Consider the following 72,089-nt stretch of genomic DNA (forward strand, 5'->3'; position numbering starts at 1 on the left):
GGGTGGTCTAGTGCGCCCTTTTGCTCATGTCCCTACCAAGTGCTCGTTTCGAAAACATGGATCTGCTCTCTTTCTTCTCGAGATGTATCCTTTGTGTGTTAATGAAGTTGTTCACTCGTCGCTCAGTCACCGCTCTTGCCCTTTTCGTCGTCCTCTTGAAATATTGAGTTTTCCTCATACTTCACTCTATAGTTACAGGTGATAGGAACTTGTGAAATTGCCTGGAAGTCTACGTATTCGCAGGAAGATGCGTCACAGGTGATCACTAGACGCACACAATATGCTCGATCCATATTCGACCCTATTTCTTCTCCTATTCACTTCATTAGGATATACTGATGCTGACGGTGAGTCTATTTCAATTTCAATCTTTTCTCTTCTCTTTTTACATATGGTAATCATCTGTTCATTCTTCTTATTTCAAACCTTCTTGATGCTTCCTTAGCAATTCCTTGTATATGAACCTTCTTGTACACCTGAAACGATTATCTCCCTAATCGATTACGTGGATCGCACGCGGGTTATCTTGATATCTTTCTGATCTGTCATTCGATTAAGGTGGTCGGCCATCTGTCTTTACTCCTCATCCTTGCACATACATATTTTAGCGGTCATAAGGCATCGTATGGATGTTCCAACGAAGAAATCAAACTCTTTCGAAACATTGAAAATCTTTAGAGAATATCTCCACCTGGCCCAGTTTCTTGGAATTCATTAGAACACATTATGACATCCGGATTCTTGAAAGTTGATCCAGAGCGCACAAGTTAGAAAGAAACGTTGTCTACACGAAGTGTAACGTTCAAAAAAAAGTAGCGTAGTTTAAATATTGCAGTCGAAATTGCAACTTTTTTTTTGTGGTGAAATTCTCGAGGGAACTCCAGCGTTTCAGCGAATAATGCAAATGATAAGATTTTTACCAATTGAAATTCAAAACCTTCGCTAGAATCTAGGAGTACCGTGCTAAAATGTTCATTAGTATGTTTCAAATCGAAAATATTCGTTTGAGCAATTAATAGAATGTATTTGGGCGGATGCTGTGGCGCTTCATTAACAATGTCACAACATCTGTCAGGTTCAATGTGCCTGGTTAATTGTTAGGTTTATTCGTAGAATTGGTAAATATAAGATGGAAAATCGCCCGAAATTTTTGAGTAGATCGAATACTAGATGTCCAAACATGTTATCTTCACCAGCTTACTCATTTTTCACTTTCATTATTTTTTTTTTCGTTTATCCTGCCATTGACCCAGTTATACAGGACATACTATTGGTCAAAGAAGTTATTGTGGTTTTAAGTACATTTTTTTTTAAATATATAGTAGTATAAATTATGAAGATCATTTTAGATTTGTAAATCCCAACAATTATGGGTTGGTGGCGGGATTTCAATCTTTTTAGGAACTACGCACCCTAAAAAACGCGTCGTAGGATTGTTTCCGTTTTTTTCACGAAACAAAGAAACGTACACCATGACAACATTTTCAAGGAGAAATTCGATTGCGCAAAGTATTCGCTTCGATTTCGTTTTTTTTTTCATTCTGCCGCTAGAATACGACGGCTTTAATTACAAACTGGTTCCTAAAAAGAGAAGGTCCTCTGAACGTAGCTCTGAAGTGTTCGCAGACGACATTAAATATGTTCTAACTAGGATAACACCAGCCAGCACTTTGACGGATCGATTCCAGATTACTCCGAAGTGTTATCAACCGTTGATGAAACATGGTGCACTCGAAATAGTTTTTCTTCGAGTTGTTACTCCTCCTCCTCCTCTTTTTGACACGCGAGTCATAACCAAATCGTTTCTACAACGTATTATCCGTTTCTTCATATGCAGCTGGCTCCAGTTACGAATTTACTGGTGAGAGGTTTGATGTAGCCTCTTCCCGATGTTTGCCCTGCTAATTGACCTCACAATCTGCCCGTATCATAGCCGTGTGAGGTTCGAGCGACCGCCTGTCGCCAGCCTTCAATCGTGAGAACGTGAACGCTTCGGACTGATGGCGGCGTGACATCAAAAGCGGCCACAATCATCTCGGCAACCTTATCTGCTACCGAGAAAATGACTGTATTGGGTCGTAAACGTGTCGACGAATTCTTCTTTTGCTACCGTAACGTTTCTTGAAAAGATTCCACATAATGAAGAAAATTGTGGGAAAGAAAGTTTTGTTGTGTTTTATTCGAGTTCGTTGACATGGAATTATGGATAGAGTGACTCAATATAAGTTTATGGAAGGAAGACATTGTAGAGATAATTAGATCTATCCCTTAGTTGAGAATTGATGTATCCGGAAAAACACTTGACTAGAGATATTAAATCCGTAATGATCACAAAGAATTGGTCCTCGTCGGCTACAAAAGCTTTTCGAACATTAGAAGAAGTGGCTTCACTAGCCGGTTCACGTCATATATCCTGTCCGATCGTATGTCGTTTGTTGAGATGAAACGATGAAAAAGAACATAATTTCGTAGGAACAAATGTGACATCGAAATGTTTTATTCGATGAATACATTAAACCTGTTCCATTTTCACATCAGCTAGTTCTTTTATAGTATATTTTAGGAAAAAAAGTGGTTTTCTAGCGATGATTAATGCGAATTACTACTCTATATCGAGAGTAGTCATAAATTATTAACGTCTACTACGTAAAAACTCAAATTTCAAGCATATTTCCAGAAAAAAAGAACCTTCAACCTTCTTCGCACATTGTGTGTGAGTGAGGGCGCTTAATTCACTGTGAATTGCGAATTGTAGAAGACTAATGATCGTTGACACTATAGCAGCTGCACACATTTCAAGCCAACCTCCCCCGTATCGTTTCGGCCTTGAATGACTAGAAAATTGTAATGCAATGATTGTTTTGCTTACTAAAAAGAGTTAGGTAATATGTTTTTTTCAACCATACATATGATTTATTCTTTTCTATTGAAGTAAATAGTAAATAGTGTTTGAGATGAATTGCACGCCGAGAGACCTCCAACAGAGAGTTATAGTGGTGGATCGAATGGTGAACATAAATCACCCGCAGAGTGTGTGTGCAATCGTCCTCGAAACATTTGAGGGCAGGTGCAGCAATGTCTCACTATTGAAGACCTATTTGGATAGTGCGTATGACAGTTGGAGAAAATTGAGTTCTTCTTCCACGATTAGAGTTTTTTTCCTGAAGGAAATTCACCTTTGGTAAGCATTTTTAGGCCCACAAAAATATACTAGAGTACTGTAATTATAGAAATCCCGGAAGAATACCTTTTCTAACCATCTCTAATCTCATGATGTAGGTTGAAAACCTGAAGAGTATTTTATCATTTGCAAAAACAAAAACCTGAAAAAGAAATCTGTGTGTGTGTGTTTATATACATCTGGACGTTAAGATAGATTAAGACCATGGAAAAACTATAGAATTCAGTTAGTGAACCAAATATACCTCATCATCTGGACATACAGTATTATAGAGGAAAAAAGTTTGATCTCGTTTGGATATTTTCAAGAGGTTTTTTCATTTGGAGACGTTTTGCGACTCCGTATCTAATCGAATTGAGGTATTAATCCACCCGTTATAGGGCATCAATGAAAAAGTGTTAATAAATACATAGCTACTATCAAAAAGTCTTCAAAGGTGGTAGACTAGTCGTAAAGGATTTATCTTTTTTTCCTGGAAAATGGGTACAGTTTTTTGTTGATTTTTGAATGTACCCAAACCCAATATGGTGCACTTCTAAACTTATTCCTGACCTTTTTTTGGATGGATTTGCTGGATTTTTATACGATTTAGTTCGATTTTCGATGCGCTCATACAACGCAGCATTTCCTATAGCGACGATTTTTTTTCGGCCATGTTTAGCTGCAGAAGCTGGATATTAAAATATTTTCATTAGAAGTTCTACCGAATTGGTACAATTCTTTTTTTTGTGTCCATAAATGAACTGATTTCTGTCTCTAACTTCCATCGTTGCATTTTTGTCTTTTTTGAATATTCTACACGTTTATTATATTTTTATAGGATTTGATATAGCTCTGCTGATTTTTTTAACCACAACATTTTTTTCCCTGTCAATTCCTAAATCTAGAAATTCCAGTTGTTCTTTCCCTAGTAATCCGCTAAACATCGGTTTTTGCTCTTGATTTTTTTCTCGCAGGAAAATGCGGCACACGCTTTTGGCGTTTTTTTTTTTGTGTAAACCTGTATTTTCTATTACTTCTAGTATCCTCAGTCGAAATTAGTTATTTGTGAAGTATTTACTCATTGAATATCTTTCTACTAGAGTCGTAACGTGTACAACAGTTGTTTACCGAATTGAGCGACATCTGTCCCGTAAGAGTGCAATTTGACCGTGTCCACTGTCTGAGCCTATCAAGGATTCTGGTGGATAGCGTGTCCATTATTCCAAGATACGAATTAGCATTCATTAGTGATCCTTTTTCTCCGTTATTGTGAAAGGGAAGCCTTGAAAGTAGTGGTTTCTTCCCACATTTTCCGATATCTGCAAAGAAACGGAAGCGATGCTGGTCGGTTTTATGATATTCTGGAGGGGAATTGTCGCGTCTTCTTGTCTGCTTTGTCCTTCAAAAATACTGCAGCGGCAAGTCATTATTCCTACTGTGTTAGTGGTGTTGAAATGCGTTTGCTGACTCGTCATCGTCTATTTTATGTCCATGTTTCGCAAGATCCCAGCGAGCCTGAATTACTTTACAAGATTTTTTTTCGATATATGAAATATGGATAGACGGGGAAGGGAATAGATTGTGGTGTGTCCCATAGAAGTGGTCAGATGAATTGTTAGATGCTTATTTCCATGCAATACACCATCAAATGGGATCGTTACGATTCATGAGGGATGAACTGTGTGTACGAGTACGTGTGTGTGTGTATGCTCGTATATATGCATGGAATCGGTCAAGTTATGGATATTGACACTCGAACTCGTGAAGCGCAACGCTTATTATGATGATAATTCGCACGACTATGTCCGAATGACGCGCACTGGATGATCCTTCGTCGATGTGACTGGTACCATTAGTGTGTACAGCTCACAAAGTACGCTTTGATATGAATGTCAACGTTGGTGATCCACGAAATCGACAGGGTGGGCAGGGAGAAAAACCAGTTCCATTGAGGAAAAAAGTGCTCTCAGTTAAGCTCTAAACAAGGGATTTTATGCTACAGCTATAAAGTTCTACGTCGAAAAATCGTTCCATTCAAAAACTTTCTAAAAAAATGTAACTCTGAATATAATATGTGCAATATGTGGTGGAAGTAGTTAGCCACGTAGTTATTTCATATTTAAACTTTCAATTTTCATCCTGAAATATTCTGTAGATCTCTTCATTTTTTTCAATGTATCCTAATGCATTTACTTCCCAAATATCAAACATTCTGTCGGGAAAACCGTGTTTTCTAAAGTAAATGTTTGTAAAAATTGTACTCTCTTGTACCATAGTCTGAACGTAAACAAGATATGGTATGTAAACAAGAAATCTCGGACAGTTGAGCAAAAATATGGACGTTTGGTTTTGCGAGTGGTGACAAACAACTAATCCCCTCTTCTCACACATGATTCTCAATTTTCTCTACCATCCGAGGAAATGGATGTTATGGATGTTACCTTATTGATTCATGCGAAGACAGCCGTTTTGTTGACCGTGGTTCTGAATCAACAGCGTGGCAGAGAAAATGGTACGATTGATGAATATAAGTTTTTTGAGACAGAATTCATGGAATAAAACTATCTTCAAAGGAACCATTTCTTCAAAGGATTGAATCCATATATTTCTTGTTAGAAACAGGCTTCTGCTTTAGTTGTAGAAATTGACTTGAAAGCATAGTTATCGATCCAGCAATATTCTGGAGCATTGTCTATCGTCCACAGAAGAAAACAAACAAAAATCTAAAAAAGATCACATATGAGCTATTATTTGTCTTGTTGTGAAAAAATATGATTTGTTGCTGCGGACTGCTTTAAAATATACGTAGTTTCTTCGAAATTTGTAAGGCGATAAGATTGGGATCTTGAGAATTAAAAGGAACTCGCGAGAAGTAACCCCGTATTTCTCTACAAATATTTATTGGATCGTCTTTTAAATAATCCAGTTCTTTCCGTTGCATAAATCAAAGTTTGAGGGAGAATTTCGGAAAAGCGTCTTCGATAGAAAAGGAGAACAATAGGGAATAAAGAAGAGTACATCGTAGATATGAAAGTTTTGTTTTTTTTTTCTATCCTGAAAAATAGTGGAAGTACAAAGTACTGTATTATGGTATGACATGAAATATCAGAGGTAAAATGCACGTAAAGTGAATTATGTATCAATAAATGAATAAAGAATAAAATAATAAGATATAAAATAAATGAAGAAATATTCATAATATGGGAAACAGCTTCCCTCACCTCTGTTATTATTGTAAATAAAATATTTATATAAAGTATGTCGTAGGCAGTGCTTTCTTTAGTGGATTTGCTATTTTCACTCACAAAACCAAATAAATCAGTTTTAACACCATAATATACTGAAGTAAGCGAGTAAAATGATCCTAGGAAAAGAAAATCCCTGCTGTATGTTTCCCTAATTGATTTTGTGAACACAGATATCATTTAACGCCTTAAATCCGCTATCTAGAATCCAACTCAATCAAGGATAACATAAAAGTTTTTTAAATTGAAAACGTCAGCATTTTTCATCCTGAATTCCACTTTTTTCAGATCCAGAAAATGGAGCACCGGTTATTATTGAACATCCTTTGGACGTTATTGTCTCAAAAGGATCTCCAGCCACTTTGAATTGCGCGGCGAAACCTCCAGGGGCGCAAATCACTTGGTAATTGAAACCTTTACCAATTAATATATATATATATATATATTATATATATATATATACTTGTATTTCTTGGACTAATCTTCGTATTTGAGATTATTTCCTTTTTCATTTAAAGGTACAAAGATGGTCAGCCGGTTACTACCAATAAGGATCAAGTGAATAGTCACCGAATAATTTTGGATACTGGTGCATTATTTCTGTTGAAAGTTAGCAGTGGTGAGTGGAATTTTTCTATTTCTATCTATTTCTAAAATATTTTTTCTCAATCTTACGGATAATTAAGAATAAGCATTCTTTTCATCATAACTCTACTAATGAAGGTAAAAAATTTGTTATTGTTTAGGGGAAAAAAGAAACAAGTGATTCCTAATTTTGAATGCATAGCACAATGGGAAGCGTGTGGTCCTAGTTTAACTGTATATTTTTTCAAATAATGTCATTATATAAAAAATTGTATTGTTCATGCATACATTGTTTCATAGAATTTTGCAAAGATCAGAAATCAGATACATAGTTTTAACACCAAAAAACCCTATGAAATTAGAGGAATGAGTTACACGAGTCATGCATTCTTATCATTCCATCACAAAGATGTATGTGACCGCTTGATCACATGCCCAAACCAAACATTCTCGAGCGTTTTTCGTATCATAAGACCAAAAGGCCATAAAATTTTTTTTTTTTTTGTGGTTTTATGAGCTGAACATATGTTATCAATTATATTGTAACAAGGTTTTCTTGTGAGGTATTCGGTGTCGGTGTGACTCAGAAAAAAGAAATTTTGCGAAAGAAAGAGAAATTTTGTGGTATTTGTTTTCACGGTAAGAAACTAATTTCACATTAACTTTGGGGAGTATTTTCTTTCACGATCCATTCTAAAAAAATCCACAGTTTTTTGAAGGTCTTGGATTCAAAATTTAAGGTTGTGGTAATTTTTAAAGTTTTTTTTTTGAGACATACTTGAAGATATTCAGTAGACGGTTCTTTAATTCCCTCCAATATATACAAAGACAGGCTTAATCGAGAAAATTGTTTCGAGAAAAATGCTTTGAAAAGATTACGAAAATTGTTTCTTGACGAGACCGTTTAGTTGATCTATAAAGCCGGTTCGCTCTAATTTTAGAAACAATTTATTTCTTGTGTAATTGAATATTTCAGAACATTTTCACTGTGAGGTTAATCTCAACGTTCTCTTTTAATTTGAACTAATTTTTTTGGCTGTAGTCGCATAATTCTTGTGCTACGTATATTTGGATGTCAATAATTCGAGTTTATTGTAGTTCATTTTCCAAAAATCGTGAAAGAAAGATAAGCAAAAAAAAAACTCCTAGCGAGCTTCTTTAGCTCATTATTAAGTTTTTCTACACTAATTTATATACAATGCCTATTTGCGAATGTTTTATAAAAATACATTTCATTTCATCTATAAAATACACATTCTGTGTATACATGTGATATAGACGTTATGCGTATCCAATATTGTTTCATATTTTTCCAGGAAAGAACGGAAAAGATGGGGATTCTGGTTCATATCATTGTGTTGCACGAAATGAACATGGTGAAGCGCAATCACGTGAGGGAACACTAAAAATTGCAATGCTTAGGGATGATTTCCGGACACGACCTCGGACAGTTCAAGTAAGGACCTGTTTCTATGGTTGTTTTACGTCTATAATGACAATTGCACCCTTTTCTGTACTTGTAATGAGGGTTTTCTTTTTTAGGCACTATCAGGCGATAAAGCTATCCTGGAATGTTCACCTCCACGTGGTTTCCCGGAACCGGTAGTTAGTTGGAGAAAAGATGATCGTGAATTAAAATTTTCTGAAATTCCCCGGATGACGTTGCATCCTGATGGGAACCTTATCATCGATCCCGTATGTCTTTTTTTTTATTTTCTCTATTCTCGTTTAATGTATTATCAATATTTGGGGAGGGTGTTTTTAAGGTGGAACACGGTGATTCCGGGACTTATCAATGTGTGGCAACTAATATGGTAGGAGAAAGAGTTTCGAATCCAGCGCGACTCAGCGTCTATGAAAAACCGAAGTTTTTGGTTGGTGAAAGTCTATTTCAGTTCTGATCTTCTCCGTTTTTTAAAGGAAAATTTTGGAAACACTAGGATATTTTCGTTTTTTCTTGCAACGGAGCAGAGTATAAATATGCAGGATTCTGCTAAAGTTTTCTCCTCTCTTCAGTAATATACGTCTCCAATTTTTCTCATAAAAACATCAATTTTCTATTGAAATGTAGAGTACAAATAAGCTACAAAATTCGTTTTTCATTCCAGCAAGAACCAAAAGACGTCACTGTTGACGTCGGCTCATCTGTACTTTTCGACTGCCGGGTATCGGGTGAACCGCAACCTCAAATTAGCTGGAAAAAGAAAAACGATCAAATGCCAGTAGCCAGAGCCTATATAGCAAAGGACAATAGGGGTTTACGAATTGACAGGTTGGACATTTATGGAACATTGACTACCAGTAACAAGCATATTAGTGTTGTACTTTTTGTAGAGTGCAAGTTTCGGATGAAGGTGATTATGTCTGTTACGCTAGAAATCCGGCTGGTTCGATCGAATCATCAGCCCGATTAAAAGTTCAGGTAAGCTCGAGAGAAAATCCGAATATTTTTTTAACGGAAATTTGTTCATCGAACCGGAAATTCTTTCAGGCACCTCCAACTTTCCAAACAAAACCAACCGATCAAACTGTCGCACACGGTTCTATTGCCACATTTGATTGTGTACCTGTAGGCCAACCGACTCCAGCTTATTTTTGGAGTAAAGAAGGGCAACAGGTCTGAATTGGACTCTATTTTTGCATAAAATCTACTCTAATCTAATAAAATCTACTAAGATCAGAAATGTTAGACTTTCTCCTATTTAAACTTTATTATTTTTCAAAAAAAAATTGAATGCTCTTGAATATGGCCATGAATTTTCAGACCCATCCATTAGTTTATTTAAGTAAAGAATGAATCTTTCTTCCTAGTGTCCACTTTCTCAAAACAATCCTGTTCTATTTTAATTTCTCAAATATTTCGCTTTTCTTTCATGACCTTCGTTCTTATTTTGTCTGCATAGCAATGGTGAACAAGTTCAGAGGAGTATAAATATTGGTTCACTTGACTTTCTCTTCAGTAGTTTTTCTTCGTCTGCAAAATTATTCACATCTTTTCTCCACTGATTTTTAAAAACTTTCGTTTGTTTCTAAGAAGGAATCGTGAATTTTGAGACATTTCGATTCATTCCAGAAATCAATGCTATTTCGATAATCTCCTCTGATCTGATAACAGAAATAACAATAATAAAAGAATCAATAGCTGCAAATAATACATTAGGCTGGACAGAAAGTCTTGTCACCCATTTTTCGAAATTTCCAGAAGTTTCCATTTTTGGGGCGGAACCCATGTTGCACCATGTTGTAGTTGTAGGACATTCACTAAGCTTCTCCACAGTAGGTGTATATAGCCGGGGACCTTCCTTAACTTTAATCAGGATGTCAATTACACAAGAGCAACTTCGAGCTATCATCTTCTATGAATGGCGTGGCGGCATTGGAGCAACAGCCATCAACAGCCAATGGAGCGAGGGCACCACTACCATCAGGACTGTAAAGCGCTGGTTCGAAGTCAAGCTCCGGTCGGGACGTCCCCACACTGTCGATCACTCAGCCATTCTCGACGCTGTCAAAGAGGATGCGGAGATCAACACCCGCAGTCTTTCGACTAGACTCGGGTGTAGCCATTCAATAGTCGTCAGTCGCCTCCAGACCCTCGGCGAAAAGTGCTGGCTCGATGGATCCCTGACACCTTGACGTATGGCACTCGATTTACTGGGGTATCCATCTGTCAATATCTCCTTTTTCGCTAGCATCTAAAGGAGTTTCTCGAAGATCTCATTACTGGAAATGAGAGTTGGGCCCTCTACGACTCTAACGCGCGCCGTACCGTGTAGCTCCCTCGATGGAAAGACCCTCCGACGCAAGCCAAATCGAACCTCCACCCCAAAAAGTGTCTCCCTTGTTGTATCTAGGATTCGAAGGGGATGCTTTTTAATGAGCTGCTCCCACAAGACCACACCGTCAACGGTTCCATATAAACTAGTCACCTCCAGAAACTCGCATCGCATGTTGGAGTAGAACGGCCGAGACCTCCTCTACGATAATGCTAGACCCCATGTAGCTAGGGAGACCCATGAAAAACTGAAGGAGTTAGGCTGGGACACGGTGCCCGATCCCCCCTATTCTCCCGTCCCTGCCTCCTTAGACTACCACTTATTCCGGCCCCTCAAATCTTTCCTAGCTAAGAAAATCTTCACCAGGTTTGAAGAAATCGGACGGACGGTCAGCGACATCGACTCTCACTCTCCCAGTCTGGGAGAAACGGATCGCTCCCCTACCCATTAGGTGGGACACTGTCGTATTTAATAACGGTGATTATGTTATTAATTTCTATTGTAAGCTGAGTAGAATAAATAAAGCAGAAAAAGTGACAAATGGTGGAGAGACTTTCTGTCCAGCCTAATATAAGTCATTATACAGGCTATATAGTTAGGCGTTCGTTAACCTTAGACGATTCTGAAGTGAACGCGGTAGTGCATCCTAAACGTACTGATTAGGCCAGACACCGTATTCTTGATCATTTTATATAATTAAAATATGTTCGTGGCGTTTACATTCTTGTGAACGCAACAAAAAGAATGTCTACTCCTGAAAAATTATGTGCATTTGAAACCTACAATTCTCTTCTTCCAGAATCTACTGTTCCCCGGTCACGTATCGGCTGATGGCCGTATAAAAGTATCCTCGTCTGGAACGCTAACGATTGCGGATGTTCGCCCGATAGATGAGGGTGCTTATGTTTGCGCTGCAATGAATTCAGCAGGAAGTTCGCTTAGCAAAGCCTTGCTGAAACTTTCAACAAAGAGTGAGTTTTTTCCCTTTGATGTATAGGCTTGAAATTCTTTAAATATTTTTCTACGATTGTCTTTTCCTTTGTATGTATCCCGGAAGAATGATAGCAGAGTCATTTTCTGCAACATAGGATATTTCTAGAAATTATTTGTTGAATCACGACGATAATGCATGACAGGGGTATGATTACGCTGTCGCGTTGATCGGGATGACATTTTCCCACAAGGTTCGGTGACATTTTGAGGTACACGTCCAGCTGGTACGTCCGATAAAAAAAATGATCGAGATCAATCGCAGCGATGATTCAGGTGGCTGTCGTTTCCCTTCTTGGTTGTGTCGCTCCCTTCGGAAAACTATATTCTTCGTTGTTTATCGTTCTTCTCCTGATGATTTGATCATAAAAAGCCCCTATTTCCATTGAAACTCCTCTATAATTTGTTTTCCCTCTCTATAATTTTTTCTTTTTCTTCTCCTTTATTGGTACTACTCAATGGCCATTTTTTTTTTGTTTCCATTCCGATAATCCTAAGGAAATGTGGTCACTACTCACATTTGTTCGTTGTGGTTGCGTGGCAAACAGAGGAAATACGCAACAATTGGATTATTCCAGCTTATTTCGCGTTGTTTTTCTCGTTACTCGTTACTTACGTAGTCCGAAATGCTAGGACGTATAGTGGATCATTATTCTGACTTGTACTGTACATCCGGTTGTACTTCTGTTTTCGTCTGTCGGCGCAATTATAAGAATTATCACTGAGATCATATTATCCTGGATTCCTTCATATTCTCTTCACTGAGGACATTTCTTCATCCAGAGAAATCGAAATTCAAATCGTCTATCCCTCCCTTATCTTGTAAAATACGCATGACTTGGCTGTGTGAAGTCTTCTTCGCCGTTGAAAACAATTTTATGGAATGGTTGGGGAGAATCAGATTTGTTGAGACATAAAGACCTTTACAGAGGAATAGGACACGGAATGTCCTTTGAAAACGTCATTAGATCCTATCAATGCTCCGCGAAAATTTTCTCCTTCTATCGTAAAGAACAGGAAAACTCATGGATACTTTCATTCTGAAGTCTGCTCAATCCTTGATCATCTGAGATTGACATCATCATGTTCGTTTGTCTTGTAATTATTTCAGTATATGCGATGTGCGGTCGTTCAGCTGGAAAGAGAGCGTTGTTTCTCAAATTCGAGCCTCACTGTCCCTCAAAAAACCAGTTTCATTGCTGTTTTCCACAATGTTACGTAAAATAGCGCAAGGATTCCGTCAAAGTAGCTGCTTTTCTGCAAATTCGAGGACAAAACTCCGCTTGCGAAGTGTGACTGCTTCGATTTTTTGTTGTGTTGCCTTACTTTGCGCTAGCAATTTTTTGTTGGCTGGAAAATACGATTAACTTCTAAAATGATCAGCTTGTGTGGCTGCGAATTTTCCCTCGTTCCCGCGGGTTCTGCCCTCCACAGAGCGATTCCTTTAACTCCAGCCGACTGAATGAGTTCCACACCATGCAATATGCGTATGTATTTTTCCAGTGTTTTGGCCCATTATCTCAACATTCTAATTAGGCAAAGACCGTCAACACCTCGGCGACGGCTCATATTTCACGGATGCGGAATGAGCGGCAGCGCCTTTTTGGTGGTGCGGAGGTATTCCACACTTGACTTGACCTTTGACTGAATGATGATGACCTCAATGGTCGCATATTTTCCGCCCCTAACTGCACGGCTACGATGTCTTCCCTTGTAGATGACGAGTTGTTCGCAAAAGCGGGCCGGATCGCGTGCGCGATTCAACAACTCGGCACGATTCGTGGTTCGAGGCGTTAGCGATGCACTTTTTCTGATTATTGTCGCATGTTTCTTTTCACACGTCGAACATCTTCTATAATAGGAAAATGTGATAAATAGCAGCGAGTTTTATTTGCATTCAAGCGTGTGTGCGTGTGTGACCGTCTAGGCGTCAGCTTGACATACGCACACACGCATTGGCCCAACTTATCATCCGTTTTCTTCGTTCCTGACAGCATTCAAAGAGTTTTGTTAATGCCGTGTTGTAAAATGATCGCTAATGTTTATGATTCTCCAGCCTCAGCAAAGCAAACAATTTTTCTTTACTCACATTTTCTATAGCGCCAATCCTATACGACGACGGTGTGTTGTATGTGTGTAATAGTACGTACGCAGCTGTAGCCTTCGCACTATCATTTTTTTCTTCTTCACTCTCTTCGTTGGCAAAGCTTCCGTTCAAATCGTCGCCTCTGCTTTGCTTCAATCGTATTTGGCCTGTTATTGAAGGTTTGGTAGGATGTAGTGTGGTGTGGATGAGAAGCATCCAGGATCGAACCCCCGCTATGAAGAGCTTCTCATATTTCATATCTATTGATACGCATTCTGCTCTTTACTACTACTATGACGTTAATGAAGTTCTATCCTTGGGCAAAATTGTGTTTCAGATTTTAATAAGTTCAATTTTTTTCCTTGATGTGAAAACATTCGAATAGGACCATTTTCTACTTATAGATAGATTAATAACTCTTGAACTACTGAACAGTCATTGAATTTCAGGCAAAAAGATAGCTAAGCTTAGCAATTCAAAAGCAAGTATACATCAATGATTATAAAAATTTTTTGTAGCAAATATTCAATACCATACGGAGGACGCCAATTATCCTCCTCCAATAACTCCACAAACCCTCTTTATTTTTCTTTTTCAACGCTGAAGATTTACGATACCATCTCCATCTGGACGATTATACACGCTTTACACTCTTTTCAAACGTTGCGTGAGCATTATTCTTGAATATTCCAAAGAGAAGAAGGAATTCAAGTTATGCTGTTGTGAAGCAACACAAATCCTTGAAATCATCTGCTTTTAGTGGAGAAAAAGAGCGCTGGAATCTTTTTTTATCGACGATAAATGCAGCAAATAATAATATAAGTGTCAATCGTAATATGGGATTGATTTTTGGTGTTTTGAGAGATTTGAAGAAAACGAAATAAATACATTACTCCGAAAATATGTAGATTGGTGTAACGAGACTTCAATTGACATACAAAGAAGGAAAAAAATAGGAATAACAGAAAAGCCATATTTTTTCACGAAGTGATTCTATTTACACATAACATTTTGTCCTTAAAGTTCAAGTGCAGATTTCCAGGAGTTATCTGTCAAATTCGATTAGTTGCAATTGTAAAAAAGAGAGAAGTTATCGCTGACGAATCGCAGTGTTCTGCCATTTATCACTTAAATTTTTCTTATACTACTATCACGATCTTCAAATGTAAAAGTTCTAGTTTTTCTCTTCTGTCTTTTGTGATTTACATAACTTTTTCGGTGCACATTTTTCCCTGATGTTGAGGGATGAATTTTCGAGAAAAAGTGAGTCGCTCATATTGTTGATGAAGATAAGAGTTATCGACGAAAATTTCCTCAGGGAAAGTGTTTCTTTTCGTTTCCATGGGCAACGGTTCGGATTTTAGAACTACGTGAACAAAGTCAGTCTACTTAGATGTGAAACGATTCGATTCCATTTTCCACCCTCTTAGGAATGTATTTCAAGAAATATTCTTTTGTTTCGCTGCCCTACGTAATTGGTTACGTTTTTTTTACTTGATTCCTTCTTTGTTTTCAAGAGTTTTCTTTCCTTCAAAATATTTTCAAGCGTAATCTAACTCGTTTGCAATTAAATGAATGTAAATATTATCCTATCACTCTTGGTCAAACTTGATTTTGGTATCCTGAAAATCTTGTATTACCATTACTTCTTTTCTTTTATAATTCAGAGGGTCGGGTAGGTTTTTTTTGCCTAATTGTATGTCTGTCTTCCATTCTTCAGGAACGGAAGCAATGGAATGGATTTTTGTTTGAAGTGAATGCAACTATGTAGTAGCCGTTTATTCCGAAAATAGAATTTGTTCCCGCTAAGCACTGCTCGACAATTTCCGTTGTTATTCGTGTGCTGACAAGGCTAATCTATGATTGTGTAGCAGTAGAAATGCGAAATAGTACTATTTCGATAAGATTTTTCAGCTAGCTATTTTTTTTAGAGTTTTTTGTTGCCTCATTTTTTTTCCTGAAGTTATTTTTTTTGGCAATATGCCAATATGTATCGATAAGCCGTTGAAGTGGCTGTAGTGCAGCAATTTCCGCTCGACCCGTTCAGCCTTGACGAGTCCTCGGTGATCTGACTCTAATCCTAGTTTGATCCTCCCGTGCGAACCGCGAACCCCACGCCCGATCCTAAGAGATTATATTTTGCGTCGCATTGCCGCATTGCAACGAACGATTTCTAAGTTTCTAGAATTTTTTTTTACCTCTGCTCATGGTCCGTCACGCTAGGTTATCGTTTGGCCAGCTGCACTAAATCGTATGTCAATTGATTCTCATGCTTTCTCACCCTTCACGACGTTTGAACGTGGTCAGATTGATGTCCCTTCTATGGAAAGCGACGACAACATCAATAAAGCTGCGGTTTCCGTTCATCCGCGAGCCGTCTGCATAACAATTCGTTCGTGGACCTTGTTGGTCTTTGCTTTAACGGTGGTACGATTGATAACTTACCTCTTCAGTTTCTGGATACTCATGTAACTTCTTCAAACCTCACTTTCGATCCTGAAAACTTGCTCGAGCGAGTAGAAAGAGAGTACTCTCAATTCTGGAAGCTTATGCTGACTTAAGTCCATAAGTAAGGGGAATTTTCCTGCAAGGTAAGGAAATTTCCCCGTTCCACTAGGGGGAAACGAACGTCTACGTCTTCCGAAGTTCTCTAGGTCTATTTAAACTTCGACTTTCCCGAACTTTTCTATAAGATACGATCTCAGCGGTGGCCCCAGCGACGTACAACTGCGCTCCACTACGTTTCACCACCACCGATGCATATAGATTCATCGCCGTCGACGCTCTATGATTGAGAATCCTTGATTTATTGAGTGCGACGAACGTAATTAATAGTCAAGATTCACTTTATATTTGGCACTTTGTATTTATGAGTTATGGGTGAACGTCCGAAGCCGGGGCTTTTGTGCGCAATGCCTGACAATTGGGGTCGCAGTGAATAATGGATCACCACCCTCTGCTTGCGTTATACGTATCTGACCGAATCCTTGCTTATTCACACTCTACTGTATTGAGGAAATTTTTTTTGTCTATTTATACTCTACCTCCCCCCACTTTTTCTTCGAGCTCAAGGATTTCGCCTATGACTTATCTCTGGGTCTGCTTAAACAACTTTAAAGGGGTTGAATCGGTCTCATTTTTTAAATACCATACATTTAACTATTTTCCCTTCTGCTATTTGCAGTTTCTATTCTTTTGAGCAAATTCAATGATAATTTACCATGATTTCACTGACATTTGTGATTTCTAATGCTCTTTGGTTGATTCGATTTCGTCGATTTAAGACTGGATTCTTTTCGCTCCATTCTTCATACTTTATCATCATTTTTCGCAAATATTCTGGAAGTGAAGTCTAATTTCGAATCTTTGCTAATGAATCATACATTCAGAAATCTTGCAAAGTTTTAGTGAAAAATTTCTCAAAGAATACGTATGTGGAGTCATCCAGAACTCATCAGCTAATGCGTATCGCTAGTTCTTATTAGCTCATGGACATTATGCTATGCTTCAAGCTCTTCATAGTATCTCCCCTTTACAATTCTTCCATACCTCCACTTTCCTCGATATCCTATCCGAACTCTTGGGCATACGATTTCGCGTAGATTATTAACGGAATCCTCAACGCATCCTCATTCATATCTGGGGACAGCGGTCATAGTTAAGCCGATGATTGCTTCCCTTAATATTGGGATTCACGTATGGACAGCGGAAGGTTCGTATGGATTCGTCTCATTTTACAATTAATCGATTCGTAGGACTGCAGTTTCTGGAACTGTATCCATCTTTGTATCGTCGTTGTATCGCAGTGGCTCACACTTGGCACCTACACACATGTGTATATGTTTTCTCCATACACACACACGTCACCATACGTCCACCTCGTCGATCCCTATTGTGTCGCTCAGCCTTTGATTCTGTGGCGAGTGAGCGGCACGAGTTCGTCCCTCAACGCATCCTCGTCACTCAATTATCAATTATACGTATTGGAAGATATGAAACTATTGTTAAGCACTGCAATTTACTCTCTCTCTCTCTCGGCGAATAATTGCCGTTTGCTGCCCTGCATTTCACTGGAATGTCTCGCTATTCTCGTAGTTAACATCGAGAGAAAATTATGCAGATCTCCTAATCTTGGATCTTGTTCTTGGATTTGTTTAATGTTGTCGACTATCTGTGACATATGAACGCGATGTATTACGATGTAATACGCTATCATTTGCTCTTTACCCTCATCCATTTTGTAAAGAGAGAGATGGGCCGTCCTGGCTGCAAATTGTTGTTTGGACGAGCCGCTCCGCTACCCGTCGGCATTTGTGGACCACTCTTCCATATCACAATTAAAATACTAAATAGGTTAAGTCGGATGTTTCAGTGTGCATTACGAATTGTGCGTCGGCACTCGGCTGCATCCACTGCTTCACCTTCTTGTTTGCTTTTGTTGACCGAACAAGTTTGTTCGAAGGATTAAGATAGGCGGACAAGGTGTCATATCGTATGCGATGAGGCATCATCATAAATCGTATTGCCCTACCTCCATACTGTTTACGAACCATTAACGACTGATATGCATAGTTTTATCGTATTTCCAAACGATTCACATCAACATAACCAATGTTCCAATGTTTAGTCATTTTCAGTCAACGTTTACGATTTCTAATTGGTACCGAGAAAATGAAATTACTCGTTCGGCCGCGTATAAAATTTTCCTCAATTTACTTTCTCACGCTCTTCTCTCGCGCTTCCCGACCACCACCCAATTGGTATTGTGGCGCTCATTAGGTGGACGCATGTGAATTGCTGCTCGTATCAGCTGTGCATTTGCCTTTCTTATCCGAGTGCTCTTCACTCTTCCCTTATTCTCCTTCCCCTCTTCCTCTCACTTCATCGTAGCCAGAATTACTGCCCACACTTCCCTAAAAATCGCCATACTCTTGAAATTTGTACCGAAATAAATCTGATTGGTCGTGAATTGTCGTTTCTCGCCCATATATGCTCGAAACTTCCCACATCCCTTGCATAGGTCACCCCTATGAGAGGAACCTATGGTGTTTGGATCCTTTTTGAGTTTAACATCCGCATTATCCCTATGTTTGAACGGAACTGATTGTGAAAATGAATGTAAGTTAAAGAAATTTCCTCACGAAAAAATTATTTGCAAACCAGTAGAATTATATATATAAATTTTCAGCTATCCTGGCACAACCTCCACCAGTCATCGAGTACGGCCATCAAAATCAAACGTTAATGGTCGGATCATCAGCCACCTTACCATGTCAGGCTAGCGGTCGTACACCGCCTAGGATATCATGGCTACTTGACGGGAATACTGTGGATACGACAAAAGATAATCGTTATAGTCAACATTCAAGCGGAAGTCTTCATATTGCGGATCTCAAGTAAGAATAAACATAAAAGAATCTTATCTTTGACCTCATTCTCACCTCAAACACCTCAAATGTTGTCAATGTTATTGCTATTTCACGGCGCCCAAACACCATCCTAACGACATCACTACAATACGACGTGGTGATGATTTCACGTACCGAATTTATCTCGCCTCATTTCATTTCCTCACAAGATCGCAATGTCATAGGTCGTTGACAGGATAGTTCACGTTGTGGTAAACAAAAAATCCGCGAAAATAGCAGAGATCTGGATGTTGCTTAGTTTTTTTTTCCTTTATTTATTATAGCGAATCGATTACTATGGTTTAACAAAAAAAGTTCCTATGGTTTAACAAAAAAAGTTCAACGTGCAAATCCAAAATGGATATTATTAGTCTGGATCAGCTGTTAGAGGATTATATTGGTCACTCAATCCTCGTAACATACTCCTCTAACAAGCTTGATGAGCGTATGGGACGTGTTGTATTCGTTCATGCGTGAAATGTGCGAAGCTTCTTTTCGTGCTCGTTAACGGGGAAAATCCGCTTGTCTAGTATTGCATGTACGAGATGTACACTTGTTCGGCCGAGTTGTACGATCGTATAATCTGGTTTCGTTATGTTTGCGGCACAGTTTAGACCTTACGTTTTACAATGACATTTTGTGGCGCCGCAAAAGGTAGCGCCGATTCGGACGCGGCAATGCGCTTCATTCATAGGTATTTACTAAAGTAAAGAGGGAGCGAATATGGGTGGATAAGTGGAAATAGTAAGGGACAAGTGGCGTCCTTGCACGCTTCGCGACACAAACCAGACACACGCAACTTCATTCAGGAATGCAAGAAAATATGCGGACCCAGTTGCAAAGATTACGTACGAATCAATCGATTACGCATACTTATAAGGGTCAGTAACATGTTTCAGGAAATCCGATACTGGTGTTTACACATGTCGAGCGAAGAATGACGATGGAGAATCTACGTGGACAGCATCGTTAATAGTTGAGGGTAAGGAGTTGTAGTGTTGGGTGAAACTGTTATGGAAGGACAACGAAAAATATGACTATTTCTAGATCACAACACCAAATCAGTTTTTTCTCGGATGCCTGACCGATCAAATTTCCCATCTGCACCCTCGCAACCAATAGGTAGCAATGTTTCAGATACAGAGGTAAAGATATCCTTGAGTTTTTTTCCCTTCTGTTGTTTTTCTTCTCAAGTAGTTTTTTTCGCGAAAAAGAAGACGCGTGGTTCCTCGTATTATCCGAAATTTAACATCTAGTCAGTCGGCTGCATCAAGAGATCTAAAAAGTTCTTATTTGATTAGTTTAATAACCACTAAAGACCTCGTCCAACGACTTAATTGTTCAATTACCGATTGATATTTCATGATTTTGTTGTTTTCTGATTTCCTTCGATGTTTTTCTTTTTGAAATTCCTTTTATCAAACCAATAATGGTTACTGTACCTATTTGATCAATCAACAACGAAAATAGTGATGGTGACACACAATTTCGCGTTGGGACCAAACTGTCACGCATCTGTGCTGCTAAAAAGGCGGAGTAGTTTGCTATTTTGCATTGTGAGACAATAGCCAAAAGCGTTTTTTTTAAGGTTCCTAGAGTATTCAAGGTTTTTTTTCCAATTTTCAGCAACTTATGCAGGAACACTTTTTTTGTTTTTCTCTTTCTAGAATCTCTTCTTTGTTTTTTTTTCCTTTTTTCAACTTTTCCATTCGTATCCCTTAACTGAACTTTTGAGATGTGAGCAGAAGGACTCCAGTAGGATGTTTTTTCCTGAATTGACTGGTTTTTCCTATTTTTCCCGGATTGACCAGTTTTTTCCTCAAATATGACATTTTCCGAGCAAATATTAATCGAAAGCGAAATTCCTATTGATTTCTATATATCATTTTTTTGTCTTCTCTTCCAATCCTTTAAAAAAAGCCTTTACTTCAGGTTGATCTGGAATGGCGAGCACCGGAAAGGAATGGGGGTAGCCCCGTAACGGGTTATATTATACAGTTTTTCAGTCCTGAAGTGGGAGAGGTCAGAGTTTTGGTCCCTTTTTTTCCTCAATAGAATTTGTATTTCTATGATGAAATTATATATTATAGACATGGTTGAACGTGCCTGACTACATATCTGGGCCAAGGTATCGTGTGAAAAATTTGAGACCATCCCAGACATATGTGTTTATTGTCCGTGCTGAAAATGACAAAGGAATAGGACCACCTAGTCCAATTTCTCCCGTTATAACAACAATGGCGAGAAATGCACATTGTATGTTTTATCTCGTTAAAATCCACAATAGTTCGGGACTACTTTTTTGTTATCATTAATCGCACCAAACTTTTAGTATCTACTGATGATCTCGAAAACTTGGATCTTGAACAAGCAACTAGACGTATCACATCCGAACAATTGATCAAACTAGAAGAGGTGAAAACAATAAATTCAACCGCAGTTCGTCTTTTCTGGAAGAGAAAAAAGGTGGAAGATATGGTGGAAGGATATTATATCAAATGGCGTGGACCACCAAGAAGTAACATCAACCAGTAAGTAATTTACTGAATTGAAGTAATTTATGTATAATTCACAAGAAGTCCACGTGACATTTGTTCCTATCACTCGACGTTCCCCAGAACACTTGCGATGGGGCGCACTTTTATCAATTCCCCACTCTCTTAAGTATTTGTACACTGTTTGCCATATGGATTAGTGTTAGGAAGGGTTAAGTACTCTAGTGTTTATTATGTTTGATTGTGGAATTCAAAGAGGGAGACTGGCGTTGTCAAGTACATTTGTTGAAAAATTGCATGAATTGAATTTTTTTTTAACTATTCCAGATGGGTAAATGTCAGTGGCGCACATGTGGAATCATTTGTGGTCAATGGTCTAATGCCTTTTACAAACTACGAATTCTTTGTTATCCCCTACTACAAATCTATCCAAGGAGCTCCAAGTAATTCCATGGATGCCCTAACTGCAGAAGCTCGTAAGTCGAATCGAACAATTTTTAAAAAAAAATATATTCTATCATCAATGAAGTTATGATTTACATTCCAGCACCATCATTGCCTCCTTCGGAAGTACATATTCGAATGTTGAATCTTACTACATTACGGATAGGATGGAGAGCACCACCAGCTGATGGAATGAATGGGATTCTCAAAGGATTCCAGGTACCTTTTTCAACGGATCATTTTCAATACTTTTTTTACCATTCACCATACATTGTTTTAACTAATTGTAACTTTTTCTGGGTATAGTAGTTTTTGTTTCTGGCGGGTGTTTTCTGTTCGTGTGTATACTGCGGGAAATGTAAAATAACAATATTGAGCAGATATGAGGAAGTCCGCACTTTTTTCAATAATTCTTTCAAACATCCAGAAGTAAAAGGTTACGAACTGCTACAGCGAGATTATTGAAGGGATTCTTCTTGTTCTTCTATGAAATTGCAGTAATTTTTGTTTGTTTATAAAATTACTAATCGTTTGAAAAGAATCAGTTTAAAAGCGGTAAATAGATTTAGTTGACTTAACGGAGGGAAATGCATTCATCAATTATAATAGGATGAATTGAAAGAACTTCATATTTGTATTTTTGTCCAAATTTGTACCTAATAGTTTAATGTAATAATAGTTTTTGATTTTTTTTTGGATACAGTTCTAGTTTTGTTACGTAAATAATAATTTTTGCAGTGTTATCTTCTATAAATTCACTACATAATTAAGTCCTATTGGAGACTGCTAGTGAAAAAAATCATTTTGAAGATCAAAAATATTTTAGCAGTGAAATTCCTTGTTTCTTTTATTCGTATTTTAACAACAACTTTTTTTTCATATCTCTTTCCGATTTCAGATTGTAATTCTTGGGAAGGGAACGAAATTTAATCGTAATATCACCACAAACGAACGTGCAGCAAGTGTTACACTGTTCCATCTAATACCTGGTATGACATATAAAATCCGTGTAGCAGCTCGAACAAATGCTGGAATTGGTGTCAGTCATGGGACAGATACTGTTACGATGAGTAAGTGTTGTTATGAATAATTTGCGATGTTTTTTCTGGGACTTCTCATATTTTATTCTTCTCGTGGAAATTTTTCACATACCTTTCTTCCTAGTCTATCCATCAAATCCTTTATTTTAGATCAGGAAACACTGGACAAACATCTCAGCCTACATAACGAACAAGAATCATTTCTGTATTCATTATCTCGTCAATCATGGTTTGCACTACTTGTAATGCTACTCGTTTGTGTTTTCCTGATCCTTGTGGCCATATTCGTTTTCTGGTACTATAAAAATAGCAAAGGTGCTAAGGTAAGAATTACTGTACTGTTGATTTGTGTTGTTTTTTGTGATATGTGGCTAGTCATATTGTTTGGCTTTCAGCGTGTGCAAAGCACTGAGTGGCATCAGTTTCAGGATCGTACATTCATCAAAATTAATGACGGATCTGTTCATATGACACAAAATGGCGTATGGGATCATAATCCATATAATACTGCTGGACGTATGACTTTAAATAATCGGTGAGTGGCTTTTTTTCTTAAGTGATTAACTTCTTATGTTATTTCCTGTCTTTGTTTTGTTTCTTAGTTTCCACAAATGTGGTGTAGCTATCCCGCACTTTCCACAGCATCCTCTCATCAGCTTTGAATTTTTGTAAAAAATGTCCACTAATTTTCTTTGATAAATTGTTGATACTAAATAAAAACTTCGTCGCAAATTATACAGATCTTTTTGAATTCATCTCCTAGTATATGGAGGAGAACTGTTGTTATTGAGTTTAGAACCTGCTGAATTTTTAGTTCGTTAATATTCGTTTTATAAATCTGATAATTTTTATAATTTTCTAGATGTCCTGCCACTCATCAACCATACTCGGTCACTCCAAGTCAACAAGATTTCTTCCATGCACCATGCGATGAATATGTTGCTGGTACAATGAATCGGCCTGGATCAGAACATCATTATCACTATGCACAATTATCCGGCGGCCCTGGAAATACGCTTAGCACATTCTACGGGAATCAGGTGGGTGTTCTTCAGACAGATTTTGTACCTTTTGCATCTAATTATCCGTGTTTTAGTTCCAAGATGATCCTTCTCCGTATGCTACAACAACATTAGTAATGTCAAATCAACAACCAGCATGGTTGAATGATCGTATGTTGCGTGGACCCGTACTACCGAGTAATCCTGTTCCAAATGGACCACCAGCAAGGTATCAACTATTTTTGTCAGTTTTCTACTTTCAAAATTTTCTTCATTATTACCTGTAATCGCTTAGGTATGCTGATCATTCTGGACGTCGATCACGTGGAAGTCGTGCGTCTGAACATCGACAGACTAGCCATCACTCTGACAGCCCTCCTCATACTGATGTCAGTTATGTGCAGGTAACGCTTCGTACGTTTCGAATTCATCCAAATTTAGTTATGAGCACAGCATGATTTTTCATTCTCAAAGATAAGCTTTTCTTTTCCTACAAAAATTAAATACACCAGTCTCTTTCAATATACATGTCTTTCTACGGACAGACTAAGTTTTGCGAGCGCGATAGGACTCCGTTTGGAATCAAGTGAGGGACTTGAGGAAGTGTCAGTCATGTAGAGAAACTGTGTCCGTTGCAAAATGATTACGCATCGTGTCAACTATATCCCAAATATTTTTGGATTAAATTGATTAGATGCCCCCAGGATGTTTGATGCACATTGTTGCAAACCTAATTATTTACAACCGCTGAAACATCCTCACCTTTGAATTCCTCATTTCTCAGTCTATTGGACATTACCGATTCAATTTTGTTAGTAATGATTGTATCTTTTCACGAATCCCAGGAGAACACTGCGATTAACGGTCATTTTTCGCTGTGAGATCATCTGCGTTCTAACGTTCCCTTTTCTTGTATTTAAAAAATTCTACAAGCAGTGCTTTCATCCAGTCGTATACCATATGTTTTTGATTTGTTGAATACTTATGCAGTGAATTATAGTTTCAATCATCCGATGGTACTGGAGAAAGTTCTAACGGCCGATCGAAACAAGGTACGATAGCTGGACGTCGAAGTCCTCCAAAGCATACATTGATGGACTTCATTCCACCACCTCCTGCAAACCCTCCTCCTCCAGCAGAAGTGGCATATGAGGTAAAATGGACCATTTCTTACTATATCGTTCTTCTTGGTGTTTTTTGTTTTGGGTTTTAGTTTTGGGATAGTTGTTTTGGGTTTCATTCTAATCATTCTCAAGACCCCCATCTTATAGAGCTCACCAAGAAGGCCTTTACCCCGCTCATTGAATGTGGAGGATCCTTACGACTCTGTTTCGGATGGGATAGGTTTTGCGGACGAGATGAAAGTTAGACCAACTAGTAGGAACAGAACTACAGGTTGGTTGAAGTGATTCGTATTTTTTCTTACTTCTATTTTTACTTTTAGTTCTGGTTCCTAGTTCTTTATTTTCCGTCTCAGGTATTCGTCCACAAAAAGGAAATCGAGACGATGATAGTCAACGATCATCTCTTATGATGGATGAAGAAGGAGGATCATCCGAAGCCGATGGAGAAACTTCGGATTGTGAAGCACCTAAGCGGAAAACCGTTCCGCGAATGGGTGTATCTGCGAGTGCATTGTCGCAAAGCAGTTGTAAGTGGACATCAAACATTCTTTTTTTTTGATATTATACTTTATCCTGAAGCTTTTTTTTGTCAAATTTGTCGTTTTTTTCTGGAAAACCTTCTTGTTAAGATGAATCTGGTCGATCCGCATCACGGTTTAAGTCAATACAACGAGGCAAACAGGACCATCTGTGATCGTAAGGACCACAATGTTATTGCCGTATTTATCCCGGCTATTCTTAACGGGTACCATGTGAAACACTCCATATTCAACAATCCTGTTGTAAATAGCGATAATTTCTTTTTTCCTTGCATATCTCTGCAAAGCCACAAACCCTTCAACTCTGATAATTTATGCTCAACTTTTATTCATATTCAATGTTAGAGCGCATGATCTCACGGCCTGAGGCTCATCATCATAGGCACGATATGCCTTATTCCTGTTGTTTCATGAAAGAGTGAGTGACAAAGAGAAAAAAATGATAAGAAACGCCCTCACCGCATTTATATTGCGCAATATATTGAGGATATGTCCCGTTCAAGCAAGCAGATGAGCTTTATTCTCTTGTTTTACTACTGTTCGAGGCTGTACGGTTCCGCCATGTCATATTCTTGCTTGTTGATGTATCAACATGTAAATCAGTTGCTTATAATTGTGCCGGATAAATTATTTTCTGCTATTGAATTTACAAAAAAAACATGTACCAAAGTTCTGGAGTACTAACGAGAATGGATCTAACTCTTCTCACCTATACTTATGATTTGAGCAAAAATTCGGTGAAGCAATTCCCTCTTCAAGATTCTCGTCCGGATATCTCTTATGGAATTTCTGGGCATTCATCTCTGGTTAGCGCGTTGTCATCGGACGTACTTATCTAGATTCAAATTCGGGATTTTTTTTTATTTACTAAACATAAAAAAAAATCTTTAGTGCATGACAATTATGAACCAGATGACAGGACAGTTGTAACCTTAGAGAGGATCATTAGGTTAAAAAAAAGTTCGTGTGGCCTCTTGTCGGCCCTTTTATCCTCGTAGGCTCTCCCATAAACTGCTTTTTCGACACATCATAGCGTATAATTAGGTCAAAATGATTTGAAGCTCGGCGCAGTTGTGTAAGCGGCTGCGCTCGAAGAGGCGCGGTTAAGCCGCTAGTTGTGACCAGTGTCAACCGTGCAGTTGGGAAAATCCCTCCTGAAAACGACTCTCTCGTTTTTTTTTGGTGTAGCCGCTCATTTAGCAATGAAAAATTAGTTATAATAAGCAGAATTGAAGAAACAAATTGGACGCTTAATAATTAGATGAAATAGTGCAATATAGTAAGTACTACATCGGATATTAATTTTAAGAAAAGTGTTGCAAGTAAAATTAAAAATACATAATATAATATAGAAGCCAATGATAGCTCACTACAAGGATTAGAAGTGTGTCAGTACATATGCACACTTATAAGTTGAAAAGATGAGAAAGATTTCAACGTGTGTTCGGCAAAACAACTTTTTTTGACAGTGTTAACAAACGGGCAACAGTACAAACCGCTCCAAAACCATTGTTTTGCAAAAAGGAAAACAACTGAGAACGACACAAACACACTTTAGAACCAAATCATAATTTTAACACATTTCGCATGATAATTACATAGAATTTTATTCATTGACCATGAAATAGATCGGGCAGTGAGTTCGATCCCCGATCCACGATACTCGATCTTCCTATTTTTTACAAAATGAAAAAAAAAGACTAACGAGGATGCAGAACACATTCTAAAGCTATTCTCACACGATTTCTTACTTCCTACACACATTTTTACTCATGGACAGCGATTATAAAATATAGAATAGTTCGACCCGCGCTGGAATCATGGTTTTTGCAAACCCGAAAAAAAATTACTGAGAAGAAAATTTCACCGGCAATTTTTCTGAAATTGTACTGAGAGCATTGTTCACCGCATACAAGTGTTATTTAGATGTCATTTTAGCGATTAGCCCAGGTGATGATTGGAATTTACTGCTGGACTGATCACATTTCGTTAGGTTGAAGTAGACATGAATAACGAACTGAAGATAAAACGGAGGCCAAATGTGTCGGCTTTTTTGTTGAAGAAAATTTGCGCCATAAACAGTTAAAATATCTTTTTCAGGAACCTGTGTTCTTTTTCGGAGAGCTAGTTGAGAAGTTGAGAATTTTGGCAAAAATTTCAACTTCTTTTCAACCAGCTTTTGGGAGGATGGAAACCATATGGGAAAAAAAAGTGAAGATGAAATCTATCACCAAAAATCTTCTACAGTATACATTGAATCGAATTCATTGTTATAAAAAAATCATTCGGATTTTGGCGTACGGCCGATAATCTGAAAATTTGCACATTCGTTGCGAGATTACTGTAGCACGGTTGAAAACTTCAGTGCAATATTTTGGTAGAGCATCAAGGAGAACCCTTAACTGCAAATTTTGATTTCTGTAGCTATTCTGGTTTTCTAAAAAGCTAGTTGAGAAAAACTCGAAAACTTGCGAAAAAATAAAAGCTAGGGAGGATAAAAGCAAACTTTGTACTGATATAGGCAAATCTCTCTCTACAATTCTCCAAAAGATTTATTGCAATTATTTGAGCGTCGATATGCAGAAACTCGTGGACCCTACTTTGTACTTATTTTATCCCTAATTGTGCCTGTAGATGTCTTTTTTTGCTCAGTAACAGCATCGAAATTGCTTTTTCGAGTCATACTAGTAAATTCGTCACTGTCGCATGAGAAATGTGCTCCGTACACTAAATGCAAGGATCCCCTTGTTGTCAGAAATTGAAACCGGTCAGTTGCAATAAAGAAACTGACAGATAACATTGCGCCATCGAAGTCTCTAAGCCAGTGACCTCAATGAGCTTCGGCCGGCTATGTGTACCGGATGCTCACTCTTTGATCCCTTCTCTCATACTCAACATTTTCCATTTTCTTGGTGAAAAATTTTTAAAAAACAACTCACATAAAGGCAAGGCCGGAAGGCTTCGTTCAGAACGCATTGTATAATTTTCACTCTTTTTCCTGCCTTCGTACTCATGATCCCTTGCATTTATCTTAATCTGGATGTCATTCATTTATTTAGTGTTTTTCCAAACTAGTGCGGACCAAAAGGTAGGAAATTATGTCACTAAACTCTTTAAAACCTCTTTACACCATCTATTTTTCTAACAGTTTGCTTCCCTGTGTTCATATAAAGGCATCAGCCCACGAATCTGGGGTGGTACGGGTTTCAGGCGGGCTATGCCTATAAGAGGTCGTAGATTATGGGGAGAACAATGATTCCGTCTATTTCTTCCTGATTACCGTAAAAAACAGCCCGGAAGATACGACTTCAAGCGTCCCGGAGCGCTATTTTCTACAACGAGTTCTATTGGAGCGCGCCAACATTGTACAAGCGCTGTATCTTCAGGGCCGTTTTTTACGGCAACTAGGAAGAAATGGACGGAATCACCCTCTTTCCCACAATTTAGGGCATAACTCACCTGAAACCCGTAGATTCGTGGGATGGTGCCTCTAACATCGACTACGTTCCACTTTTGTCTCCTTTCTTTCTTCATTATTTGCTCCACTTCTGACAAGCATTACGACCACATTACTGCTCCGACACCCCTCTTACGACCTAAATCTATCAAAGCCGCTCGCTCCAGCGCGCGGCTTCCAGCGCAGCCCCTGACGCAACTGCACTGGGTTTGGGGTCGTTCTGACCCGACTATAGCCGAATCCTAAGGAAGGTGACCGCCTTACTCTTAATATGCTCACAGCATTCCATCATATCATCATGACATCAAATCATACTTCAGAAGAAATTCTCAAGTATAGCACGAGTATTACTAGATAAGTGAGATGAGGGAGTGCCGGCTCGTGATTCTTTGTCCCAAGTCATACGACGACGACGCCTCACTCCTCTGTTGTCCCCTTTTCCCCCGTTTCTTGATGATAATCCATAACGAGAATGATCATCTTTATGAATGAGAACGATCGCAGCAAGATTTGTTAAGACAGTGCTGTATTGCCGGTTGCCGACCTGTAAAGAGAATAGGTGACCGTTAGAGACTTGCCATGAATATGGAGCATCAAACCTATCCACCAAATTCTCACATCGATCATTGCCTCATCAGGAATTCAACTCGTGGATTGGGAAGTGTATCCAACTTCCACCTTATGGCAAACTTTTTTTTCGACTAGCTAAGTGCTTCAAATCAGAAGTGAGAAAGGAGATCTTCTCCAGAGGTAGGAATTACTTAACATATAAGTTGAATTTTCCACGAAGCTCAAGTCTGATGTTACTTTGTGCACTACTTTGTTTGATCAGAACCAAGATTGTTATTGATCCTTAATTTGGCTGACGTTTCGGCGTCATCGCCTTCTTCAGAATTTGGAAAATCAAGGGCAAGTGTAATCTATCACCTCAAACACCTCGTCACACCACAAGATATGGTTGAGCAAAGGGACTGCTAAGCGACCACGTCAGAGAATCACACCACAACAGCCCTCACTTTGATACCCGTAAAGCCGCGATTTTAGCGGGCCGCATGTTGTTTGAGTAGCGCCGCTCATAGTAGCTAATAACGATGCCCTTTGCATCTGAGACCGTAGGGGAAAACCCGCGTAGGTCTTGACACAGCGCCAGCTCGTTGGTCACAGTTCTGCTTTCTTTTTCACGATTGACGATTGGACTTTGGCTGTTTGGTAGAACGCTTCCAGTGTTTTTTTATTGATTTCCTTGAGCTGTAACCAAGATAGGTATTGATCGCCTTTATTAAACAACGGCTAACGTTTCGGCGTGTCTACAGAATGACGTGAGGGTTGTGGAAATACCTCCAGCAAACCTCAAGGGTCAGCTGGTACGTAATCGTGCGTATGATCGACTCTGCACAACTCCCAGCTGCGTGGTTTGCCCGTATAGCAGAGAGGGTGATTGCATGAAATCAGGAGTAGTGTATCCTATCAGGTGCAAGTTGTGCGATGACGAGTATATGAGGGAAACGGGACGTCCACTGTGTAAAAGGGTCAAGGAGCATCTAGATGGACTCGAAAAATCAAAAACCTTAACCCCCCTTGGAGCACACCGTAGAATATGTCATCCAAACTCCGAAGTGGAGGTAGAAGTTCGTATATTATCTTACGAGTCCGAGATCACAGCACGCAGAACGCTAGAGGCCTTTTGAATAACCGCCAAAAGTCCAAAAATGAACAAGAAGGATGAGTGCATTGCTATCACAAACGAGTTATCCCTATATCAAGACCTATGCGGGTTTTGATCTACGGGCGGGCCGTGAGGTCCCTATATAAAAACCCTTGTGACTCGTAGTTGTGGTACGTGGTGGTCTGCTGCGTTAACAAGTCAAGCTAATGAGGTAAGTACTAGCCAATGTGTTGCTGTTTGAGTTTGTCTACCGTTTGGATGCTCTCGGTAGGGTGATGAGGCGCTTGAGGGGACAAATCACTAATGGCTTTGAACTTTCCAGGCTCTGACGAAGGCGATAACGCAGAAACGTTAGCCGTTGTTTAATAAAGGCGATCAATACCAATCTTGGCTACAGCTCAATGGAATCAATAAAAAACTTTGTTTCAACATGCAGAGATTCAAAGACAGTCGAACATGGGCAATGCTTCCAGTGTTTTCACCTCCAGAACGTCTGATTAGATTGTTATAATCGTGACTGCTTTCTTGAAAGGGGTGTTCTCATGACTCTCAGTGATGAGGACATGGATGGGTTGATGGTTTTGTTTTTACGAGCCCACATAGCTGCTCTTTGACCTGAGTGCATAGTGTTCTTTCTGCTTCGCCAATGCACTCAGCTTCACATAATTGATCGGTGATCAGATAGATCACTTCCGATACCACTCAATACCTTGCCTTCTATTAAGGGTCGCAACTGGTATGGCCACTACTCTAACCGAGTCTTGTAGACCCATCTGTCGTAAGCCTGCTCGCATGCGTTGCTCACATCATCCGAAACAAAAAAGGTAGGAAGGGATCTTTGCTCTCTCTTCTGCTATGTGTTGGCGGCGCTCTCTTACATGGGTCCGTTCTGAATGGGAAACTTGCTGGGTACCCATTAGACTGAGTTATCTGATTAACGATGTTAACAGATGCAATGCGCCCTTCAGCCTCAGATGAAACCTCTGTGACTGTCTTAAACAAGCTTTCAATGACTGCCTTCGTTGTCTTCCAGGGGTGCGCCCAATGCTAGTAAATTATAGTCTTCTTAGAACTTTTCTTTTCCTCGGAACCACTTTGTTTTCCATTTTCCACCGTGCAGATGAAGCTGGACATTGAGAAACGGCAGCTAGTTGTCCTTGGGTTTCTCTCTGTACCGGAAGTGTTAATTCAGGAGATCGAAGCAAGTGCCCATTTCATCTTGCGTTGAGGATGTGAAACATATGAAACATGCAACAATCATCCAAATATCAGCAGTACAAAAGAGGTTCGCATTCAAGTAAGGCTTTTTTCACCTTAGACATGAAACCAACGGCTAATGTAGGCGCAGACTTTGTCTCATGCCCAAACCTCTAATCTTCCTATAATATTGCCCAGAAAAGCGAAATACGGAACATTTCAGACATTTACTCTGGAGCTTCATTATTTGCTTCACATTTCACAAATTGCTGCTCATTACTTGCTACTACGCGCGAACCCGTACATACTCGGTGACATTTGGTGTTTGGTGTTTTCTCGTTATTCGTTACTTACGTAGTCTAAAATGCTAGGACGATAGTGGATCATTGTTCTGTCTTGTACTGTTCTTTTGGTTGTACGTTTATTCTCGTCAGTCAGTTCAATTATAAGAATAATAGTCATGCATGGGATAGTCGGAGCTGGTGCTCCGACCCCCTTCACTTTTGAGCGGTTGGTGAAAGGACCTCCTTCACTTCTGGGCGGTAGGCGAAAGGATATCCCTCACGTTTGGACTGTTGACGAAAGGACCTCCTTCATTTTTGGACCTTCACTGAGGGGTGTACCTCAAATGATGAGTCGGAAGAGGATACGGCTTTTTTCTCACGCACTATGGTTCGAAGTAAATCCGATAGCGGGAAGCTTGTGGGTTTTGCTTATGACGGAAAGAACAGGGCGAGTGGCCCGGTCACATTTGAGGCGCGTGGTAACAGTTCTTGATACTCCTGTCAATTTTGTAGTCTCCGTCCATACTTCATTTAAACGTCGGTATTGTCTGTCAAACTCATTAGCAGATGGAGAGTGGTAGAAACTATCGTCCATAAGTTGGAGCTTTGTTACAGCCATGTCCAGTTCACGGGATATCACAAAAAATCCGCCTTCCAGAAAAGATCGAACAACACCATGCACTTTATTTCTTAACTTTACCTGGGCATATTTGGACCATATTTGTGCCCTGATTCTTTGAACCCCGATCACCTTTGAATTGATGGGAATCCTCAAGTTGCGGATGTTTTCTTCTCATAAACTAGATTAACCTCTTACTGACGACAGAAGAACTTGTTTACTAAGTAGATGCTTTAGATTATCCTAATCCTCTAATCAGGTGCATTAGTTGTAGCCACACCAGTTGTATAAAAGCGCATGGTCTCGGCAGCAGCTTTTTTTGGTTTTCGAGTATTTTCTCTTTAAGATGTCATTTTTCCGTTCTTTTCTGTGTGAAGTTATAAAATGCGCTCCATTTCAGATGTATGAGCACAGATTTACGACAAGGAAATAAGTGTACTATTGTAGACATCACAGTTTCTATTATAGTGTTGTGTGCAATGTGGATTTCTTCGTATTTATGGTTGGGATCTTTTGATATCTTAAGTATTAACGGCGTCAACAGCATTAGAAACGGTCATGCGACCGTTACATCCTTTATGTTAGTTGTTTTATCTAATAAAAAACTAGTAAGTAACGAAAACTAGTAATTTCGCGCGCTAATCAAGCTTATCTTTGTCGCATCTGCATATATATGGATGTGTAATTTCTTGTTTGGTGTTCATTCACTTGAAGAATTCGTTCTAGTCACATGAAGAAATGACAATCAATGTTTACTTTAGTGTGTTATTTCTTTAAATTCATTATAAAGCACTAGAAAATCTATTCAACCGAACCCTATGCAATTGGTAATTCCCCTTTTAAAGCCTTATTCTTCTTTTATCAAGGAAAACTAGGGAATTTAGAGAGAGGAAGTCTTGTGGAGGATGAATTTTCTAAGGTCTCCTTGCTACACGTCATTTTTTTTAGAAGTTTGCCTTATTCTCAGCCACATATAATAACTCTATTTTACATTTATTCTATACACATGCGTTTTATATCGGGGAAATTGTAGTTGGGGGGAGGAGTGCACTCAACCGCGCTCTTATTTCTGGACGCTATATCTTCCTTTCTTTTTGTAGTAATTTCAGCTTACATGTTACATATCAGAGATCGCTTAAAACTAATTCTTAGGTCACAGGGCTCCCTCTGATTTAGGTATTTCTTCCAGAAATAAAAGCACGGTAGAGTGCCCCCTCCCCAGCTACAGTTCACCCTTTACATCTTTAACTACGTAATAGCTGAAAACCACTCTTTTTTTAATTAAATTCTGGCTTTGTTCTCTCCTTTTGTCAAAATCACTCTACAGCATGTTTTTGTTAAAGTCATTTATTGTACTTGATAGTCATTTAGAAAATTCAGGGTGTTAAGGATGGATCTTGCAAGATCGTCTAGTTATATGGCAATCGGAATATCCAACGTAGTTATCATCACAACGCTTGCCTATATTCCTTATATGCTGACTCAAATTGACTCAGTACTAGATACGATGAAGGTGATGTTACCCTGTAATTTTAGTTAGGTTCTCTGTAGTGTAAGAAATTATAATCCAATAATTAATTTTATTCAGGTCCATAATGACGAGTTTCAAAGAATAGAGACGATGTTAAAGATGGAATTCAGAGAGTTACGAGATACACCTGGTGGCCCTCGAAAACGTCGTCACACATCAGGGAATTGCGGTAAGTTCTGTCTCTATGAAAAAATAATCTTTAAAAAATAAATTCACATCAAGATCGTCTCTTCAGCTTGTGACTCGGCAAATAATTGTCCCCCTGGAGCTAAAGGAATGCCAGGAAGAAGCGGTCTAGATGGCGAAACAGGTGATTCTATAAAACAGCAATTCCCTTTTATAGGCTCATCTCTAAACATTTTTTTTTTCAGGATCGCCCGGTAAACCAGGTGAAACTGGGGGAGTGGGAGTTGCTGGTGATTACGTGAAGCCACAAGCAACTGGTTGTAGACAATGTCCACCGGGACCCGCTGGTCAGCCTGGTTACATGGGATCTCCTGGAGAGCCTGGATCAGCGGTATCTATTTTCAAAAGAGCTAGATTAGACTGTTTTATGTACTAAGGAGATTGAGCTCTGTTTTCTCTAGGGCGATGGAGGTGCTCCAGGAATGTCTGGTCGCCCGGGAGGACCTGGTATGGCTGGAATGCCAGGAGAGAATGGTCCAGAAGGTCCTGCTGGTAACATGGGAGAGGCTGGTCCAGCAGGTAGCGATGGTGTCAGAGGAGAAAAGGGTCCTGTCGGTGAAAAAGGTCCTGCTGGGGAGATCGGAATGAAAGGAGCACCTGGATTTTCTGGTAGAGACGGAAGTAGTGGTTCTATGGGGCCTCCTGGGCCTCCAGGTGAAGATGGAGCACCAGGAAGTCCAGGATTTCCTGGTGGAATGGGATCACCTGCAATCGAGGTGAGTTCTTCGTTTTCGAGTTAAAGCAAACTGAAGCATTTGATATATGCAATGACTTTTATGCAAAGAAAAAAATTATGGTCATATTGCCATCATTGTGTTATTGATTGATGGGAGTAGCTTAAAGACATCATCCTACGAATCTGAGGTGGTACGGATTTCAGGCGGGTAATGGCTATACGGGGTCGTAAGGAAGAGGGCGGTTCCATTTATCTCTCCCTGAACATTAACAATCTAGAATTCTAGGAGTAGTCAGCATACTGAATTTTTTCTATGATACGTTACGTGGATTTTTATGATGCAACTGTTTAAGGGAGGACCAGGAGAAGATGCGAGCTATTGCAAATGTCCTGCTCGGCGATCTCTCAAGACACAACGGACCCGGAAAGTCAAGGCTTGAAAATCTTTGTGTTTTCATTTCATCACAAAATAAACGATTTGTCTCCAATCTTACTCACTGATGAAATGAATAATAGATCCAGGAATCACAACAGTAATCGATTAGTTCATGATAATATTCAACTGTTCTTACTTAATATTGTCTCTGATGAAAAGGCTCACCGTTTCCAGAACATACATGTCGTCGAAATAGATCATTCATAATTTTTAAACAAAATTCCAGTAAAATTATATAAATGATTATGTCAAAACGGATGCTCTCACGTTTTTTCCAAATATATGTCGTCACTTATTTCTCCCAGGATTTTACCAGTATTACCTTTGAAAAATCCCACATTGATATTAAACGAAGAAGGTCCTTACTCAGGCAGAAAAAATTATAAAATTGCTCTACTGCTTCTACCGTCCGCGAATATTTGTTCAGAAATCAGACATCAATTAATTCAACTCCAATGTCTAGCTGAGATCCAGACCGTAAATCGACGCCAAGGTTTGCTCGACTAGTCATTTAATTTTTGAATTTGAGCTGAAATCTGTTCGTCCTTAAGAAGGTATGAGTAGAAAAGAAGAATATCGAACAGAAAAGATATTTTATACGAGCTAAAAACAAATAATCTAAAAAATAATTCAATTCAAGCGTGTTTGCCCACGAAAATACAGGAAAGTTATTTTTGTGCATTTCAATGGGGAAAAAATGTACATGTTTAACTGATCGCTACATTCAAGTCGTTTCTCGTTGCATTTCCACAAATCTTCCACGGAATTGCTGTAAGATAAGATAAAACCTCAAAACGGGGTCAACTCACCTGTGTCTGGAGGCAGAACGGCTATTCCATGTGACAAATCTCCAAATTGATCAATAGTTGCTGCGAATCTCACCTTCTACAAGAAAATCCGCTGCGAAGTTCAGCTCACGTGACTAGTAGAAATTCCTGAAATAATGAGTACAATGAGGACACCTTTATTTACTCAGTTTTCTAAAAATCCATAGGCCATCACACAGTTTATGCTCTATTTAGTGATTGCTTTTGTTCGCCATCAGGGATAAAATTACAATTACTGCGTAAAAATCACAAATTATACTGGATTTTTAGTCATACTACTTTGCAAGGATACTGTAACTGCATCAGTGAAAGAAATTGTGTTGAAATTGCTCTTAAATGAATTCGATTCTTTCAAAATGTCTCACCAACCCATTGCATGAGTCATTTTTCCGATTTTCTTTGTCTTAGTTAGTCCCTTCAATGATATCTTTATCCAGAAGAAAATTAGGCCTAAATTGAGTGAATTTTTTTGACCTTGTTTCCTTCTGGATGCGTAATATTAATACCATTGTCCTTGTACAATCTAGCATTTCTAAGGAAATTGCCGTCTGACCATATCAACATGACATGACGTGATCCGATGCGAATACGTGCTTTCATTCTTTCAAGGAATGGAACAAGCAGGCACTGTCAAAAACCTTTTTTAAAATTGAAAAAGTTGATATGCACTTAATTACATTTTTGGAGCCATCAAATGTCAGACTGACAAGTGTCCAAAACAGGAGAACAAGCCTGGATAGGAAGCGCCTTATATTAATATTTTTTAAACATTGTTCAACTCGATACCATCAGCAGTTCTTTTGCCGACTGTCCTGAAATGATTTTAATTTTCTCAAGGAAAAAATCTCTTATACTACGACCCAGCTGCATAAGATCCCTTCACAAATCTGATAAAAAAAGTTCTTAATCTTATATCGAGTAATTTTTACTTGTTCTAATTTGAAAAGCGTGCAAAATTACGTGAATTTCGGCCTACTTCTAACATATCCCACGGATAAATAATTTCTTTAATGGAACGAGTGAACAGTTATGTTAAAAAATGGATCTTCTGTAGCAATTTTTCGTGGAGTACACTGATGTTGAGCTGAAACATGACGTTACAATTTTGTGAAATTAAAGCATATAAAAATTACTCGCTATCAGGTACGGACGTTTAACGCTACCGGATAAATTTAAGAAACTTTTCTTTCGTGTCCTCTGCTGCAATTATCTTTTCGAAACACGAATGATGTGTAGAGAATCAATATAAAGTTCTTCCAGATTTGGGATTGACGTTTGGAGAAAAAAGACAGTATAAAACTAAAATTATAATGTAAAATAAAGATAGAATTGTCAGTTTCACTTGCAGACATATCCAAAACGGCTTTGACGGACGACGGATTCAATTAATTAGTGCTAACAAAGTAATATTTATAGAAATAATGCTCAGAATAAAATTACACTCAGATATCTTTGAAATTCAATAAAGTTCCTATGGTGTTAAGCGTCATAAGTAAGAATTTGTTTTGTTACTATTCATTAGCAGAACGAATAGAACCGGAAAGGGATTTACACTATTAAGTATGCTTTATGGATTTATAATAGGCCTAAGGACGGAGAAATTCTGTTCCCAAGGCTTGGTGTACGTGTAATGAAGACTCTTGTAAGAGTTAGTTGATACAATAATACAAAAATAATAATGATAATGCGATAATACGATAATACATACCTTTAAAAACCTGAAAAAGCTGCGAAACGTATATTTAAAATGGGGTGGTTCATGTTGTTTTCAATGATCTTAGGGATCCTCATAATACTTTATTATTAGGTTGCAAAAAAAAAAGAAATTATCTAAAGCTCATAATTGGGAACTGCCTTCTAATAGGTCTAGTATTTTTTATTACTATTTGTAGTCATTATACCGTTACATCCATCATTTCCCATCATTTTCCTCCTTATTAATAGTTTTCTTCAGATAGAATATTCAATGTTTGCATTGTATCTTCTGAGTAGTTTGTTTCTTAAAAATTTAAACAAAATAAAACTTTTAAAAATTGGGCGATACAAAATGCTTTACTCAATGTCGATGAAGTAGTGATCGTTTCATTTCTAATTATTTCGAACGAAATAAAATTAAAATTAAATCCTTATTAATGCGCATTCTTTCAGCAGAGAAGATCTAAAACCATACAACATTCCTCACGTGATTCTCCTCCTGAAATTCGGAGCATTGTGGAATAACGTGAATGTTTACATCTTCGCTGATGTGCTCGAAGTGAGCGATCCTGTAGACACACCGGAAAATGAGAGTGTACTGAGAGACATACGTTCTTTAGCAGCCTTTCTGTTGATGAGAGATGTCGTCGGCAGTTTTTCTTTTTCTAATTTGTTTGTTTTGAAATAAGTTAGAATCGAAAAGAAAAAATATTAGTGGGGCATGAATGCAAAGTTACACAGGAAACATGAAACTCATTCCTGCTCGTAATTTTTTTAATTGTGATCAACTTTTAATTGATTGTTTGTTGTTTGTTTTGATTGATACCAAATTTGTTTTTATCTGTCACTGCTGCATCACTGCAACAGAACCACTTTATTCATTTATTCTTAGTTGTGTTCTTTCTTGTACAAAAAGTAAATAAAGCGCAGGAAATTTTAAAGAGAATTTCTTTAGTTTGTAAGTAAAACATTATGTGCCTTCATTTTCTCTCCTTATTTCCAAATTTGGATTTCTTTGGATCATGCTGGGATGTATTAAAATGGATAAGCGAATAACTCCAAGCAATTGTGAACGCAAGCTTTTTTTTAAAAGTATTTTACCAATCGTGGTAATGCTCATTCCACATTGAATAGTGGTCTTTACGTCGAGTTTTCTGATGTCAGAAAACCTATCTCATTGATCCACATTCGAACTTTTTTCATCATGGCCGTGTATTTAATTTATTTTATTCATCAAACGCTCTACTGGATCGCCAATTATTTGCTTCCTCTCTTTTCCTTCCTATATGTGAAGCTTAATGCATGTGAAAGGTTTTTTCTTTTTTTTTCAAAAAATGAGAAACTCTGCACCGATTTTTCGCATGGATATGTATATGTTCAGCAACATCTCCCTCCACCTCAACGTCATTCTTTCTCGCTCACAAATTATGGCTGGTTTTCTCATGTTTCCTTCCGTTCGTGTTAGCTTCATGACATTGAAGGGCTTAACATGAATTGTTGCTTGCTTCGACATGTGCTAAAATTGATTGCAAAAGTAGAGATATGTTGCTGTTTCCGGAAACGAAAAGCAACGATTTCGATTTGTAATTCTTTTTGAAATTCTTCAAGTGAAAGCGGTCTAGGAATAGGAGGATAGACTTTTATATCCAGAACTTTATCACTCTCCTAGCTGTCGCATTCCTCTTAATAGGTTTAGAATTCCTCCAATTAAGGTACCGCACGTTCACGAAGAGAACAATTAATAAATCGTTATTAAGTTCCTGAAATGTGGAAATTCCTTCCCTGAAATCTTAAATAATTCTTTTATTACTAGCTTTATTCTTAAATAAAATCTTCTTGTTAATTAAACCAGATCATGCGAAGGTAGTAGCTAATATTTTTTCAAATTTTCTCCTCGAAATCTTCCTAATTAGCTTTCCATCGAAAAAAATTCGAACAATAGTGTTTTCTTTCTCAAGAAAGAGAGAGAGAGAGAGTTTAATAAAATTAACAAGAGCAGATCCAGCTCGAATGCAAAGTGTGTTTTTTTCAAAGCTGAAGCTCGTTATTAACCAGACACAGGGGATTTTTTTAAAGTTCGAGAGATTCAACTGATGTTGTTTTTCTTTTTCCGCAAAACCGATGTCCGGAATAAATGGTAATTTGATTTGCAATCAAGTTGCTTGAATATTTCGACTTATCCTTCACTAATCCTCCATCTTGAGGATTTTTTTCTCATATAAAAGACGTCCTGATATAGAAATGATCTGTACGTTTTCACTCACTAAATTTGTTTGAGAAAAGCAAAATATTCAGAAATACTTATACTGATTTGTAGTTATTAATTTATTTAAAATACAGGAAATGACCACTTACTGGCTACAAAAAGCTACTAATGTCAACATTTTTTTTTTTTTTTTTGAGTTCTACAAGTTATTTGATTTTAGAGTTATTGTTTGCCTAGAAGATCACCTAGTCTTTTGTTAATATTTCACTTGACACTTTAAAAGTAAGTTTCATCAAAAGTGCTTATTTTTTTTTAAGTGCTCTGTTTTAATTCTGTTTTATCTTTTTAATTGTATCATGAGAGGTTTCAGTGAAATTGTATATTTTATATTATGTATTTTTATCACGACGAGCTCTGATGAACTTCGTCTTCATCAAAACTAGAATCGAAGTCGTTACCTTCATCTCTAAAATATGAGAACCACGTCACTACCATCATTTTAGTTTCGTATTCAACGCAATTTCCATCGAAAAAAAGCTAAGTAAATGTAGAGTGTGCACAGTTAATAATTTGTATTGTGGTTCGTTCGAATCGGTGCAAAAAAGACACTTTAGCGTTGTTCGCGTGGAAAATTATTACGTCTAAATGTGTCATTTGCAGGTGTTTTCAAGCACATGACCGGTATTCATTCCCCAGCCTCTGTTATTTCCTCAAAATATGTGCGAAAACTCGATAATTGCAAAGATTCGTTTGAAAATCTTATTATAACGAATATTAATTATTGAGATAAACGTAAAATACTTAGACTTTATTGCGTGACTTATGCAGTCCGAGATGACGTCGGATGCCTACGGGGCAAGCTTCATCCTTACTCTCTCCACTTATCTCTACTTCTCTCCTCAGCGGAGCTTCACTTACGAACTCCTAGAATTTCTCGATGCTTCCGATGCGCTCATTTCATCTAGTGGCACACGCCGGGGCATTCATCGCCGCTGCGACACCTCGTCACCGAAAGTTCCCCCCACGTCCGACGCTTAACAACCAACCTTCGCCTGCGTTACGCCCGAATCGTTAAGCAACGGGTGTGCAGAAGGAATAAGTCCGAAATGATTTTTTTTTAGAGCATCTGGATTTCATCGCACGGATAGAAATCGTCTGTATGTCATCTTGCTTCAAAACGCGTTCCTTCTTCTTCTTTTTTTTTGCGATTGGCAAAATCTGTTTATCGCTTTACGTAATCCGGTTATTCGCCAGCACATTCCCACCCTCTCTGCCTCCGTGAGGCATTGAGTGACGCAAGTAAGCGCATTCCTTGTCTTACGTTCCCACTCAAACCAGTATCATATTAGTCGTCCTCGTGTATGCAACGCTACACAATAACTAACAATACTTCTGTGCATACCCAGTAAATATGTCCTTCAATATATGTGTATATATGTATGAGATATATGTGGATTTGTATATTTTTCTGTCGGCTGCCCAGTCTTCCTGCTCCTCATATTCGTCTTTTCAATTGTGTCCCTAGGGTGCATGTCGTTTAATATGTGCACAAATCGCATTTGTGTGATTTATTTGATTTGTTAACAGCTACATTGCAGGCTGAAAATCCATAGAAGTGGCACCAACAGATCAGCTTTTTTTCAACGTAACTTTATACCTTGCTTTATAACTACTTTTGTGATCTATTTTACCAAGTATCTGAGGTTTTGTGAATGTGTAAAACAAGATTATATTTCTAACAGTTTCATTGATCTAAAGTGAACGAATCTCCGTACGCTCTCAGATTGAGGTTTCGAAGAGATGAGGTACTTCACCTTCAAATTTGCTCAGCTAAGTGGTCCGACTTTTTTTTTGGTTCTCGTGTGAAAAAGTGAGAGATTTCTGTTGAGTTCATTCAGACAACTTGTGCGAACTTCATATTTCTCAAAATTGCCTATCTTATCCGGCAGGATTTCCTTGATTATATTCTTGCGGTGGAAATCGCTCTAAATTTAAGTGTGGCTGTGCGAATAACGATTACTCATTTCTTTATGTATTGAGGATTTGCACAGCTCTTCAACTTCCTCACATTTCAAAAAAAAGCACACAGATGTACATTGGGGAATAGCAGAAAGTTTCGGTAAAAGGTCATGCTCATGTTTACACTCAGATAATCCAGACTCAAAGCTTCACAAGCGACTTTGCCATGATAAATAAGTCTACATACATAAATGCGGCCAAGATCGATACTTCCTCGCTACCCCGTACGTGGGTGTGGAGTATTATCCTGCCTAGGCTTAAATCCTCATTGCTGGTCATTCTCATTTCGGATGAACATCGGGAACATTTCGAATTCTTTTTCGACAAACATCTTTTTGTTTGAATTCAACTGTGTAGTACTTGTTGTATGTACCGCTATACGCTGTATTGTTCGAGAACAAGTCATATCGGGATGTGGTTTCTTCGGGATTTTTACTCATCCAACATAACGAATTCCTGGATCCAATGAGTGCAAGTCTTTTAATTTTAGCGACGATCACTTCCATTTAAGTTTAATTCAACCTCTTGTAAATCGTTTTCATTATTGCTCTTCTTCTTCAACGTTATTTATAGAGGTTCGACTCGTTGATGAGAGGGAGAAAATGCAATTTGGCCGAATATGCACACACCCTTCCCGGCTGAACTCTGTTTATTTAACATTTTCACATCCTTAGCCGCCATAAAGCCGCTTTCCTATTATGACGACGACTTCTCTTTTTTCTCAGATTTCTCGAATCTCCACCCATTCACATATGTTCTTGAACAATAAAGAATTGATCATTTATATCTCACATTTATTTATATTCTCAATAATTGTTTGCGCAAAACAACATTTCTATATGATTATTTCATTCCGATGAACGATTGAGTTGCATCTCTAGCGTTGTACAAATCCAATAGGATTCATCTAATCCAGAACATATAAATTACGCAAGCGTTATGCAGAAACTATAAGGAATCATTTTCAGTTACTTTTAGCGATTAATAGGCTTAAAATCTGTCAAAATTGGAATAAAAAGATAGTGGAAGCTGAAATAATTCTCTCGCAATTTGCAATGCAAATTTATTGGCGGTAGAATTAGAATTGAGGAGTAAGTTACATGTTAAACGTTAAAAGCGAATAACGATTACTCATTTCTTTATGTATTGAGGATTTGCACAGCTCTTCAACTTCCTCACAAACTTCATAAATTCATTCAAATGCTGTGAATTACAGCCGATTATTTAAGGGCTCAATTTTGTAGAACAATAATCAAATTTTAATACTCTGTAATTTACGTTCAACAAAGATTTGAACTCATTTTCACTTTCCAGAAACCTTCGCTCAAAAAATTCTTTTCCTTCTTTTCTATTCTTTCAAATTTTTCTTACTCCTTTTAACAATTCTTGTTTATGATTTCAATACACTTTTTAGAGGAAGTAAATGAAAGAAGAAAAAACTAATAAAGAATAACAAGTATTAGAAGCAAAATTCCGCTCAGTCTCGTGTGGAGACATTTTTTAACAGTAAAATATTTTGAAAATTTCTTATTTAATTAATAAGTGACACTCTTTCAGTTAGGCATCAGTTCTTAAATAGATATTTAAAAAATTGCTCGAAAAGATTATATCTTTACAGCATACTTGTCTAAAATTAAAATGCAACAATTTCTGTTCGCTACGAATGACTGCAATTAATTTATTGATTTTGAGGCAGTCTCTTCACTCAAAAAATACCTCAGATATTAAACGGATACTGATACAGAATTTGAGACGAGTAGATGATTCCTAAACGTTGAAATATGAGAATATTTATGGTCAAAAACACCGAAAGTGTTCAATCGCATCAACATGATGAGGTTTCCATTGAGGCGAATCGGAGATGAAAGAGAGAATGTGTACATCCTACAGAGAAAATAGTGTGCATTACGGTAGACGTTCGCATCGCTCCAATGGAACACGTTCAGCGCTGACTATGAACGGACTTGTTCGACTGTGTAATTGCACAACACTCTTTTGAATAGGGATAGTCGTCGGCCATTGCCTATTGATGTTTTTTCACACACTGACGACAATACTATTTACGGAGTCGGTCATACTACTTAGGCGTACGAGAAATTTACAAAACTGAATTTGTATAATTACGTATATGCATAATTTTCATCACACAGTGGTGTAACAAAAAAGAGGAAAAACTATCAAAATGTTAAAAAAGCTAATATAGTAATTTCCACTGCAGTAGAAACGAATCACAAGTGATTATCCACGAGAGGTAGATAAAAAAAGAACGCTTTGCTTCTCTGCTCTTTTTGTCGCACGAAAACTGGTCCATGTTCTACTAAAAGCGCGCTAGCGGTATTATATTGGATAAGATTGTAGTTTATTCTTTCTTTCAGGATCATATATATAAATTAGTCTGTTTTTACGGTATAAACATCTACACTGGTCAGGTCGTAAGTAGCTGAAATTGCAATAAATTACTATATAATTATTCCATTTTTGCTGCCATATTTTATATTAATTCATTAAAAGAGCGTGATTTATTCGTAAAAAAAACCAAGTAATTCCTTTACAGATTATTTCTGCGAGCACGTATTCGAGAAAAACATTTTCAGTGAATTTATTCAAACGCCAGCATATTTTTATGCCGAATGACTTCATAGATGGAGAAAAATGGATGCATGTCAACGAAAGTCATATAAATTCCATTCAAAACGTCATCATCTCGTTTTCCTTCTCCTCTGTTTTTTTTCTTAAGATCGTTGATCAAATGTCTGAAAGACGCTTCTTCATTTATGAGACATCTGAAAAATTCTAGTATTTTTCTGCAGCAGATTTTTTTTACTGTAAAGAAAATCACATATTCCTGAAAGAGTTTTATTCCCAATTATAGAGAGCAATATGAAAGCAATTAAATCAGTCAGCTTTTTTGAAAGCCGACTAATTTTCTCCAGAATAACTTTTCATAAATAAATTATAGATAATGTTCTCTACAGTACATCAAAGTAGAGCAGCTGATGTGGAGGGTGGAAAGCGGTACGCTCCAGGAGATTCCGTTCAAGGTTTTTAAGAGTAGGATAAGAGTGGCCCTTATCTCAACAACTATTCAGTGGTATTTACTTTTTAAGTACTTTTCAAGTGGGAATTAGCTCAAAATTTACTCAAGTTATGTATTGCTTTTATGCCATTCACCAATGTTCACCTTTTTTCTTTCCATAATCTGCCTACATCCATGAAGTAAGAAACAGCGGTAGCAAATAGAATTTTTCAATATTCCACGATTCACGACGATCCTAGGTAGTATATTCTTTTAGAATCATTATGATCCATTTGAAATTGCATATTTTTCACATTTTGCATAGATTTGAATTAAATTGAGCTTTCTAGATGTTTCTGATGTCTTATGCGTTATGTATTATTGAGTGTTACTGCAAATATCGCTGAGTAATTTCTCTGGATTTTTCACATGCACACTAGATTCTATTGGAAATTCGTGGGAACTTGTGCTTTATCCATTACGTTTTACTTCAATACGTCAGAATTATGCAAGAACTGACGGAATTCAACTTTTTTTTTCGTTAAATCTCATTTCTTCTAACTTCAAGTGGCTTGTTATGTACATTTTTCCTCTCCATATTCTGATTTGTGAATAATAGTTGACCAGAAATCCTTGAAGTCCGTATCTCATGCTATGCTGGTGGTTGTGGTTGCATGCATTATCTTCTTATTTGCAATGGTTTCGAGCAATCATTCATTCAAATCGAATATTTAGTTTTAATGAATCAAGTCGCGCCATGTATATTCAAAAAGGAGATTTGCTAAATATTCATCAAAGTGCTTCGAAACCTAGTCTATTGTCATCATATTGGTCGATTCACGTTCAAGTCCAGGTGGGTTTTTTTTTCCTCTTAAGGGGAATTCTATTATACAAATGAATTTTCCAACAAAAAATAGTAGCGTATGAGATTGATTTTTTTAGGAAACGTTGGTGATAATGACTATTTGATTCCCTTTTCAGAATTCAGATCGTCTTGATGTTGATGTGAAAAGTTGTTCGCAATCATCGCTGCCGGATGCTTTCGAAGTCAAATCGAATTCTCTTCGAGGCACGAAAAGCCTGTCAGGTAGAGTTATATACGAATGTTAGCACCCTAGTATTACCGTTTTTCCCAAAATTTGAAAAAAATCTCTATGTTATTCTCCTCTACGTTCCCCTTTATTTCTTTCAACATTGGAGCTCGTAAGTCTTGGGCTGAGTAGAAGGAATGTTTGCCGAAAATGCAGCCTCATCCATGACTTATTCAGATCTCGCCATGGAAATAACTCAGGAACGGACGTGTTTATCGTCACGAAATGTCGCAATGGCAGTTGATGAACCGACAGCTGCTGCTGCTGGTCCAGATAATCTAACAAATCGTATAACCGAATGGCTTACGGCTATTGATATACAGGAGCATAAGCAAAACGTGTAAAAAAAGTATATGATTGACGTATGTAGGTAGAAATATGTTTCAAAAAAAAGCTACCTTTTTTCACTGTCTTTTAGTATATCTGTTGGATTCCAGCTTTGAAGGTCTCCTGGACTGGCTATGTTATATGCATGATCGAAATACTCTATTTTAATGCATCATCTGTTTGAAAAAATAAATAATATTATTTTAAGGTTACTGGGGACTTATTCACGTAATTTTTCGGTGAACTCAAGTGCGCTGGTTTTTCCCGATAAAAAAAAACACCACAGCATAACAAGGTAACATCAATTTCAAATACTCACCTTGAGCAAATACGCTAGTCTTAAGGATAGTGAGGAAAATCTCCTTCAAACGTGCTGCGTTTCTTGGTGCGAATGTTATAATTGATTCCTAATCTTAATTATAAGATGTTACGGGAATATGATAAAAACGATGGAGTCATTATTTATGGGAAAAACAGTTCAATTTTTTCTGGAAAGGGTGATGTCATTAAGAGTTCACAGTCCTTGTCTTGTCTCCTTGTCTTGTTGCCTTTTGTGCGCCTATTATAGTTTACTTGATTTTCTACCACAATATTGTTAAATAAAATTTGTGATTTTGGTGTTGTTATTAGAACAGGAAATGTCATTGGAGTCAAATTCACGAGAAACACTATAGACGTGAGTTAAAATTGCAAAATGCTTTATTATGCCGAACGAATGTCATTCCTATTCATTTAACAAAGTTTTCTGATTCGTATGAACACTGTTCACACGTACAACCAACGATGACAACCGCGAAATGTCCTACCTAAGGTCTGGATCGATGAGAGTTGTCGAACAACTCACAAGAGGAAGAAAGAAGAAGAAAAAAATGCGCTCGACGGACGATCGAATGAACCAATTACGATGACACTTGAAATCAATATAATAATTATACTTAGTATCGTTATAATGTGAACGCTGGGATTAACACCAACGTTTCATTTAACTTTTTCCACCGAAATATTCAATTGAAAACAGTAGAAGTAAAGAAAGTGAATGAAGAAAAAAAGAACTGTATGACCGTCAGAATGTGATTTAACGGAGTTACCAAAAAGTTTAGAGAGAGAGAGAAGAAAAAACAACAAATTGCATCTCACCTGGTAATTACATTTTAAAGCTGCACTGCGAGGAAAAAGAAACAGAACAAATTCAAGTCGATGAGAACACAAAATGGAAGAAAAAAAACACGAACAAAATGTTTAGTAAAAGAGAAAAACATTTGAACGGCAATCAATAGAACAGGTAAAGAACGAACGCATGAAAGGAGGCATATAAAGGACTAGCGCCGAGATTGGAGATCATTTCGTGGCAAAACTCTTTGTTGACTCGTTCCGAAAACGACGAGCCCTCAGGGCCACGCACATATACAAACGAAGAATGTATGTGGAAGGTGGGATAAACAGGTAACCGGCGTTATAGTGTGCAATCACGTATGAAATGCTGGACTCAGGATATTTTTTTTGTATATGTGACATCATTGACAAAGGAAATGAGTACACGAAAATGTATCGTGTTTAAAAACTACTCGTCGTTGTTGGTGCCGTTGAGCTCATTTTCCCCTTGACCGTTCACCTCAACCGGATCTTCTTTTTCGGTTTTGAGGCGAATCTCCTCTCCGGACGCACCCGTTGCACCGGGTAAATTCGCGGACAACGACACTGGCACCTGAAAAAAGTAAATATATGCGATTCTCTCTTCAGATAAAATGAGAAGACACTTGCTAGAAAAAAAAGAAAAAGAATTACTTCAGCATTAGAGGGCGATGGTGGTGTGATTCCTCCGTTTTGAGGACTAGCCAATTTTCCGGATGTAGCATTAGGACTCGGAGTTGCGTTAAGTGCGGGAGAACCGACATTAACCACCGGCGCTTGCGATGTTTGGGCAGCGAGTGTTGAAAGGGCAGCAGCAGGATTGGCAAATTGGGCAAGAGCGGCGGAGTTCGGAGTCATCAGGAGCGGATTCAAATTCATACCACCCATTGCTAATAGTGGATTACCATACGGAAACGCTCCCATTTGACCCATTTGTGGGAGGCCATTGAAACCTGAAAAACTATTCTTTAAATCTTATTACATTTGCTGCCAATTAGATGTGCAGATATTGGTGCATATATTTTCTTTGGTTAATCTTAAAAATGCAGGTCAGACCTATCACTGGTTAGGATTTTCTGGAACCTCTAGGAGGTCTCAGAAATGAATACATGCTTTGAGTGATCGTTAATTCGATATTTCTAAGAATGCGATGGAATTTTACATAATAAAAAGCAGTACATAGATGAAATTTCCTCTCAAAGCAATGTTGCAGTGATCACGATAAAAATTCTATGAACGCTTGATTTTGAATCACTCATCTCATGAGACGCTTCCAAAACGAGTTGATCTAAAATTTGGACACCAATTTTCCAATGATCGATCTTCTCTTTCGGTCATTTCACGTGTTCGTGATCTTCCACAATATTTAAGGATACTTTGATCGCATTGATTTACATCAAGCTAGATTCTACCTCAAGGGACAGTGAGCCTTCTAGGTAGATATCGTTGAGATTTTCTTTCTACTTCTTTTACGTACTGATACATCAGCGGTTTTTTAAAATCAATTTTCTGTCTGGTCAATTTACTGTCATGTACATCTTGTCTACAAACATAATTTCAAAACAGTAAAAATGGAGCAAAAACTAAAGTCTAGTAAATTTAGTTTTTAATTTAATTGTAAGTTTTAATTTTTAATTGTAAGAGCTTGGATTTTTAAAGCGAAGTTCGATTATTTGGATAATTTGTGTTATGATCAAAACCATACCAAAATTCTGCATTCCCACTAATGGATTATAACTGCTGGGACCCGGTTGATTGGCAGCAGCAGCTGCAGCAGCTAATGCTCTTCGTGCACCACCACCATTCGCAAGAAGTTGCTCCTTGTTCACACAATTGAGCAAATCATTCGGAAACCGATTCAGGATTGCTCGTCGGACCTAAAAGTGTGGTGATGGAACCGTCCGAAGAATTTAAATGCGCTAATGAGATATAAGACAGCGTATAACTGGCGCCAAAAGTGTTCAGCCACGTGTACGCGACGCGTCTCTCACAAGAAACACGATGCATTTCTTCTCTGCTCAGCAGACAATTTCTTTTTCGTCTGCCTTGCCACAAACGGAAGCGACAGTGGCCACTCTGTTAGACATATTCGATCCCGACTATAGCCATCAAAGATCACATCATACCTCTTTAGCCGCATTTACTCTGAGTTCTTTACAAGAACTATCCGAAAACCATGAAGCATGAGGGGTATGTATAACGTTTGGGCACTGAGAAAGTGGATCTGAAACATATCTAAAAATAGGAATATGTAAAAATTTCTACTACGGTAGAAATTAGTGGCATTTCTCAAATTTTCGGATGCACTTCAAAACAATTAGAGAAAAATACTCACTTAACATATTCCCTTCATAGGGTTCTTGTTCGTGTACGTCAAGAGCGGCGCCTCGGACATGTCCAGACTTCAAATAGCTGGCTAGGTCGGTCTGGAAATATAATAAATATAAATAATAATAAATAATAATAATATGATATAATATAATAATAAATAAGTATATATATAAATATAATAAACATATAATAAATATAAATATAATAAAAATAAAAATTTTTGATTTTTTAAAAAATACTACTGATGGCAGTGTAGTGAAAAGATAACATAATTTCGAAGTAGAAATGGGAAGTTAATTTATTGCCCGTGCAATAATACGGCATAATTTCGTGAAACGAAGATTTTCTTCTTTACCCGACAATAACTACAATTTCTAGTAGTCCAATGAAAAAATGATAGCATTTTTATGTACAAATATGTGATGGGTGGACTTTCTGTACACTATATCGGAATGAGAACCTAAAAGAACGTTTTCTGGTCCAAAACTTATCCTATTAACAGGGTCATAAAACTCTTATTCTACCCATAATTTCTAGAACCAAAAAAAGAATTGTTTTTTCTCACAATTTTGCGAATTTTGTAAACGAATTCAAATTAAACGTTTTGATTTAAGGCCTACGGAGTAAAAATAAATATGCTGCTCCAAATGTTACACGGAAATTACACAAACGTCCACAAATACAAATTCTTTAGAGACAAGTGTTGTGCTTTTAGAACTTTGTAATTTTTATATAAATACGTATCTTGAACATCTTTAAATAAACTACCTACTAACTACTAACTTACTTCGGTGAAATATTATCATTACTATCAAGAACTGAATCCATCACAATATTTAGTTTCGGACAAAATATAACAGGGAATTATAATTAGGACGTTTCAAAATTTTTATTCAATACAACACGTATATTATTAGTTGTTAAAAACCGAACACGTTCAATAAACTTGAGTAATAAATAAATAAAACATCTCCTATCAATCCTAGTGATTTTTAAAAGGAACTTCTCTAATAATATTTGTTTGCTTACAGCTTATTTTTTAAACAGATTTTTTCAATTATAACGGAGTGAAACTCAAATAGATGAGGACAAAAAAGAGTCAACAACCTTTGAAGATAAGTATTTCTAATGGGTCCATAAGGACTGTTTTCAACACTGTATACCGCCGCGATGAATTAATTAATTTTATTGATAACTACGGTATTTAAGTCCTATTTAGAAAAATCACCGTTGCAGCAAATGTCCTAGAAGAGCCCATTAGGTTGATGGAAATAAAACAATAATTTAATCTTACATATAAATTACCAAATTTAGGCATCGTAGAAAAGGCATCAAAAATCAGATGCGTTTTCCTCCACGGATTGGTAAATAAAGAAAATTGTTATGGAAAAGCTGTGCATAATTGTGGATCGTTATGTGATAAAACTAAGAATAGTAAAATTTATAGCAATCCCTGTAGAATGTAAAACGAATGTTCAGATCTAAGGGTTAAAAAAACTACAGGGCTTTGCAAGTCCCCAATAGAAATGAGTTATAGGAGGACTGGTTACGACGATGAATTCCGGAGGAAGGGGATGATCCAGTGTAAATCCATGGAAGACCGATCGATAAACTACATTTCACTATCGAAAAGAAGGAAAAGAGTCGTACAATGTCTGGTTTTTCAGCCAAATTGACTCCTAGAAATTTAAAATGAAATTCCAAGAATCGATCCAAAGAAAAAGGCAAAACCTGCAAAATTAATAGAGAATCTCCCTTCCGATATAGCATCACAAATATTTTGAGTAGTTAAGGAACAACTATTTTCTATTCGATATTTTCTTCCAGTGGTAATATTTTCGTAAAACATTTTCCAGAGAATAACAAACACTTTTATCAGCATAATCGGATCTCTAGGATTAAACCTTGGCTTTTTAGTTGATTTTAAACCGTATTTTGGTCTTCCATGAAACAATAGTCTAAAAAACGGATCTCTATCCAAAGTGATGTTTACAAAAATAGTTCATAGATATGTGCTGTTCAAAACCATAAATTACTCCGATATCTTTGATTTACTGATGAATGATTTTGATACTTTCCATTCTTTTTTTGTTAGAAAGGAAAAAAAAAACTAGGGTTCCCTGATTTCATCGAAGTCGGGAGGGTTTTTTCTTTCAGAACGATGTTGAATGTAACTCTTATAACTTATCTCTCATGTATTTTGATTTTCGCTTTCTTATTAAGGTTTTTTCTCAGATTTCCCACACGATCCTGTTGGGATAAATCTAATCCTCCTTAAGAAAAAAAAAGAACTCTAGAACCGAAACCTAGTCAAATGAACAGAATCTGCCAATAGTTTGAATAAACAAACAAAAGAAAAACGGTGAAACAGATGGATTCGAGTTTCAAACAAGAAAACATTCCAGAAACTGTCCAAATCGGGATTCAAAAATGATGCAAACTGGAAATCGATGTCAATTCTGGAAAATTCATACTACCGACCCAAAACATTGATTTTGCTAAGTCGAGGTTCTGGAATGGAAGCGGTGTAAGTTCAGATGTAATGGATTTTTTGGTGATAGATGCTGATAGCGATAGGAAGATCATATATCACTTCTATCCATAGTAAAAGGTGAAGGCAGACTGGACTTCCGAAAAGGTTGAAATAACTTTATTAGATTTTCTCACTAATTTTGATTTGTACCGCGCACTGAAAAAAGAGAATGCTAAATATAGTAATTTGAGCAATGTACGGAAAAACCCTCAAAGCGATTAAAAACTTATAAAACAACGCGATCGATTTCCCGGATTTAACCAGAGCATTATTCCACATCAAATGCTTAGTCCTCCATCTCAGATGGACTACGACACGTTTTTTATAATTTTTAAAGGTAACAAGAAACATCTATTTGGTTCTTAATATGTTGCATCCATAAATTTTATTAATGCTCATAAAGATTCCTTTTGGACACTCTGCCAAAATTATATTCAAGTGCACCAACGCGTATTTACTGAGACCTAATTTTTTAACGTCAAATTCTTAATCAGTAGGGAATATATCGAAAGTCTGGAAAACATTAGATGTTTTTGAGGGCTGAACAAATATTTCGCCGCTGAAATTACGAAGAAATTGGACAGTATGTATCATAATAATGTCTTTCTCAAGGATCCAAAGCAGAAATAAAATCAAATAAATAAATTTATAAATAAATACAACAGCGAAAATGCGAATGGATCATGTTTTAAGAGCAACTATTCCATGGATATTCATCTAAGACGACAGCGAATGGAAAAAAAATATATGTGTTGGAATATGATTTCGTCATAGGTGAGACGTTCGAAAACAAAGTGGTGAATTATGACATTAAGGGTTGGGTCTTTTAAGGGTTGCTCAAAAAAGATTTTCAACATGCCCATACATTCTATAATTGAGAAAATCCATGTTGCTAAATGAGAATCTAAAATATTCCAGATTGCCGGAAGATTGGAGATTAAATCCAAATCTATGTAGATTATAGAAATTATCTCCTATTTAAGTGATCTGCTGATTTGCATATAAAATCATTTATTAAACGTTTGTAGGGATAGGATATCTAAGTCACTTGAAACATAGGATTTCTACAAATTTCTAGAAGTAAAATTACCTCATCAACAAGTCCTCCTCGACTTGTGTTGATTATAAACACACCGGGTCGGCATTGTTTTAGCGTTTGTTCGTTGATAATGTGTCGTGTTTCGTCGGTTAATAAACAATGTAAGGATATTGCATCACTTTTCATTAGTAAATCATCCAGAGCATAACACCTTAACATATTTCTCTTAGCAACATACAGTATTCCTTCAGAAAATGGGGAAAAAACGGTTATGTATCCTTTACATACTGCTTGAAAATGTATTGGAGGCAGCGAAGAGTAATGTAATTTTCGCATATCTCATTCTTAATTTTTAAAAATCAATAATCATTCTCATAGTACTTGAATCTGGAAAATTTCCTCATCATCTAGCAGAAGTTCACGGATAATAAATTTGATTCAATGACTAGAAATAAAAGTTTTCAACAACTTTCTGGAAAAAAAAACTTTTTTTTAATTTGACGAAACAACTACACTACTTTCCGGTACCTCTTATACTGTGAAAAAAGCGAGAATTATCGTCAGGTGAGATGTAAATGTGGATAAACCAGAAAAATATCCTACCTTTCAACACCAAGAGCTTTTTCAAAACCGTCTGGAACAAACGGATCATAAAATACGATATTCATTCCAAATGATCGAGCACGTAGTGCGACAGCCGTACCAACACGACCCATACCAATAATTCCAAGCACATCACCACGCATACGTTTACTACCCCCCGCAACTTCTCGGACATGTTCCGCACCGACAACCTTACAAGAAAAAATTTTTTTCTGGAAAGGTAAAGAAGAATAGGGAGAAAAATAATATCCAATACTCACTTTTTTCCCTTCACTAACAGCTTTCGCCAACCAATATGTTCTTCTGTAGAGATTAAGTATAAGAGACATAGTGAAATCGGCTATTTCTTCTATACAATCTCCAGGTGTGTGACATACGGCTATTCCTGGAAAAAAAACAGATCTAGAGAAATTTTCGAGAAGCTTAATCTGTATTAGTCCATCGTTATATGTAAATCGCTCCTGTGAGTGCGGGTATTTAACCAAAATGCTTGAAATAACAAGCGATAGCCGAAAAAGTAGTGATTTTTATTTCGTTTACAAAACATTTCCAAGCAGAATAACGCATTGAAAAAGAGAAAATTTGTATAAGGACAACTGCTACCACCTCCTTAATGTCTCCTAATTACTTCAACATTCGTTAATTACATAAAAGGAACACGGAAAACTCGTAGCATTTAACGATATTTCATCTTCAACCGCTTCAAAACGTTCACGTCATTCATCATGAAGAAGCTCTTCTGGAATATGGCGTGTATTTCTCATCCTTACATTATTGAAACATAGAAATAAATATGTTTATAGACCTAGCAAACGAGAAAATGCCATCAACACCCATCGGCAGCAGTTATTCGTAAAAGAAATCGGTCCACGTCCGTCTTCTGATTAAATATTGATAAATTCGCTTGCGAAAATTCGATGTATTTTATATAATTTTGTTCCTTATCAAAATAAAAGAGTAATAATTCTGAACTGAAACAAAAGACGTTGACGCTTCCCCAAAAAGGTTAATTTGGAACAGATATTTTATCTCTTATAATTCATTTAAACAATTATTTCAAAATTACAAAAAAAAACAATTTAGATGATTCCAGTCCTTGAATACGAACAATTTCCACCTGTTAATAAATTTACTTAGCTAAACGTTGATCCCAAGGATACTTTCCAAACAGATGAAAAGTTGAAAGAAGTACTGTTCTCCAAAATAGGTCATTTTTAAATGAACTTCAGTTTATACAAAAAGACACTTCTATTTTTTCTATGCAAAGTAAGCAAAGATAGTTGAATATGCAAGGAAAAGAACTAATAAAGTGCGTTCGGGGACATCTAAATCATCAAATTTTCATCTCAGTAACCACTATTCACACCATGTTCCTCCTTTTATTCTGATGTAACCTACATAATTAAACTCGCCGGTGGATTTGAGACAGCGGTGAGGTAGCAAGTTTAGTTAATACTTCTTTCACCTTCTAATTAATTTACTGCAATCAAAAGCTCTTATTATGATCCATGTCGGCAGCTAAATGCAACTCCACGAAAAAAAGGGCATCCAATCATTTATGCGGGCGCCGACTTTTCCGGATAGAGTGATTAACGAGAAGTTGAGGGACAGTGTGACGATGAAAAAGCCCCTGTTTTGCACTTTTACCTCACAGTAACCCCTCGCATTCCAGGGAGACTCGTAGTGAGAGTGTTGAGAATCTCGACGTAAACAATGCGTCGTCTCATGCAATATGCCCCCAAACCTCTAATCGCATTTGCGTCCATTTCTGGCGAGTGAAAGGACGCGCAGCGCTATGTCTGAGAAGGAGAGGGGGCTAGTGGCCTCCGGCATTTATTACTTAGTCAATAGAGAGAAGCGCGATCTGCTAGTAATGTATACACGCACACATATGGCTACAGCTTTAAGGCTGAACACCATAAAAAGAACCTTTAAACATTGCTATTGCAAGCAAATAAATCCCGGAAATTCCTACTCACCTAGTTCGGTTGCCGCTTTCACATCAATATTATCGAATCCATAACCAATTTTCACCACAACCCGCAATGCTTTGAACTTTTCCAGATCCTCTTTTTCAAGTTTGATCGAGTGATACATGAGTGCAGCAACCGCTTCATTCAACACCTTAAATAATAAGATGTTAGGGGTGGAGCTTGTCACAACGACGTCACTCTATTGGATACAGCTCAGCTCATCGCACTTCATCTATGATTCGTCATTTCCCCCCTACTGTCATTGATTGAGCAGCAGTCTCGAGTCTAATTACGACATTCGTACATTTCCATGCTTTGAATACTAAATAACAGCAGACAGCAAGCGATGAGCGGTGCCCGTCGTCGCCGTCGCATATTGAAACGCGCAGCGATAGGTTAGGAATGATGTGTGTGTGTGTATATATGTATGTGAATATGTGTATGTGCGTGTGTGATGGGTGCAGGTGTTCAACGAACCAATCACCACCATCTGCTTAGACGCACACACACACGCGCGCGCGATTCTCGCGAACCTCATTGTCGTCATTCCGATCGTTGCGACACTAACCGTCACCGTCACTGCTGCGTTGCTCATTATAAGTGCTGATGCGACTTGTTGTGAGTATCAGAGTGATTCGCGTGAATAATTCGCGCAACGCTGAAGAAAATCAATGACGGAGGGAGAGGGGCGCATGAGGAACACGGCGAAAAGGCGCACCGAAACATGACCCGCATGTCAAGCAGCGATGAGTCCAGAATCACATTTCACCGTATGTCACATTGTGTCCGAAATTCTGTCGAATTTTTCTGTATGTATGTGTGAATGTACATATGTATGTATGCATGTATGGCCGTGTGCATACATATATATGTATATATATATATATATATACTTAGTTGTGTACTAGTAAGTTCAAAGTTGTGCCCATGCATATACGCATAATGTATGTTAATATAAATAAGTTTAGAAATATACCTATATATGTATATATATACGCTCATTTCTGCATGTACGTATGTATGCATAAATGTACATGTGTCTGTATGTACACAAGTGCGTGTATGCGTATATATGTATATGTCTGTGTGTACAGATGCTGATATACGTATGTACATATGTATATTTGTATGTATAAGTGTGTGGATGTTTGTATGTATGTATCTATGTGTAAACGTTTAATTTTATATATATGTAATGTATAGGTATGTCTATCTCCAAAAAAATAAATCATAATAAAGATCCATATATATGTGTATCTGTATAGGTGTATATGGGTGCGTGTATGAATGTAAATATATATGAAGTGTATGTAAGTATGTACATGCGAATATGCATGTATATCCATATCTATACGGGCATGCATGTACATAAGCCCATCTATGCATGCTTGCACGTGTATGTGCACGTGTAAGGACGTACATGCGTGTATATGTGTGCACGCATATGTATATGTATATGCATGTAAGCGTGCTTACCTACTAATGTGTACATGTGTATCTATCTATGTATTTACTTGTCTGTTTGCCTGTATACATATAGATGCTCTATAAGTGTATAGGTATTTGTGTACATATGCATGTTTTTAAGTGTTTGCATGTTTAATGGTATGCATGTAGTACTTCAGTGTGTGTATATGTGTGTACGTACGTATACATGCATGTGTGCACGTATTTGTGTAGGTGTGTTTATGAGCTGAACTTATCCAAACGAGTCACAATCAAATAATCGTTAATCAAACACATAATATAAATATATATGCCATTATTTCGGCTAATTTACTGACTTTTTCGTGGATTTCATGCGTGGATTGCGCATCGCAGAACGCAACTGTTGCCACATCCTTGAGTAGAGGCATCTCAATGGTGCAATCACGGCCATCCAGCAACGCTACTAACGGTCGTGCACCGGCTGGTCCATTCATGTTTCTCGCCGATGACACTGTAAAACGTGTGCACTTTACGTGTCCAAGAGGGAAGTAGTTTCCTTGAATGTAGTCAAGATCGTAGTGAGTCATTAAGGGTTTTGTAGGATATTCGTGGCTATGACAGGAAAGGACTACTCATTCTACCTCGGTCCTCATTTCATGAGTGACCAAGTGTTCATTACGCAAGAGAAAAATCCTGTAGATCGTTATGTTTTGTTCATGTTGGAAAAAAAGGACCTCTTTTTCTATACGCGCATTGCTTAAAAATAACGAAAAAGAAAGAAAAAAAGCAGAGCAAGTTTGTGCAATAATTCACATCTTAATCTTTACAACATCACTTCACATTTCGAACACATTTTGATTTTCCCGAATTATAAATGCTTAGGAGCTATGTGGAAAAGCCCGAAAAGAACAAAAAACAGTCGAAAGATCCATGAAAATTTATAGTTTCCAGATCGGATTTGCGTCGGAATGATCAAGTTGATAAGTTCAAAATATGCGAAAAATTTTGAATTTGAATTGAATGCGAAAACTCGTGTCATCACCGAGATGTAGGAAGTCATGGATCAGAACTCGGACGAAAAGTAGGGCAAATCCAGAAATACGCTTCTTTCTTTTTCAGAAGGGTCGTATAAATAGATGTAGAGTAAGGAGAAAATAGCAAGTAAAAATTGAATAGTTAGGAACGAGAAAAAAAAAACTGACTGGCGATGATGCCGTGAATGTTCTGCGGTCGCTCGACGGGCAATAGTGGCGTCGTCGGCTCTGCACTCAGTGGGCAAGGGCTCGTATCTATAAGGCGAACATTTGTTAATTGAACTCCGTGGGGCAGTGGTTGGTAGGAGGAACACGGAGGGCAGAGGGAGGGGCGGACACATGGGCAGACGAGGAAGGAGGAGGGCGAGACGAGGAGCAAGGGGCGCGCGGTCGCCACCGACGCGTCGTTCGTTCGTTCACACCACACACGCATATATACACCTCATTTTAGTCCCGTACTCGTCTGCCTCAACACAATATACCGGCGTAAGCTACGCTCATTTATGTTCCTCAGCGCCGGTCAAGACCTCCTCGCATGTTAGTTAATAGCACACCTGCGTTGTTCTTTAAGTGTCATATATGCAAATGAAGCGTTTTGTGATATTCTGTTAAGCTGCTGTCCTGTTCTTACGTACGTTCTTAGACCGTAGATCTTTTAAATACTGGTTGCATTTGCATTGAGATCGTTTTTTAAGGATAGGAATGAAGCTTCCGATAATTAACAGAGGAGAAGCGTACTTTAAAAAACGGCAATAAGCACAATTTCAAACGTATTTACACTAGGATGCAAGGAAATCATTTAAATCTTGTGGACACAGTTCTAACAACCAAAACATGTTGTAATATGTCATATCTTTGCTGTAAGAACATCCTACGTCATTGGAAAAAAATATGGAATGAAAAGAAGCAATTGTTAGAGGAAAAAGTTGAAAACACTGAAAAATACGCACGACACAAAAATGTTGATCTCAGAAAACCAGAGGAGCGTGAAAGTTTATAAAAGGGGATATAGCAGTAATTAATGTCTATAATGACACAAATTCTGTTTTGAGAAAATAAAACGTTTATAAATTATCATCGAAATAAATGTTGGTCAAATTTGCTAGTTACAGCTACAAGTACTGTAATTAGTTGTAATTACGTGTAGGAAAAGAATAGAGGTGGCGACTCACAGCTCGACCAATCGTTTTTTTTCTTTCGCTTAAACAAACATTTCCTGGATGTAAGCAACACCTGAGCGTCATATTCCCATAGGTTTATTGTTAAAAAATAATGTTGTGTTGTTAATAAAAAAAATGTGTCTACAAGAAGAATGTTTTCCAATGACAAATGTAGTTGTTTAGAACAAGAAGGCAGAAAAAACATAACTAATGTGAAGGTCATTTAGAAGACGTTTTTTTTGTGGAGAAAAGACGGATATTGTAGCACTGATTTAAAAAGACTACAAGAAATGTTAAGCTACGTTGTTAATCGGCAAATCCGGAACGGAAAATAACAAGAGAAGAAAAGTGCAGCGGGCGGAGGTTTGAGTAACTCTATAGGTGCAGCTGGGATCCTGCATTCGAGAAAAAAGAGTATAATAGCCTCTCTAGACTTAATAAGATTGTTCCATTGAATGGTTTAAAGAATTTTTGTGAAATTATCATAACTTAGTGGAACCAATGAGTGAAGAAGTACAAAAGTAGAGGTGTAGAGAAGGATGTTACCGAGAACGATTTACAGGTAATAACCGATAAGGTTTGAAATGAGGCGAAAGGAGGATTTGAGCGGGGCGTGTGTGAGGTCGAGGCCCGTGTGCGATGGAGAAATGGCAGATCGGCGGCGGCGTTTCGGCCGCGCTAACAAGTATTCGACATGAATTAGATATGGGCATCGCTGGGTAGGCCAGAAGAGAGCTCTATTAAGAGCATGGTCGCAAATAAAGGCACACGCGCTCTCGCTCTGCGCTCCCTCCTCACTCACTCACTCTACACGTCGAGCGTCTCCCTCTTCAACACCGGCTGAAGCCTAAGCCTGACATAGGCAGCAGCAGCAGCAGCAGCCTCAGTAGCAGAAGCATCAGCATCAGCGACAGCCGGAGGTATTAGTATGCAACTTATGCCTGAAGCAGCATTGATGATCAGGCCATTTTTTCCATGGCCGGATGTTTAGCTGCAGTGCCACCACTTATCGGGGGAGACACAGACACACACACTCACACACACGAATTCGTACGCACATGAAATTCGCAAACAGAGAATCGCCGGCGAGAAGTGAATTTCGGCACGAAGATGTTCCAGTCGTCGTAGAGCCGAGAAGGATCTTGAAACAGCGATATGATTTAGCGTCGAAAAAAGAACGCTTTGCGCTTCTCTCATTCTCCACAAGAGCGTAATCTCTTGGAATAACATGCTTGGCCGATCTTCGCATAGCCGTTGCGCCTACCGAGTGTCGTAATTCACAAAAAAACAAACATCGCTATGCAGAACATAAAATCCTCAACAATCTGACAAGGTAATCCCACGCAAAACATCACAGAAAGATAGCATTTCCGAGAGTATAATTCTGAAAATGACATATGGTTATTGTGGGAATATATATGTCTTTATAGGATAATGCTGAGTGGTGGCATAAAGTCCGCTAGGAAATAGAAATCCAGAAGTTACTCTTCTCTTGGTAGGAAAATTATAACGATTGGAATAAATAGCGTGAAAAAATAATCCAAAACAAAATAAATTATTCCTCGCCAATTTATGCAGTTCTAAGCGGTATACCAGATTAAACATATCTAGCTAATGAAAATAAACAAAAATAATTTCTTTCCAGAAAAAAATACTAAATAAAGTATACTTTAGCTAAAGAACAGGTTTTCAAAGAAATGCGAAAGAGTATCAGTCATTCTTCGAGCTTTGCCCATGTTAAGTAGGTACATAAGTGGGACGCAGGAAAGTAAATATTTGGATTAAGCGAGCAATGATGTACTCATATATGATTTCGATACGTTACATACCCATCAGAGTCAAATAGAAGGCATTTTTGAAGGTGAATTTAAGGAGTAAAAAAAAAGACACAAAAACGAAAATATTCGTCAAGATTAGTATCCGCAAATCCCGTAAAACAAATGTAATTGGCGTCATGTCGAAATGACAACAAACGGGTCGTTCATTTCAGCCAATATCTCTCTCTCAGCACCACTGCTGCTGGTGACCATGGTGATGACAAAAAGGCCAGTCCAGATGGCAACAGAAAGCGAGATACTTTCGGTAGCGCGTGCTGATTAAGCATTACATTAGCAATATGAAACATATTCAGCGAAAAAAAAGCAGCGATATCATTTGTTTTCAGAGGAATTTATTTCGAAAAACAGTATCTTACTGTATCGTTCACCAAAATTCCCATCTACAACTCTAATACGTTAATAATTCACTTTGTAATTTAAAATAAACCGCAAAAATTAACAATATAAACTCCGGAAGGAATTTTCTGATTATTATACTGATTATTTTCTATTTTAAATAAGTACACTTCTGAGGTTATAGTTCCAGTAATGCACCTACACATTTAATTATTCACTTCTGTACTAAAAGTGCACCACTGATTGAAGTAAGGCTAACATTGAAAGCAAGCAACGGAAATGTTTAAAAAAAAACTTAAAATACCAGCAAATCGACACATAGGATCAGTAGTGAAAATAATTAATTGGTAAGGAAAATGTTTCAATGACGAAAAATATATTTGAAAAAAATATGGATAGGAACAGAAAATTCAAAGTTTCATCTCGAGTTTTTTTTAAACTCTAAGTATTCTGCTAGTAATTGACATAGCTTTGAGATGCTCATTTCTGGGCAACACTATTAGATTAACATAATTTCTTTCCTGTTCTGGAAGCATCATTGTCCAATTATACGGAAACCGAAAGTCTGGAATATCAATCATGAACGGGAGAAAAGTCTGTTAAGGAACATAAAACCGACATAAGAAGCGGAGGACAAGAGAGAAGTTCTCGCTGAAAGCAAATTTCGAAATTTATTAAAATTATTCATGAGAATAACAACGAGGAATTGACAAGAAGTATTTGCGCTGATCTGTAAAATATAGCGCTTAGTTTCAAATTTAGACATCTAAGAATCTCATTCCATAAAAACAGTAGTGATTAAAAACATAGAAGAAAAATTTTGTGTGAACTCCGATTAGATTTTTCATACAAGGGAAATTTGTTGACGAGATTATTTCGATAGAGGGAAATAACCTCATTCTTTGCTCATTATGTAGGTTGGAGATGTTTTTCAGTATGTTATGAAAATGAAATTTCTTCGAAAAATTGCAGCGAAAATATGCGTCAAAGCGTTATTGACCGTAATCTGGACCATGAAAAACTCAACGAGTCTTAGTTCTTTTCTTAAAACTGTTAGTAAACAGCACCTCGAGAAAAAATAAATATTTGAATTATATTATTATTGTAATCAACAATATTATAATAAAAAATATGCAATAACATTGCGGTTAAGGCGTACGTACAAAGAACTGTGAAAAGGTGGTTTTAGAGGAAGGGGTTGGTGACATACTGTAGTAGTGAATATAAAAATTGTTAGGAAAAAGGTGTTCTGTTAAAGGTGTTTAACGTAAGAAGAAGTAACCAGTTCGTAAATCCCATCGTAACTACGAATGAACACATTTTTGATGTGAATTTTATGTTGCAAGTAGTTTCACAAAATTTCCTTATAGGACCATATAAAAAAACAGATCTGCACTAATAATTAAGCAAATCAAAGCAAAATTTGTTGTTCGCTTGTGTTATCTGTCATTTTTACCAGGATACAAACAAATAATAGAAAAAAAATTTCCATAATTTTCTCCTAAAACTTGAGTTTGTGTTGCTTCTTTCATCTTACACACATAAGGACGTAGTGTTTCGATAAAATTCAAGTAAATTTACAAACTTTACAATGCACCCAAGCATTACTTATGATCACAATAAAATAAAAAATAATAGAAATAATCTCTGAAAAGAAAGCATTAACACCATATGAATATTTTAGGAGGCATATACTTGCTGATTTGGCTTGAATTTAAAGAAGACTTATAGCAAATTTCTTTTGTAGCTGCATAAGAGGATCCATAGAATGAAATCCATGAATTTAGCAAGCATGGGAGATAAGTTAAGAAATACTGGTTCGGGAAAATGTATATGGATATACGATACTTAAAGATACACGCTTCTGAGAGAATTTCGAAAAAAAATTCGTGAGACAAAGACAAGTATTTTCTGGAATTCAATTGGACGTGGGATTTCATTTCTCATTATTCACATTTTTTCCTACCTCCATTAAGAACAAAAAAAAACACTCGAATAAATAATAGCAGTAATAATGGATAAAGTATTAAACATGATGCTCGGTTTACAAAAATAAAGAATTTTAAAAATAAGAAATAAAAGGAAGAGTTATACATTTTATTTTTTGACGCTCTGCCTTTTTATCTACTTTCTTCTATTTTTTGCACGTATATTATAAAGATATTATAGTATTCTATATAGATACTATCTTGAAATATCAAAGAACTCAAATAATTTCGGATCTCAAAAATTTAAAGCTAATTTTTCCATTAAACTTTGCATATCCATCGGTCTTGCAAAAAATATGTTGAGCATTTTTTTTGCATGATTTTTTTAAAGGATTTTTATATCGATCGATTATTTATTTTTTGTGATTTTTTATGATTTTTTTATGATTGATTTTTTATATGATTTTTTCAAAAGTTATTTCGATAATTCCATTAAGAGACTATTTAGAGTCTAAAGTACGGAGCTAGCAACTGTTTTGTATATTAATAACAATGCATTAAATTGCTTATCCATAATACTTCAATTTGTTAAGGAATATCATACAAAAAAAATCAAGATTAATCTGTCCTTTTGCTTTCTGCACTGTATTTTGACGTATTCCGTGTAGTCTTATCCGCAATTCTTAATGATGTAGGTGAAAATTCCAGAAATCTGCTTCAATGACCCTGTAGTAAATTTCTTAAACATTATGATCAGTTATGAAGCAAAAAGCGAACAGTAACAGCAAATAATCATAGTACGGTAATATTATACTATGTATTGACTTAATTAAAAACCTAATTAATTTTTTCTTTTATAAAAAACACGATAGTAACGTGCCGTGTATTAGAAATAAGCAAAATTGCTAAGATTCGGAAATTCTAGCTACGCTCCCACATCTAGAACTTAATAAAATTAACTCCTGAAAAACGTTGCCGGATATTTGTAATTCAATAACGTGCAACAATTTTACTTTGCATTGAGGAAAAAGCTAAAATTACATGGTGCCCACATCTTAGAAAAAAGTACTGATTCTGCGCAATATCCAAATTCCTACACTGCAACCATATAAAAAATGTCATTATGGTTTTGAAAAAATAGACATCTTCTTTTTAAGAGACACTCTTTATTTCTTCTGTGCTAACTCTCACATGAAACAAGATTCTTCCAAATTTCTGATCAGCAAAAGTTGGTATCAAAAGTCTGGACAATCTCAACGTCATTGCAAAAAATTAAGGTTAACCCAATGTTTTTTCCAGAAAAATCATAAGCCTATGATCTTATCATAGCGGTAGTTACACTAATGTACAAATTGTATCCTATTTATGAACTACACATTCAAAGCTGCAAAATTGTATGAAACGATCGCCATACTACGATTCCGAGCTGTTTTCTTACGCCAATCACCTTCAATAAATGAAGAAAATCCAGAGTCCATTCCATAAAGCCGCTTTTAGATATTTCCTACTATGCAAGACTGTTTCATCTCTCTATATACAAAAAATACAGAAAGCTTCATCGTTGACTATGTTAGTAGAAAATACATAAATCTCAACATTTCACGGATACCGTGCTATCCGTATATGATCGGCTTTGATGCCTGATGCAAGACAAAGATGAGTACATACTTTAAAGGTATTTAAAAAACGAAAAGACAGTACCCCAGAGTAGAAATTTCCCTATAATGTACTGATACAGAATAAAAAAAAAAAACTGAAAAATGAAGCAAGTTTTGGACAGTTTATTCTGAACAACTTTGTTCTTCTAGTTTGCTGCTCCTTAAATAGAAAGGAAAGTGGGTGATTTCCGGAAGATTGAAGATATATAAGTTGGAAGTTGCATATACGGCGAAATTTGGAGATCGCACTACAATCATCTCTCCATTTTTTTCGGTGTTCACTTTTTGAAAAAAAAAAAACTAAATTTTGAGTGTCATACAAAATGAAAAGATAATAGAGTCAGAGAGAAAATTTTACTTCAGAAAACTGCGAAGTGAAAACTGCACTTGCAGAAATCTGGAATGTATTTTTCAATTTAGGATTCGCATCCTTTTATCCTGAGCTGTTTGAAGAATGTTTAAGAATGCAACATTTCTTGGACCTTGGAATCCTCTTTCGATTTCGGGCACGTGGTCTAGTTGAAAGTTTATAGTTTTTCATAATTTTTAGCAGAAAAAATTGAAAAAAAAAACAATAAAACAGCCCGTTAGAAATTGGCCTATTCTTTTACTAGCGCTTTCACTAATGTGATATGTAAGATTAGTAGTTGAGGTTAGCCCACGATCCTTGCTATATTGCTACGTTTAACCACCACTTGACCTTCTTGATGAGATAATCAGATGTTTACCTGGCAGAACGCTTATTGCCAACAAATCAACGTATGGAATAAGAACAAGTTACTGGAATAAGACTAGAATGCTATAATTGGTAAACACTCAAAATCCAGTCAATTCTGGATTAGTTTTCTCCGTATATGGTCGTATATCATGTATCTTAGCCAAACGACATTTGTCCCCTCTCGAAAACACAGGACATTTTGAAAAATGTGAATCGAAAATGAATGCTTTCGCCAATGTTTGGAGGGGAAGAATAGCAGTAGTCACTACGTCAAAAGTAAACCTAAAGGCATCACTCCACGAATCTGAGGTGGTACGGATTTTCAGGTGGAGTATTCGTATACGGGATAGTAGATTATGGAGAGGGGGGTGATCCCGTCCATTTCTTCCTAATTGCCGTAAAAAACGGCCCGGAAGATGTGGCACGTGCACAAGGCTGGCGCGCTCCAGTCGAACTCCTAGAAAATAGTGCGCCAGAACGCCCTAAGCCGCATCTTCCGCGGCCGTTTTTTATGGTAATTAGGAAGAAATGGACGGAATCACCCCCCTCTCCATAGTCTCCCATCCCGTATACGAATACTTCACTTGAAATCCGTACCACCTCAGATTCGTGGAGTGATGCCTTTAATAATATTTCTGCCCAACCACATTCAATGTAATTTATTCAGCTGAAAAGACGAGATCCGACGGATATGTGGGTGTGGTTTGAATAAATCGAGTGGAAGGGTTGTAAAAGCTGTAGACATAAATCTAAATACAGCTAAATGAATTAAAATGAACTTTTTTCTTAATTATTTAACGTAAATTTTACATTCTGTTATTTTCTTAACGTTTCATAAATTTGTCTCATATATGTATTTCTATTGTGACTGAATAATTTTTTTTTCGTTAAAAGACAGGATATGTATTTTCCCAACTCCTTATACCGCTATTCTTTAAGAACTTTTCGTTAAAAAAAGGCCACATTCGAGGGATAAAATGATCTGACTGGATTTACAATGGATAATTTCTACTCTATGATTTCTACTCCAGGAAGGGTTTGCGTCAGATATTTGACCGATTCTTATTCCATAGCACCGCTGGAAAAATAAGGTGAGGACAGTTCCATTTCAGTTGAATTTAGCCCTCAAGGACAGACATACATGGAGTGCGGGCCCGATGTATACGTCTCTTACAAAAATATTGTTGAACTTTTCGAAATAAACATTTTAAGTCATACTCGTTAATACCGACGCCATGTTGTTATTTACTGAAATTTGAATGGGACTGCACACTCTTACAAGCAGCAGAGACCTTCAAGATACAAGGAGGTATAATTTTATTCATAGCCTAGAAACAGGAACACCCTTTCACCTTATTTTTGAAAAACATACGTAGTCCGTTTGTTTAAAAATAGTAAAACGAACGAAATTCGACTTTTGAGTACCGTATATGCACAATGAACGTTCACTATAGAAAAGTTCCTTTTCTTTCTGAAGGCAAGAAAAAAAGCGGATGTCTACTACAAACCCGAACGGGAGCCTGAGAATATTTTATGTGGCTCCACTCAAAATTTAAAGGATACTTGGTGCTGACCAAAAAAGAACAACATGGGATTTCTCGCACATGCCCAGAAATTTCGACAAGAAAACAAATTAGCTTATTGTAATATATAACTAAATCGTTCGATTATTTCTACTAATGACATAATCTTTTTTAGAAAAATAAACTTTTTTTGCAAACATGAGGTCCCATATACAGTTTCTCAATAACTGTAAATTCTTGATATTATTGCAAAATTAAATGTTTCTCAGTGATTTTTTACACAAACATCATAACTTTCACAATTCAAAAATGTCGTAGAACTGTTTTGTCTAAATTTTTTATTCCTTTACTACTAGATTTTTCCAGACGGAATCTAACCAATGTGCAAAAGTGTTCAAGTTGATGAAGAAAAAGTCTCACGTGTTATCCATAAAAAAAGAAGATATGATCAGTGAAAGTAATGGGAACAACCTAACCAAAGTAACGAAGTAATATTGATTGAAGAAAATAGGGAGAAGCTTTATTCGTTTTTTTTTTGTTTGAAACAGGTTTTCTAAATACCAAACAACAAAGAGAACTGCAAGTGTCTCCTCATGAAGTATGAACGCAGAATGTTCGGCTCCTTTAATCGCTATAGATTGTGAATCTAACATTTCCATTTCTTCCTTCTTTAAGAGATATAGCTAGTTTATTGTAAGAAAACTCCCACAGAAGAAGAAAAGTATTTGAAGCGAACAAAACAAATAATTAGAAGAATTTTTGTTAAGTCCTAAATATATCAGGTTTAGGATTTAACAGAAGCCATTTTACATTTTACAACATCTTACACGCCTTTGAGCGTAATAAATAAATAAATAAAGTTTACAACATGATTAACACTGGGAACTCACCCAAAGATTCGCACTCACCTATGATTTTGTCCAGCCCAATACGAGGTCATTACAAAACAATGAGAAGCATATATAAGTAGTGCAGAGGTAGTGCTTAGAAAAACTTTACTATCACAGTAATAATTATTTTACTTTTCAGTACTTATTGCTGTGGAATTGTTCCACAAACATAAAGACAAAATATCACTCTCGAAAAAAATAATTGCTCTTCGGGATCAGTTCGATGTTAACCTTTTCCCCCCTCTCCTCTCGGAAATGATGGCAAATTATTAGGAAATTTGAGAAATAAAATAATAGGATACCTTTGAAAAATAATGCTTAAAATATCTCTTGTTAGAATTCAGATAACAAGTGCCTGAAGTCCTCATCTGAACGCAAATATTACAAGCATGAATTAATAATAATATGAATAATACAAATATTATGTATTTCCTCAAAATGTACATAAGAAGGAAAGGATCTACTATGCTCTCTAAGAACTACAATAAAGAGATATGCCTGATCAATGCACAACTACACGAAAGTATCCAGACTTATCCAGTCCAAAAGATGATTGTTATCTTGGTAAAGTCTTTAAGCGCAGAAAAAACAGTAAAACCTGGAGAAACCGAAGCAAAAAAAAAAATCCCCGGATAAGTAGACATGCAGAAAGACCTCCAACAAAGTCGAAAATAGCATACCGAGGGTGTTCCTCAAAAAATCAGGAAGTTGCCTTTTACGTACGACCAGCGATCTCGATATCGGAGGGCTACCTAGAATTTATGTATTTATCTATTCTATTTAACTTACTGCTCTCAAAAGCGCATCAACAGTGATTGAAGAGAATTTTGTTAGTGATGAAATAAAAATCGGAACTCTAGAATTTATTATTCGATATGGTCCAAGATAAATACTTCAATAGAAATTGCGCTGGTAATCTATACCTTTGTTTCGCTTCCGTTCGCCGCCTTTACTTTCTTTTGGGGGCAGCTCGATGTTCAGCTGTTTGTCGACCTATGAAAACAGAGGGTTACAATTGCAATTAATCATTCTTTACACTAAACACACATTGGCGCCAAAAAAATTCATATGATTGGTCTCTTGGATATGGTATCACACCACTTACCGTAGGGTCAGGTACAGGAATATCTCCTTCCTTTTTTTCACCACCTTCAAAATGTGCAGAGCAGATTCGAAGCTGAAATATGTGATTAGAAATGAATGTTGTGATGTTCTTCCTCTTCTTTTTTTTTCATCCGGAGTTATTCATCCTGAATAGATTCCGGATATGATGTAAGGATGATCGGAAATAAAACTGAGAAACACTGTAATTTCATTTAGTTTAGCAGCTTTCTCTTCCTCTCTACATACCTCTGCCAGAATGAGGTAGCCGGTGTGCGGCTGCCTGGCAACCTGCCATCATCGTAATTTACACCACCAATAGATAAACGGGATACTCATTAGAACCTATGGCATTGATTCCGATTAAGATAATATGAGAGGAAATAACTTCCGCATAAGGCAATTTCAATAGCTAACCGTCAGTTGATTGATTTGTACCAGAAATTTCCTATGATACATAGAGTATTCTAATTTTTAGAGGTTATAAATGCTATTAGGAAATTTTGATTGGTGAAGATCCAACAAAATAATCCTCTTTTTGGCAGAGAATCTGGATAAATTCACAAAAAGCAAAGCAACTCGCTTTTCCATGCGCCATTCTTCACGTTCCGATCTGTGTTCAAGCAATGACATAAGCTTAAGTATGGAAAAATCTACTATACTTATCCTTAAAAGCTAAAATTAAAGCTACACATGCAAGCCATGAAAACATCCCGAACATCACAGGAAGCTAAGCCGTCCTTATGCAGTAAATTTACTTCTGATTCAAATCGGTGCAAGAATGTAGGCATACAATTTTTGTCACAAATTCTATTGTGAAAAATAGTAATTTTGTAAAGTCACAGTAAGTGTACCATACAATTTACAACTACGCACAGTTTGTTAGTTGCTCAAAATTCCGACATTCAGTATTGAAATTCTATACAAGTTAATTTTAAAAGCTCGGCATTGAACTTATAATTGTATGTCTACTTTTGCACAGCACTTGCATACATAGAACCACATAGAAAGCGATTTTTTTTCCAAACTGCAAAGCATTTTTTCTTTGTCGATCTACCTGACTAACGACCGTCTCCTCTGTGCGTCCAATGGCAAGCAACCAACGTTGCCGTAAAACTTGTGGTCGTTTAGGGATACGATAGAAATGACGATTATCCTCTTGTCCACGATATCTTGATCGAAATTTGCAATTCGGGAAGCCGCAAGTTGTCGGCATCGCCCCACAAAATAACAGCTAGCACCGCATAAGCTGTTCAGCAACAAAGCGAAGCAGGCGATGTGCAACAGCCACAAACGAAAAGCTATATAAATATGAACTAAGTATAGTGTGTTCAAGCAGATTTTCAAAGAAGAAAAAACCAAAACAAGACCGAAAAGCGATAACGAAAATAAGCGGTAGCGAAGATAAACAAGGAGGTGTACAAGGAAGCGATGAAATTTATTCGTTTTTTTAATCTCTTCCATTGTAGGAAAACCAGTGAACGCCGAAATGAAAAAAAAAATTGCTTAAACAAATGCAGAAATAAATACTGAAGGAAAAAACACGAAGGAACTGGATGGAAAATTCACGGTAAAGAGGTGAGATGTGTGAAAAAAAAACGACTCTGATAAAATGCATAACAAGGTTTTACTGGATTTGGAATTCTTGACTCGTTTAAGTTCTTCCTTGGATTGTATTGTGAAAAAAATTGAGAAAGATGCAAGAAATGAATGACAAAAAGAATGAAATCCCTTCT

General features: G+C 37.2%; 4 protein-coding genes across 9 annotated transcripts in view; 3 read left to right on the forward strand and 1 right to left on the reverse strand.

Moving 5' to 3' along the window:
* Positions 1 to 280: 280 nt before the first annotated feature.
* On the forward strand, positions 281 to 26,051 carry RB195_025709 (uncharacterized protein; the record flags this gene model as incomplete). 2 transcript variants are annotated; one of them, XM_064213962.1, is made up of 28 exons in its annotated part: positions 281 to 347; positions 6,697 to 6,811; positions 6,927 to 7,027; positions 8,310 to 8,449; positions 8,536 to 8,688; positions 8,760 to 8,867; positions 9,102 to 9,265; positions 9,328 to 9,415; positions 9,485 to 9,610; positions 11,569 to 11,740; positions 19,034 to 19,241; positions 20,153 to 20,235; positions 20,301 to 20,398; positions 21,186 to 21,275; positions 21,344 to 21,509; positions 21,586 to 21,784; positions 22,076 to 22,224; positions 22,296 to 22,411; positions 23,091 to 23,262; positions 23,383 to 23,555; positions 23,628 to 23,767; positions 24,095 to 24,272; positions 24,329 to 24,462; positions 24,529 to 24,637; positions 25,234 to 25,386; positions 25,505 to 25,628; positions 25,711 to 25,884; positions 25,987 to 26,051. In XM_064213962.1, 28 exons carry the CDS (start codon positions 281 to 283, stop codon positions 26,049 to 26,051), a joined length of 3,765 nt encoding a protein of 1,254 aa, XP_064069843.1. The 2 variants fall into 2 exon arrangements, with proteins under 2 accessions (XP_064069843.1, XP_064069844.1); XM_064213963.1 differs by having other exon boundaries at positions 23,661 to 23,767.
* Positions 26,052 to 26,234: 183 nt separating this feature from the next.
* Positions 26,235 to 35,952, forward strand: RB195_025710 (uncharacterized protein; the record flags this gene model as incomplete). Of its 4 annotated transcripts, XM_064213964.1 has the most annotated exons (10): positions 26,235 to 26,314; positions 31,745 to 31,843; positions 32,212 to 32,304; positions 33,520 to 33,621; positions 34,500 to 34,632; positions 34,708 to 34,819; positions 34,886 to 34,960; positions 35,022 to 35,167; positions 35,238 to 35,552; positions 35,866 to 35,952. In XM_064213964.1, 10 exons carry the CDS (start codon positions 26,235 to 26,237, stop codon positions 35,950 to 35,952), a joined length of 1,242 nt encoding a protein of 413 aa, XP_064069845.1. The 4 variants fall into 4 exon arrangements, with proteins under 4 accessions (XP_064069845.1, XP_064069846.1, XP_064069847.1 ...); XM_064213967.1 differs by lacking the exons at positions 26,235 to 26,314; positions 31,745 to 31,843; positions 32,212 to 32,304 and adding an exon at positions 31,226 to 31,230 and having other exon boundaries at positions 33,520 to 33,699; XM_064213966.1 differs by lacking the exons at positions 26,235 to 26,314; positions 31,745 to 31,843; positions 32,212 to 32,304 and adding an exon at positions 31,226 to 31,230.
* A 10,516-nt stretch (positions 35,953 to 46,468) lies between these two features.
* RB195_025711 (uncharacterized protein) lies at positions 46,469 to 47,146 on the forward strand (the record flags this gene model as incomplete). Its single annotated transcript, XM_064213968.1, has 3 exons — positions 46,469 to 46,564; positions 46,693 to 46,798; positions 46,980 to 47,146. The coding sequence occupies 3 exons, from the start codon at positions 46,469 to 46,471 to the stop codon at positions 47,144 to 47,146; spliced, it is 369 nt and encodes a 122-aa protein (XP_064069849.1).
* A 1,544-nt stretch (positions 47,147 to 48,690) lies between these two features.
* Positions 48,691 to 72,089, reverse strand: part of RB195_025712 (uncharacterized protein) — a gene marked incomplete at both ends in the record, with an annotated part of 33,681 nt that continues 10,282 nt past the window's right edge. The window contains 14 exons of one of the 2 annotated variants that reach the window (XM_064213970.1): positions 48,691 to 48,834; positions 48,915 to 49,213; positions 49,966 to 50,137; positions 50,387 to 50,484; positions 50,596 to 50,686; positions 54,215 to 54,374; positions 54,767 to 54,957; positions 55,027 to 55,151; positions 56,746 to 56,890; positions 58,524 to 58,678; positions 59,370 to 59,456; positions 69,933 to 70,004; positions 70,176 to 70,245; positions 70,358 to 70,429. In XM_064213970.1, coding sequence (XP_064069850.1) covers positions 48,691 to 48,834; positions 48,915 to 49,213; positions 49,966 to 50,137; positions 50,387 to 50,484; positions 50,596 to 50,686; positions 54,215 to 54,374; positions 54,767 to 54,957; positions 55,027 to 55,151; positions 56,746 to 56,890; positions 58,524 to 58,678; positions 59,370 to 59,456; positions 69,933 to 70,004; positions 70,176 to 70,245; positions 70,358 to 70,429 — 1,881 coding nt within the window. Of the gene's footprint in view, positions 48,835 to 48,914; positions 49,214 to 49,965; positions 50,138 to 50,386; positions 50,485 to 50,595; positions 50,687 to 54,214; positions 54,375 to 54,766; positions 54,958 to 55,026; positions 55,152 to 56,745; positions 56,891 to 58,523; positions 58,679 to 59,369; positions 59,457 to 69,932; positions 70,005 to 70,175; positions 70,246 to 70,357; positions 70,430 to 71,410; positions 71,570 to 72,089 lie in introns of those variants that run through there. The other variant, XM_064213969.1, reaches the window with a different exon arrangement.

This window comes from Necator americanus, chromosome X (assembly GCF_031761385.1).
Source record: "Necator americanus strain Aroian chromosome X, whole genome shotgun sequence".
In the NCBI taxonomy this organism is placed as follows: Eukaryota; Metazoa; Nematoda; class Chromadorea; order Rhabditida; family Ancylostomatidae; genus Necator; species Necator americanus.